Source organism: Mustela nivalis, assembly GCF_964662115.1.
Source record: "Mustela nivalis genome assembly, chromosome: 7".
Lineage (NCBI taxonomy): Eukaryota > Metazoa > Chordata > Mammalia > Carnivora > Mustelidae > Mustela > Mustela nivalis.
Window position 1 is genome coordinate 59162461 of NC_139026.1, and position 72089 is coordinate 59234549.

Here is a 72089-nt window from a genome sequence, read left to right on the forward strand (position 1 = left end):
GGCTGGGCTAAGTAATCCGCTTGGGTTTGCTTTCAGGAGCTTTTGTTCCCTGAGCGCTTTCCGAAGAGAGTTCTGGAAGACGGGAATACAAATGGCGGCCTTCTGGTCTCATGCCTGGAGGAGCCGGGAGCCCGGGGCCCCCCTCCTCAGTGCCTCCTCAGAGAACAGCGTCCAGTTACTCCCATCTGCTTGACCTCCGGCCACGCTCCGAGCTCACCGAGCCTGCGACCGGTTCAAGGTAACACCGAGCTGTGAGCTTACTGTCCACTCTGTCTCTGTAGCCAGCTTTCCTGTTCCAATACCTGCAAGCCCCGCGACACTCAGACACCCCCAATCCTTCTGTGACCCTGCAGGACCTGAGGCCACGCTGACCCCGCGTGGGCTTCGCCCCGCTTTAGCCTCTGGAGCGATGTCCCTCAGCGGAACAGACTTTTAAAAGTCCTGATTTTGTGCTCCGTTGCTCCGCCGCTTGCCGGGAGCCAGCCCCTCCCCCCGGGGTCTATCTTCCCGTCGCTTTGGATTCACGTCTCCGCCAGTCCTACTTTTCAGAAAGTGGTTGTTTTTCTGTTTCCAGAATTGCTGTTCTTCTCTTCAATCTGCCGATGGATTTGCAGGTGTTTGCAATCTTTAGATAAGCTATTTAGCTGATCTCCTACTAGCTGAAGTAGTCTCAGCCTGCTACTTCTTCGCCATCTTGACTCCTTCCCCCTTCATTTATTTATTTTTAAAGATTTTATTTGTCTATTTGACAGACAGAGATCTCAAGTAGGCAGAGAGGCAGGCAGGGAGAGAGGGGGAAGCAGGCTCCCTGCCAAACAGAGAGCCTGATACGGGGCTCGATCCCAGGACCCTGGGATCATGACCCGAGCCGAAGGCAGAGGCTTTAACCCACTGAGCCACCCAGGTGCCCCTATTTTCCTCTTTTTAAAAAAATTAACTCCTGGGATGCCTGGGTGGCTCAGTCAGTTAAGCATCTGCCTTTGGCTCAGGTCATGATCCCAGGGTCCTGGGATTGAACCCCTTATGGGGCTCCCTGCTTAGTAGGAAGCCTGTTTCTCCTTCTTCAACTCCTCCTTCTTGTGTTCCCTCTCTCTCTGTCAAATAAATAAATAGAATATTTAAAAAAAATTAATTCCATTATAGTTGCCATAGAGTGTTACATTAGTTTCAAGTGTACAATACAGTGATTCAACAATTCTATTCATTGCTCAGTGCTCATCATGAGACATGTACTGTACTCTTAAACCCCTTCACCTATTTCCCTCATCCCCCCACCCACCTCCCTTCTGGTAACCATCAGTTTGTTCTCTATAGTTAGAAGTCTGTTTTTTGGTTTGTCTCTTTTTTTCCTCCTTTGTTCATTTGTTTTGTTTCTTAAATTCCACATATGAGTGAAAGCATATGGTATTGTCTCTCTAACTGACTTATTTCACTTAGCATTATACTCTCTAGATCCATCCAGGTTGTTGCCAAATGGCATGATCTCATTCTTCTTTTATGGCTGAATAATATTCATATTCAGCAATACATACATGCATGCGTACATCTATATATTGCACTTACCTCATCTATTTATCTATTGAGGGATGTTCAGGCTGCTTCCATAATTTGACTTTGTAAATAATTCTGCAATAAACAGGGATGCATATATCTTTTCAAATTAATGTTTTTGTATTCTTTGAGTAAATACGCAGTAGTAGAATTACTGGATCTTATGGTATTTCTGTTTTTACCTTTTTGAAGAACTTCTGTACTACTTTCCACAGTGACTACATCAGTTTGCATTTCCACCAAAGGCTCATGAGGGTCCCTAGCAACTATTTTCAGTTACAGTTGTTACATTTTATAAATTATAGGGATATAACAAATAACTTGGAATTTATCATAGGTTAGTATTATTTCAGAAGGCAAAATTCTGGTCTGCCAGAAATTAGGGAATTCCTGCCTCCATAATATGTAATTAGGAAATAATCAGAAATATTCCTAACAATATTACTGCATGCTTAGTCTAAATAACAATAAAAATCACAACAACAACTATAATAATAAAATCCATGTAATTAATATGTAAAAGTAAAACAAGTACATGTACCTCAAATTTGGGTTGATTCTACATATACTATATGAAAGAGTGGGTCAAGGAGAAAAAGAGGAAAGAAAAATGCAAAGCTATTGAATGCTTGCATATGTCGAATTCTATGTTGCTCATACTCTGCCTACCTTTCCAGGCTTATCTCATCTGTGTTCTTTCTTTTCATTTAGTTTCCCATACTATGTATTGCTCCCCTGACACAGACTTTCCACACAATTCTCTCTTTTTCAAATGTTCTTCTTGAACATCTTCACTTGGTTAACACAAAATCACCCTTTAGATCACAACTGAATCATCAATCACTTGTTTTTAGAAAAGCCTTCTCTGACAGAGCAAGATCTGTACTATAGGCTCTGAAATCAAGTGCCTCTCTTTCAAAATGATCATTATAGTTGTAACTTTATATTTATTTGTGCTTTTTGATTATTGTCTGACTCTCCTTTTGATTGACTTAATAATAGCTAATTTGTATTAAATATTATCTAGGGAGTATATGTTGTTTAATGTGTTTTATATACATTAACTAATTAAACTTCTTATAGTAACTTAAAGAGTGGATTCATTGTTAATACCACTGTACAGAAAATATTAAGTACATTCTCTAAGTTCACAAACTGGTAAGACAGGATTCAAATCCAGGCTTTACATTCAGAGTACATTCTTTTAATCATTTCATTTGTTGCCTCTTAGGAGCTACAAAAGGATTGATGTTACCACTACTGTATCCTTGAGAATGAGCACAGTGATTGAGTGCAAATTGGTAGAACTTCACTATAAGATATTTTAGCATTATCTATCAAAATGTAAAATGTACTTACATTTTGAACCAGCAATTCTATTTCTAGGGCTACCTTGCACACAAATGGTCCATGTGCTCAAAATACAGGTAGAAGGATATACATTGCTTTACTGTATGTAGGAGCAATATGCTGAGGCAATGGCATGGCAGAGTCAATCAGAAGACTGAATAAATACATCACAATGTATCCATATGAGTAAATACTTTATGGCTATATTAAAATTAGAGGTATATTCCTGACATAAAATGTACCCAATATATAAAGCTAAACAAATAAGTGAGGAACAAAACAGTATATAAAAACTTATTACCATTTTTAAGGTGTATATATGCATGTATATAATCAGAATATCTGGAAAGATACAAGAAATTGTTAATAGTGATTTCCTTTAAGAAGGAGAATAGAACCATTAGGGACAGTATTAGGGGCACTGTTTCTCAGTGCCCATTATATTGTATTGCTTTCTTTTTTTAATCACATATATTGCTTTTTTAATTTCAAAAATAGTAGCTAGTGGGTTAGGACATATAATAGCTCAACGAGAATGTGTCAAAAATTATAAGGCAAGTACACAATCTCTTTAAAACATGTATATCATAGAGCTTGAAGTCCGGAATTGTGATGCCACCAACGTTGGCTTTCTTTTTCAATATCCCTTTGGCTATTTGAGGTCTTTTCTGGTTCCATATAAATTTTAGAATTATTTGTTTTTCTTTGAAAAAGATGGATGGTACTTTGATAGGAATTGCATTAAATGTGTAAATTGCTTTAGGTAGCATAGACATTTTCACAATATTTATTCTTCCAATCCAGGAGCATGGAACACTTTTCCATTTCTTTGTGTCTTCCTCAATTTCTTTCATGAGTACTTTATAGTTTTCTGAGTATAAATTCTGTGCCTCCTTGGTTAGGTTTCTTCCTAGGTATCTTATGGTTTTGGGTGCAATTGTAAATGGGATTGACTCCTTAATTTCTCTTTCTTCTGTCTTGTTGTTGGTGTAGAGAAATGCAACTGATTTCTGTGCATTGATTTTATATCCTGACACTTTACTGAATTCCTGTATAAGTTCTAGCAGTTTTGGAGTGGAGTCTTTTGGGTTTTCCACATATAGTATCATATCATCTGCGAAGAGTGATAATTTGACTTCTTCTTTGCCGATTTGGATGCCTTTGATTTCCTTTTGTTGTCTGATTGCTGAGGCTAGGACCCCTAGTATCATTTCTCATCAAGGATTATCTACTAGAAATGGAAAAAAAATAGTTGAAAACTTTAAGCCTCTCTGCATTTACAGTGAGAAAGGGGGGAAGCCAGCTTTTTAGTGTACATTTAAGAAAAATCTAGAGATGCCTGGGTGGCTCTGTCAGTTAAGCATCTGTCTTTGTCTCAGGTCATGATCCCAGGGTCCTGGGATTGAATCCCACATTGGGTTTCTTGCCCAGTGGGGAGCCTGCTTCTCCCTCTGACTGCCACTATACCTGCTTGCTCTTGCGCTCTCTCTCTCTCTCTGAATAAAAATAAATAAATAAATAAATAAATAAAGTATTTTTAAAAAATCTCGGGGTAGCCACTTTCACATAAAAATTGGGTAATGACTCATCTTCAGGAAGATGGTATTTTCTTTAGCAAAGCACACTCAAGGGCATTTGGGGAAGTAACAATGAGCAAATCGACTCCCACACCCTTAGCCTCAAGTCAAAGTCACAAAAAAATGGAGTTATAGCTGAATTTTATTCAAAATAAATTAAATAAATCTTGGGTTTTCTTGGAGAGCTTTTTGTGAGGGGACTATAAGTAAATGAAGATTGTCCAGGGCAAAAGATGTCACAGAGTAACAAATCTGATTGTGCAATGAATATTACTAGGTACAGTGATAGTCAACATTTAATTTTTAGTTGTTTCCTTTTCTCCAAATCTTTTGGAGAAGATGACTACACAAACTAACCTACACAAAAAGTGCTTTGGAATAGTAAAAATAAAATGAAGTTGTGGTCATGGTGAATATAAATTATAGGACCAAGAAGGATGGTTAAGCACTTCTGGCTGCAGGTTAAGAAAAGCAGGCTGCAGAGTAGACTAACAACAGAAACATTACCTCTTTTTTTTTCTCATACAACTGAAATTCCTTAAACACACTGAAAGGCTTCTAAAATTCCCAAAGTGTAGGAAGAGGGCATTGAGGCATTTAAAAATATTTTAAAATATAATATATCTTACAAAGGTGAAGAATTAAGACTCATACTAGGAGAGCTCAGAAAAAGTGCTACCAAAGCAAAAGAAAGTTTACTTTAAATTTTACTTTAAGTTCTAAAATAAAATGCCAAAATTTTATCTTCTAAAATCTAAATCTATCATAAATTCGTTAAACTGTGTGTGGTAGTTTGGTCATGAGATATACTAAAACTGAAGTAAAGAAAATTTTAATATTTATATTAATACTGTGAAATTCCCAACATCTTTCTCACTGGGCTGTCCTCACAGTGGTGCATATGGTGATTTCAACATCATTCTTAAGTACAGGGCGAGGCTACACATCCATTACTTTCCACTTTCATTGAAAGAACTTTTATAATATTGAATTTTTTAGTTCATCCTAAGTTTTCATTTGCTGAATCTTAGACCTTGATGGTAGAGTGATATAAAAGGATAAATTTGGATTTAATTAGGAAAAGACAAATTATTTAATATAAACATCTTTAATTGTTCATCGTGGGTAATTTCCAGTGTAGGTAACTCTAGAATACTAACTCCTGGACATTATATATGAGAAGATTAATCTGGCAAATCACCACACACAAAAACATGATAACAATAACAACAAAATCATATTATTAAATCATATTAAATAATACTAATAGATTATTCTCATTAATTTTGGCTCAAGAGTTATCTGCTTCCCTGAATTATTTTGCTTTTTATTGTTTGACATAGTATTCTTCTACTCTCACTTCCTAAAAAGTTTTTTTTTTCAATTTTGTTTTTCTCTACTCCTGTCAAGTCAGTTTTTCCTATTTCTTATTTTTAAGCTTCTATTATTTTTTTCAATTTTTATTTTTTACATTTGATCAAAGAATCTAAGTTTGGAGAAAAATTTTATAATATTTATGCCAATATATAATTTTTAAAAGTTTTTATTTAAATTCCAGTTAGTTAACATACAGTGTAATATTAGTTTCCGATGCACAGTATAATGATTCAACAATTCCACTGATGGTTATTAAGTGTGAACCATTCTTTTCTCCTCTCCTCCCTACATTTTAGGTATATGCTTTTTATTTTATATCTTTTTTTCTTATATTCCTTGGCTCAGTTTTAGAGAAGAATTCATTCTTACTGCTTGTGTTTCCTGCCTTTATACTGTCACTTTTTGTATCTCATTTCCACTCAAAAGTCCCTTTTACTATTTCATGCAGGTCTGGTTTAGTGGTCAAAAACTCTTTTAATTTTTGTTTGTCTGGGAAATTCTTTATCTCTCCTTCTATTCTGAAAGATACTCTTTCTGGATAGAGTATTTTTGACTGAAGATTTTTCCCATTTAGAATTTTGAATATATCATGTCACTCACTTCTCACTTGCCAAGTTTCTGCAGAAAAATTTCCAACTAGGTCTTTGGGTTTTCTTTTGCAAGTTAATGACTTCTTTGGTCTTGCTGCTTTTAAGAGGTTTTTTTTTTTTTTTTCTTTATCACTTTATTTTGTAAATTTAATTATAGTATGTCTTGGTATTGGCCTGGCGTTGTTGATTTTGATGGGAGTTTTCTGTGCCTCCTGGATCTGGATGTCTGTTTCCTTCCCCAGATTAGGAAAATTTTGAGCTATTATTCCTTCAAGTAAATTTTCTGCCCCCTTTTCTCTCTCTTCTCCTTCTGGGACTACTATAAGAGTAATGTTATTACATTTGATGGAGTCACTGAGTTCCCTAAGTCTATTCCTGTGCTGCATAATTCTTTCTCTCTTTTGTTCAGCTTCAATGCTTCTCATTACTTTGTCTTCTATGTCATTAATTTTTTCCTCTGCTATTCCAGTCTTTTGTTCATTGCATGAAACGTGTTTATAATCTGATTTATTGCATTCTTTGATGATTCTTTTTTCTCTTTTATCTTTGTGGTAAGAATCTCAGTGATGTCTTCTATTCTTTACTCAGCCCAGTGAGTATCCTTATGTTTGTTGCTTTAAATTCTCCATCAGGCATCTTACTTATTTCTATTTTGCTTAGATCTGTGGATGTGGATCTTGTTCTTTCATTGGTATAAATTCTTCTGTCTTCACATCTTACTTAAGTTTCTGCCTTTTTCTCTATGTTAGAAAAGCCAGTTATGTCTCCTGCTCCTGAATGTAATGGCCTTATGAAGAAGAGGTCATGTAATATCCAGGGCCTGTGCTTCACAGAGTGTCTTCAGTGTGTACTGCATGTACTCTAATGTTATGTTCTGACTGCTCTATCCTTCAGGCTGGTTGTCTGCAGAGGTTCTCCTTGACTGCTGTGGATAGTGTATGATCCCTGGCATGAATATGGTGAGTTTTAGCTTGATGTGCTCTTGTCTGCTTGTAATGTAAGAACTGTCACCACCTCTACTGGAACTGAAGCCCTGTGAAAATCTGATCTGAGGACTTGGTGTGGGCAGGGGTTTGTGCTGATTTTCTTGGGAGGGGCCCACCCTTCTGGTATTGGGGCAAGGGTGACTGAGAAGGGAATTCCACCAGCAAGTTAGGCAGTCAGTGTTGGCACTGCACTGCTTCCCATAGGTGGCTTTGTGTTTATGCTGAAGGATAGGGGAATGATACAGTGCCTGCCAGCCTCTTTGTTCTCAGAGTGCTGTTTCCATGAATGCTGCCTCTCAGGGATATACTCCGAGAAGAGGAAATAATCTCCCTCAAGTGTATGCCTTAGGTGTTTTTCAGATAATCATTACCACTCTGTCTGCCCCTAGGTTGTTTGTCCTGCCTTCTCTCTAGGGGCAGTGCAGTGCCCACCACACTATCCCAGCCAAGCCCACTGACAAATCTCCCAAGTTTCAAGTCCCACTCATGAAACTCCAAGAACAAGTGCTACATGAGTCCACTTGTATGAGGTATAAGAGATTGAATTTTACCAATCTGCCTTTTAATAAGAGTTTAATCCATTTACACTTAAAGTAACTACTAATATAGAAGGACTTTCTACTTATATTTTCTACTTAAATATATATATTCTTTGGCCTTTTCCCCCACATGCCTCCATTACTGGCCTTCTTTTTTGTTTAATTGATTTTAGTTAGAATGCCACTTTAATCCCCTCTCATTCAATTTTCTGCATGTTTTTGTTGTTATTTTCCTAGTGCTTATTCTGTTGAACACAATAAATATTTTAAATTTATAACAATATAGTTTGAATTAGTATCAACTTCAATATCACAAAACACCTTTCTGTATAGTTCCTTCCCATTGTATTTTAATTGTCACAAGTTCCTTCTTTTTAAATCATGTACTGATTAGGGGTAACTGGGTGGCTCTGTCAGTTAAGCATCTGTCTTTGTCTCAGGTCATGATCCCAGGGTCCTGGGATTGAATCCCACATTGGGTTTCTTGCCCAGTGGGGAGCCTGCTTCTCCCTCTGACTGCCACTATACCTGCTTGCTCTTGCGCTCTCTCTCTCTCTCTGAATAAAAATAAATAAATAAATAAATAAATAAAGTATTTTTAAAAAATCTCGGGGTAGCCACTTTCACATAAAAATTGGGTAATGACTCATCTTCAGGAAGATGGTATTTTCTTTAGCAAAGCACACTCAAGGGCATTTGGGGAAGTAACAATGAGCAAATCGACTCCCACACCCTTAGCCTCAAGTCAAAGTCACAAAAAAATGGAGTTATAGCTGAATTTTATTCAAAATAAATTAAATAAATCTTGGGTTTTCTTGGAGAGCTTTTTGTGAGGGGACTATAAGTAAATGAAGATTGTCCAGGGCAAAAGATGTCACAGAGTAACAAATCTGATTGTGCAATGAATATTACTAGGTACAGTGATAGTCAACATTTAATTTTTAGTTGTTTCCTTTTCTCCAAATCTTTTGGAGAAGATGACTACACAAACTAACCTACACAAAAAGTGCTTTGGAATAGTAAAAATAAAATGAAGTTGTGGTCATGGTGAATATAAATTATAGGACCAAGAAGGATGGTTAAGCACTTCTGGCTGCAGGTTAAGAAAAGCAGGCTGCAGAGTAGACTAACAACAGAAACATTACCTCTTTTTTTTTCTCATACAACTGAAATTCCTTAAACACACTGAAAGGCTTCTAAAATTCCCAAAGTGTAGGAAGAGGGCATTGAGGCATTTAAAAATATTTTAAAATATAATATATCTTACAAAGGTGAAGAATTAAGACTCATACTAGGAGAGCTCAGAAAAAGTGCTACCAAAGCAAAAGAAAGTTTACTTTAAATTTTACTTTAAGTTCTAAAATAAAATGCCAAAATTTTATCTTCTAAAATCTAAATCTATCATAAATTCGTTAAACTGTGTGTGGTAGTTTGGTCATGAGATATACTAAAACTGAAGTAAAGAAAATTTTAATATTTATATTAATACTGTGAAATTCCCAACATCTTTCTCACTGGGCTGTCCTCACAGTGGTGCATATGGTGATTTCAACATCATTCTTAAGTACAGGGCGAGGCTACACATCCATTACTTTCCACTTTCATTGAAAGAACTTTTATAATATTGAATTTTTTAGTTCATCCTAAGTTTTCATTTGCTGAATCTTAGACCTTGATGGTAGAGTGATATAAAAGGATAAATTTGGATTTAATTAGGAAAAGACAAATTATTTAATATAAACATCTTTAATTGTTCATCGTGGGTAATTTCCAGTGTAGGTAACTCTAGAATACTAACTCCTGGACATTATATATGAGAAGATTAATCTGGCAAATCACCACACACAAAAACATGATAACAATAACAACAAAATCATATTATTAAATCATATTAAATAATACTAATAGATTATTCTCATTAATTTTGGCTCAAGAGTTATCTGCTTCCCTGAATTATTTTGCTTTTTATTGTTTGACATAGTATTCTTCTACTCTCACTTCCTAAAAAGTTTTTTTTTTCAATTTTGTTTTTCTCTACTCCTGTCAAGTCAGTTTTTCCTATTTCTTATTTTTAAGCTTCTATTATTTTTTTCAATTTTTATTTTTTACATTTGATCAAAGAATCTAAGTTTGGAGAAAAATTTTATAATATTTATGCCAATATATAATTTTTAAAAGTTTTTATTTAAATTCCAGTTAGTTAACATACAGTGTAATATTAGTTTCCGATGCACAGTATAATGATTCAACAATTCCACTGATGGTTATTAAGTGTGAACCATTCTTTTCTCCTCTCCTCCCTACATTTTAGGTATATGCTTTTTATTTTATATCTTTTTTTCTTATATTCCTTGGCTCAGTTTTAGAGAAGAATTCATTCTTACTGCTTGTGTTTCCTGCCTTTATACTGTCACTTTTTGTATCTCATTTCCACTCAAAAGTCCCTTTTACTATTTCATGCAGGTCTGGTTTAGTGGTCAAAAACTCTTTTAATTTTTGTTTGTCTGGGAAATTCTTTATCTCTCCTTCTATTCTGAAAGATACTCTTTCTGGATAGAGTATTTTTGACTGAAGATTTTTCCCATTTAGAATTTTGAATATATCATGTCACTCACTTCTCACTTGCCAAGTTTCTGCAGAAAAATTTCCAACTAGGTCTTTGGGTTTTCTTTTGCAAGTTAATGACTTCTTTGGTCTTGCTGCTTTTAAGAGGTTTTTTTTTTTTTTTTCTTTATCACTTTATTTTGTAAATTTAATTATAGTATGTCTTGGTATTGGCCTGGCGTTGTTGATTTTGATGGGAGTTTTCTGTGCCTCCTGGATCTGGATGTCTGTTTCCTTCCCCAGATTAGGAAAATTTTGAGCTATTATTCCTTCAAGTAAATTTTCTGCCCCCTTTTCTCTCTCTTCTCCTTCTGGGACTACTATAAGAGTAATGTTATTACATTTGATGGAGTCACTGAGTTCCCTAAGTCTATTCCTGTGCTGCATAATTCTTTCTCTCTTTTGTTCAGCTTCAATGCTTCTCATTACTTTGTCTTCTATGTCATTAATTTTTTCCTCTGCTATTCCAGTCTTTTGTTCATTGCATGAAACGTGTTTATAATCTGATTTATTGCATTCTTTGATGATTCTTTTTTCTCTTTTATCTTTGTGGTAAGAATCTCAGTGATGTCTTCTATTCTTTACTCAGCCCAGTGAGTATCCTTATGTTTGTTGCTTTAAATTCTCCATCAGGCATCTTACTTATTTCTATTTTGCTTAGATCTGTGGATGTGGATCTTGTTCTTTCATTGGTATAAATTCTTCTGTCTTCACATCTTACTTAAGTTTCTGCCTTTTTCTCTATGTTAGAAAAGCCAGTTATGTCTCCTGCTCCTGAATGTAATGGCCTTATGAAGAAGAGGTCATGTAATATCCAGGGCCTGTGCTTCACAGAGTGTCTTCAGTGTGTACTGCATGTACTCTAATGTTATGTTCTGACTGCTCTATCCTTCAGGCTGGTTGTCTGCAGAGGTTCTCCTTGACTGCTGTGGATAGTGTATGATCCCTGGCATGAATATGGTGAGTTTTAGCTTGATGTGCTCTTGTCTGCTTGTAATGTAAGAACTGTCACCACCTCTACTGGAACTGAAGCCCTGTGAAAATCTGATCTGAGGACTTGGTGTGGGCAGGGGTTTGTGCTGATTTTCTTGGGAGGGGCCCACCCTTCTGGTATTGGGGCAAGGGTGACTGAGAAGGGAATTCCACCAGCAAGTTAGGCAGTCAGTGTTGGCACTGCACTGCTTCCCATAGGTGGCTTTGTGTTTATGCTGAAGGATAGGGGAATGATACAGTGCCTGCCAGCCTCTTTGTTCTCAGAGTGCTGTTTCCATGAATGCTGCCTCTCAGGGATATACTCCGAGAAGAGGAAATAATCTCCCTCAAGTGTATGCCTTAGGTGTTTTTCAGATAATCATTACCACTCTGTCTGCCCCTAGGTTGTTTGTCCTGCCTTCTCTCTAGGGGCAGTGCAGTGCCCACCACACTATCCCAGCCAAGCCCACTGACAAATCTCCCAAGTTTCAAGTCCCACTCATGAAACTCCAAGAACAAGTGCTACATGAGTCCACTTGTATGAGGTATAAGAGATTGAATTTTACCAATCTGCCTTTTAATAAGAGTTTAATCCATTTACACTTAAAGTAACTACTAATATAGAAGGACTTTCTACTTATATTTTCTACTTAAATATATATATTCTTTGGCCTTTTCCCCCACATGCCTCCATTACTGGCCTTCTTTTTTGTTTAATTGATTTTAGTTAGAATGCCACTTTAATCCCCTCTCATTCAATTTTCTGCATGTTTTTGTTGTTATTTTCCTAGTGCTTATTCTGTTGAACACAATAAATATTTTAAATTTATAACAATATAGTTTGAATTAGTATCAACTTCAATATCACAAAACACCTTTCTGTATAGTTCCTTCCCATTGTATTTTAATTGTCACAAGTTCCTTCTTTTTAAATCATGTACTGATTAGGGGTAACTGGGTGGCTCAGTCAGTTAAGTGTCTGCCTTTGGCTCAGGTCATGATCCCAGGGTCCTGGGATCAAGCCCAACATCAGGGTCTCTATCCCTCTGCCTGCTACTCCTCATGCTTGTGCACTCTCTTTCTCTGACAAATAATTAACATCTTTTTAAAAATGTGCTGATTAATTTAGACTTATAGTGATCATTTTATGCATTTTTTCTTTTACATCATAAAAATTTACAAACCCGAAACATAATAATACTTACTTTATATCATAAAACGAATAGTTTTATTTATCTTTGTATGTACCTTTACTATTGTTCTTTATTTCTTTGCATGACTACTTTATTTCTTTGGATGAACTACTGTATAACATCCTTTCATTTCAGTCCAAAAGCCAGCCTTTAGCGTATTTTATAGGATAATGGGTCTACTATAGCAATGGACTACTTCAGCTTTTGCTTAGTTGATGCCTTAATTTCTCCTTTACTTTTAAAAGGATAGTTTTGCTAAACATAGAATTCCTAACTGGTGGTAATTTTTTCCCTTTAGCATTTTTTTTAAAAAAGATTTATTTATTTGAGAGAGAGAGAGAGTGAGCATGCAGATGGAGGGGCAGAGGGAGAAAATTCCATCCAGACTCCCCACTGAAAAGGGAGCCTTATGTGGGGCTTGATCCTAGGATCCTGAGATCATGACCTAAGTAGAAATTAAGATTCAGATGCCTAACTCACTGAGTCACCCAGCGTCCCTCCTTTTAGCACTTTACAAATGCCACCCTCCCTTTCTGGCCTACAGGTTTCTGAGGAGAAATCAAAGTTAATATTATTTTTTTAATTGTGGTAAAAATCATAAAATTTATTATCTAAATTTTAAGGTCAGCAGAAGATCAAGCCCAGGAATGGACCTGTGGACCTCAGTTTTTTCTGGATATTAATTTTCTTTGTAACTCTGAGGGGAAGTATAGTTTTTTAGAGGTGAGTATTTGTCCATGTGGTAGAGAGAAATGTTTTTATTTGAAGGCAGAGGAACACAGGGAATTTCATTTCATTTCCTTGGTGTTAAAAACAACAAACATCAATCACACACAAATAATAAAAATAATAAATGAACAAAAAAAACCCCAACCCTCTACAAATAAAACTCCTGTAGTCCTTATCTTTTAATTTTTTTTAAGTTTACTATATAGTAATGTTATTCTGTGCACGTTTGTCTATTTCTCTAAGGGGTGGAATTGCAAGATCACATGGTATTCCTATGTTTAATTTTTTTGAGGAACCTCCATACTGTTTTTCATGATAGCAGCATCATTTTACAGTCTCACCAAGAGTGCAAAAGGGATCCAATTTCTTTACATCTCCCTTGTTTTTTTTTGTGTGTGTGTATTTTTGTTTGTTCTGGGTGATACCTTTGGTTATGTTTTTGTTTTGTTTTGATAAAGACATCCTAACAGGTTTGAGGTGATATTTTATTGTGATTGGATTTGCATTTCTCTGATGACTAGAGATGTTGAGCATCTTTTCATATATCTTTTGGCCATTCATGTATCCCCTTTGTAGAAATATCTATTCAAGTTCTTTGTCACTTTTTAATCCACAAGGTTGTTTCATTGTTGTTGTTGTTATATTATTTTTGATTTTGACTTGTAAGAGTTCTTATATGTTCTGAATATTAATCTCTTACAAGATATATGGTTTGTTAAAAAAAAGTTACTTTTTTACTCTGGGATTGTTTCCTTTGGTGTGCAGAATTTTTTTTTTTTTTGGATGGAATGTCATTTGCTGATATGTACTTTGGTTGTTTTTGCCTTTGGTGTCATATATATAAGAAACTATTGCCAAATCAAATGTCATAAATGTTTCCCCCCTATATTTTATTAAGGAGTTCTGCAGTTTCAGATGTTTAATCCATTTTGAAATAACTTTTGTATAGGGTGTAAGGTAAATGTCAAGCTATGTTTTTTTTTTTTTTATGTTATGTTAGTCACCATAAAATACATTATTGTTTTTGATGTAGTGTTCCATGATTCATTATTTACATATAACACCCAGTGCTCCATGCAATCCATGCCCTCCTTAATACCCATCATCTGGCTCACCCTTATAAAACTCTCAGTTTGTTTCCCAAAGTCCATAGTCTCTCATGGTTCATCTCCCACTCCGACTTCTCCCCCTTCTTTTTCCTAATGTCCTCTATGCTATTCCTTATGTTACACAAATAAATGAAATCATCCGATAATTGACTTTTTCTGTTTGACTTATTTCACCTAACATACTCTCCTCCAGTCTCATCCATGTTGATGCGAAACTTAGGTATTCATCCTTTCTGATGGCTGAGTAGTATTTCATTGTGTATATAGACTACATCTTCTTTACCCATTTATCTGTTGAAGGGTTTCTTGACTCTTTCCACAGTTTCTTTTGCATTTGGATATCCAGTTTTCCCAATATCATTAGTTGAAGAAACTGTCATTTTCTCATTATATACCCTTAACACCCTTGTTCAAGATCATTTCACCATCTACACAAGGGTTTATTCCTGGACTCTTTATTCTATTCCATTGGACTATATGTTTGGCTTCCTACTAATACTTATGGCTTTGATTACTTCCATTCCTAGTTTGTTGAGTGTTATTAGTATTTGTTTTCATTGTGGTAAAATACACATAATGTAAAATTTACCACCTTAACCATTTTGGGGCATATAGTTGAGTGGTATTAAAGACATTCATATTGCTGTGCAATCATTAACACCTATCCATCTCCAGAACTCTTTTCATCTTGCAAGACTGAAATTCTATATCCATTAATCAATAACTCCCCCTCCCTCTTCTCCCTCCCCTGGGCCCCTGGAAATCAACATTGTACTTTCTGTCTCTATGATTTTTTACTTCTCTATGTACTTCATACAAGTGGAGTAATACAATTTTCATTTCTTGTGACTGGCTTATTTCACTTAGCATAATGTACTAAAGGTTTACTCATTTTGTAGCATATGTCATAGTTCCCTCCTTTTCAAAGTTGATTAGCATGGACTTATTTTTGTCATTTTGCTATTTGTTTATAAACTTGTTGGCTTATAACTTTATTGTTCATTTTTTACATTTCTGTCCTCTTTTTGTGTTTAGTTGAATTTTTATAGTAAAATATTTCTATTATTTTCTCATTTCTTATTGTGTATATTCTATAAGTATTTTTTGTTTTACCAGGGAGGTTGCATCTAACATCCTAATATTATAGCACACTAATTGAGATTTATACAAGTTGAACTTTATTAGCATACAAAAACTCTGCTCCTTTACATCTCTGTCTCCATTTCTTTCAGTTGATGAAACAAAATTAGGTTTTTATATATTGTTATTTCCAAACAGAAACTAATAATGTTTAAAGTTCATCAGTCTCTTAAATTATTTTGAAAGAAAATGTGGAGGGGCACTTGGGTGGCTCAATCAGGCTCCCCACTTAGAAGGAAACCTGGTTCTCCCTCTCCCGCTCCCTCTGCTTGTGTTCCCTCTCTCACTGTGTCTTTCTCTTTCAAATAAATAAATAAAAACTTCAAAAAAAAAAAGAAAATGTGAAGTTACAAGACAAAATTACAGTAATACTGGCCTTTAGACTAATAATTTTAAATTGTATAAGTTTCTTAAACCATGTAGAAAACATCTATATTTGTCATACAATATCTGGAGTTTCTCTGAGACTTTTTTTTCCCCCTAAGAGTAGGTCATACTTTCTTGTATGTCATGCTTTGTTTTTTTGTCAGATATTTGAATATTATAATGTGATAAATTTTGAAATTGATTCCTTCACTTCTCAGTGTTTGTTGTTGTAGGTTATTGCTGTTTGTGTAGTACTTTTCTAAACTAGTTTTGTGAACACTGAATTCTTTGTTGTGTGTTGCCACTGAAGTCTCTAATCCTTAGAATAGTGGTTGGTTGGTGTTTTGATAGAGATTTCCTTAAATTAAAAAAATAAAAAAATAAATAAAATCAAATAATAAATAAGTAAAAAAAAATAAATAAATGTCAAAAAATACATAAATCAAATAAAGTGCTCTCCCAGTATTTTCAGATTGTCTCATGTTGAAACACCCCTTCAGTGCTTAGCCAGGACATTTAAAACTTGAACTTAGCTTTTACTTCACACTTACACGGAGCCTAAATGTTAGCCAGAGGTGAAAGCTTAGTTTTATCAGGTTTATTCAGACCTTGTATCTAGCCCTAGGATTGCACATGGCCTTGTAGATTTCTTGATAAGCTTAGAGACTTTTCAAAGTCCTATTTCCCCCCATATATCTCCTTTCCTAGTCCATTCAGTCTATACATTACTTGTCCCAACTCTTATCCCTTGTCATAGAAAGCTGCACCTAGTATGTTTCAGCTTAAGTTCTTTTGACAAATATCGCTTGAGAATTCAGGTCATGCCTAGAAAGATCCAAAGTGGGTGAAACAAAAGCAAGACCTTGAGCCAGCCCTCTGTGGAACTACCCAACAAGTCAAAACACTCCAATTCATTGAGAATGACATCTGTATTGTTCCCTGGGGTACCAGCAAACTTCAAGAGGAATGTGACTATCTTCATAGCTACTGTTATGCAGAGTATGAATAGATTCTATAAAAAGGCGACTTCAATATTTTTCATCAACATAATTATTGCTTATTAGAAATACAGTTTTATTTTTTATTTATTTATTTTTTAGAAATACAGTTTTAGAATTCTCTACTGTTCTACTTTCACTGACATCAACACCGATCACTTTTTTTCTGATAATTTCTTCTAGAAATTCTAAATTTCTTTTTACTTTATACTTTTGAATAAAAATAATTGAAATATTCAAAATATCTGGGATACTGTATTGAAAAAATTCTGTGAATTGTCCATGGACTCTAGAAAAGAGAGCAGTACAGTGTATCAATATTCAATTCATCAGTATTCAGTATTACAAACCAAGTGGTCTTGTTGTTGTTGGCCTTGAGTTTTAGGACTGAGAAAAGATATAAAATGCTTTAATATATATATATTTTTTGTAATACTAAAAATAAAATTTTGGTATTTAGGAGTAATTTTATTAAATATGTAAAAGTTAATGTAAAATTATATTGTATTGAAAATTGAAGCTTTTTATAAATAGTAAATTCTCTTTTCTGTCTTATTTAATGTGATTTTACCCTCAAATTCTACTTTGTGTGCAGTGTTTTTTCCTATTGTTTGCCTTTGCCTAATACATTTCAACCTATCCTTTATGTTTTACTATTCAAGAGTTACTATTTGAGATGTATCATGATAAATAAGATACTGTAATATTTTTAAACTACATTAATAATTTTTGCCTTTATGTGGAGGTGTTTGAAGTATTTACAGTTAATTTCACAATCATATGTGCTTTTTGTTTATAAAGTTTCTAGGTTCTTTCAGTTTTTAAAATGGAATGTATGTATCTTATTTTTGTGGGCATTATACGGTAGTGCTTCCCAAACTTCTTTATTTATTTTTACATCAGGGATCATAGAAAATAAATGTGATTATCATTTGGAATTGAATGCACAAGACCATTCCTAGCCTTTGCCAGTTCAGTCTTTACTGAACTCTCTAAGGATAAAGGAGCCCTCTATTTTGGTTCTTCTGTAACCTGTTAAGAAGAAATTCATGTATTACAGTGCACTCTCACAGTCTGGAAGTTCTGTTGAATTGAGCATTTACTGCCATTACCCAGAACCATTCTTATGGCAAGAGCATGCAGTCTTATTTTGGAGAATATGACTTTTTCCCTACTCCAAGTACGTAATCTTAGGTGGGATTTGCACACCTTTCCTGGGATTGTAGACATGTGACATAGGCTAAACTAATTAGGGTATTCTATTACATCTACCACAGTGGTTGGATGAGACAAGTAATCATTCTAAGAAAATGAATAATCGTGATTAATAACTTCTACAGACAACATCAAAAAAATCTCTCTTCTCTAGGTTTGATAGGGTCAGATTCATATTTGGGCCATGTGCAGTGATCTCGCTGACATTTTACTGTGTGGCTTGCTTGCTGACATACAGAATCATAAGAGTCAATTGGTGGATCCTGGGGATGTTGTTTTACTCCTGAATTAAGCTATTCCTCAGCCACACAATTATAAGAGCCAATTAATTCCTTAGCTGATGAAGTGATATGTGACATAGACAAACAATTTATTGTCCTAAAATGGTTAATAATTCTTAACATTTTCAACATGTGTTTATTGTCAATATCAAGAGTTAAGATATAACATATATCTTGTGTGAGATACATTATATGATTGCAAAAAAATAAGACATATTACATTCAAAACCAGTGTGTTGACTGGTCATTTCTGGGTGGTAGGATTATAACTATTAAATCTTCATAATCCTTTGTGATACCTATTTCTTCTCTATTAAAAAAAATTATGTGTTCACAATTTACTTTAGAAAATAATGGCAGGTATTCTCCTTCTAAGAGGCAAAGAGGAAATTTCAGGCCCAACTACAGCACTTGTAACATTCTATGTATGATCATTCCCAATACTCTTGTCTTTCTTGTCTACATAATTCAGAACTTTCAGTAATCACTTAATATGAAACCTTAATATTCTCATCCTGTGCATTGCTGCCTTGTTCCTGCTTCAAAGAACAAGTCTCTTCCAACCATGCTACTTGTCTTCTTCTTCCTTTCATAGTAACTTTTTCTTATCTCCCTGGCTGAAGTACTTAAGGATCAGATTTTCCCATTACCCAAGCAAAGCCCCAGTCAAATGTGTAATTCCAAAATACTCCGAATTGATCCACTTCTTTTCTTCTCCACTCTGACAATTCTAATAAAGAAAGAAAGAAAGAAAGAAAGAAAGAAAGAAAGAAAGAAAGAAAGAAAGAAAGAAAGAAAGACACATTTATACTGGATTACTAAAGTAGCCATACTACTGGGAAACACTGTTACTCTATTACCTTACAGATGCAGAAGAGATCCTGTAAAAGCCCCTGATTAAAATTCTCCAGCACCTTTATATACTAGTTAGAATAAGCTCTAAATTCTAGTTTATGAATCCCTATGTGATCTGACTTTGTCCTACTCTTTGTATTACTTTGATTTATTCCCCGACTCCTTCCCACCCTCTAACTCCCCCATCATTTAGCTCTACTCAAACAGGCCTCTTCCCTTCTGCCTTAAGCCTTTGGACAAGTTACATATAATTCCCAGAAGAGTCTTTATTCTGGTATTTAAATATTGGCTCCTTCTTGTCAGTCAGAACACAGCTGAAATGGGAATGTCTACAGAGAGGCACTCTATACTCATTTAATTTCATATGTCTCTGAAGCTGAAATTTATTATTCAGAATAACATCCTTTAGCATTGGATGGTTTCTTATCTATTTGTTTATTTAGCTGGTTGTTCCATTTCCCAGACTATAATGTAACTTTCCTCATCTGTTTTGGCCTTCAGTGTATTCTCAGTATCTAGAACAGTACCTAGATCATGGTTTGCTATATAAATTATTAAATGAGAGGCTGAATAAAAGAATATTCCATGAGAAAATTTTCATGATTTCTATGCTAGAATTACTTTCTCCTTCTTTATTGTCACATGGTCTCTAAGTATTACTGTTATGATGAGATTTGTACATATCTTTCTCCTCTATTATATACCAAGCAATTTGATATAAATGAGTGTTTTTTTTCCCATCTTTGTACTTTCCAAGTAAGTACCTTTCACAGTGCCTTAGCTTCTTAGACATAATGGCCATTCATAAATGTTTTTCTAATTGAATTATGTTGCTTTACAAAATCTTAAGAGTCTCTCATGAGCATTTCTATTTTCTCTTGGAAATTCCCGTGGGTCCTTAGGCCAAAATTAATTGCTACTTCTTCTCTGTTTCCATTGTGGTCAGAATATGCTAAGTATTTTCAACAATATGATTTATATTGTAGACAATTTATCAACACATTTATTTCTGCAGCTAGAACAAGAGGATGTTATCATTATATCTTAAATATAACAAGGCCTTTGGGTTATGGACACTGGGGAGGTTATGTGCTATGGTGAATGCTGTGAAGTGTGTATGCCTGATGATTCACAGACCTGTATACTTGGGGCTAATAATACATTATATGTTAATAAAAAATAAAAAATAAATAAAAGGAAAAAATATAACAGGGCCAAAAAATATCACTGATAATGAATTAAAATAATATTTAGTAATTTGTGCATTCCCATAAAAATATGAGGAGTTACTAGAGCAGAACATGACACCTATGAGGACTGAGCAGTATTTTCAGTTAGTCATTGTAGCCAGAGGTAATCGTTCCTATTTCCAAAGAGGCCTTAACTACCATAGATCCACTACTCAGTTAGTTGTAAGCAATTGACCTTGAGAAAACAAAGTTGAAGTTATTTAGATACAATTTTATCTAGCAAAGTCATGAAATTCTGTGACAATCAAGGATAGCCCATAGTTCAGTTTTTGGGGTAAGGAGATGATACAACTCTTATTTACTCTTTTCTATTTTGCAAAAGTAATCTATTTTAAAAAGATCATATCCATGTTTAGATGGGGGTGTCAAGAATGTTTACAATAACAAACAATAATAATCTTTATAGAGAAAGAGAGTTATTCAAAGTGTACAGGAATTATAATTTAATTAATTTCTAATAGGATTTTGTCTTACTCTGACAGAACTTGAACATATATCATTAGACAAAAACATCCAACACAAAAGAATATTTATAAAAAATAAAGGAACTTCCTAAGCAGCCAATATTCACACCTTGGATAATTTTTTGAAGAAACTTATCTTGACCAAAACCACTTATAATATATTTGGAAGAATAGGAATTGTGCCATGAGAGATGGAGTTATACTTGGAGGAAACCAAATGCTCTTTGACGCCCCCATGTAAACATGGATGCAGTTTGTTTTTAATAGATTTATTTTACTAGACAGTGTAGTCTGTGGGAATATAGTAGTGGCCCAGACATGATATGCTGTAGCTTTTAGAAAATTTCCATTATAATGGAAAAATGTGGAGGTTCAGCATGTGCAACATAACCATTCTTCTTTAAGCACTTTGTATTTTATACCTTATAAGGTGGAACAGACAAAATTGCAGAATAGTAAACTTGTCACTGAAACAAGAATAGCAGAGGAGAGCAGAGGTCATTCTTTCTCTGCAAATCTTCAGTCTAAGAATTTTGTAGCCATTTAACCTTGACCTCATTGCTCAGAACAGTCCAACAAGGGAAGATCTAGTTTCCAAGGGATAGATGGATGAACAGTAGAATCTAGAAGATAGGTAGTCGCTCCAGAATACTAACAGTACACCCTGACTTTGGTGGGAGCTGGGGGAATCACATTCAGATTCTTCTACCATGATGCCATCCTTAGAGTCACTAGATTATTCAAAATATTGACTGACCTACAGTCAAAACATCTGGGAAAATGTCTTCAAATATTTGAGCAAAAAAAAAGATACTGTGGAGAGCAAACCATTCCTGAGAGTTTAAAAATATTATTCTATCCATGTTTGATTCTGAAGCTTCTTTAGGACATAATTATGATGATTTTTATCTTAAACCTTTTTTCTTCCTATGGACATAGTGTTACCACCTTAGTGGTGGTGAGCACTTTTGCCAAGAGGCCACATTTAATCCCCATTTATCCATTTTTTACATCATTACTCAGTTCATGTGAAGGCTCCATCATTCAGGAATTGAATGATCTTTATTCTTTTTCATGGTATATCACTTTCTGAGTCAAGTATTTAAACTCCTGCATGTCAATTTAAAAAGAAAAAAAGTGGGGAGGCAGAGTTTTATCAGCTGGGTCCTGGAAGAGTGCTTTGATCAGGGAAATGGAACAGTTCTCCAATCTTGGCATTACAGAATTTGCCTACAGCAATTTACTGTTTTACTATGACCCCCTCAGATACTTACCTTGCTATAACCACTTATTTCCTCAGAAATACTTTAGTACTTGGGAAGGCTGAACAATAAGATACATCGTAGTGGGCTAAGGAGCAAGACAGTATTTTCTCTGACTGATGCTAAAAAGTGCAGATGTCGATATTGGTAGGGCTTCAGGATGGTGTTACTTTTAAGGTATATTTGAGAGAAATACTGTGTAGTTTTCTTTCCAGCACAAAAACCATCTGCCATTGCCAAAACTGGGAGAAATATTGTACAGTCTCTGTTAAAAAAATAAAATTCAGCTGAGTAAATTTTAAAGATATTACTGACTTTATTCAACAATTTATGAAGCCAATTAGCATCCCATCTAGCTGAAAGAAAGGAGCTCTAAGGAGCTGTACAAATCGGAAAACTATTACAGGCAGAAGAGAGTGGGAACAAGGGAGTTACACTAGCAAAAGTGGATTGACTGTGGCAAAGTCACTTTCCTTTAGGGGATGGGAGGAGCCTATAATGCAGATTACCTCCCTAGTCCTGAGGAGGTGATTCCTGACTGACTGGTTTAAGATTTGATTTCTGGGAGAGGCCAAAACTGGAATTAAGTCATGGTTTGGTGATGCGGGGCTTAGCAGTAAGGAGTCCACTTTGGCCCCCATGTCTTGTTTTTAACAGGTTTTTGGACGGGGTGAAAACCATCAATATTGTGATCTTACAAATCTTTTCTTTATTTATAAGGATCCATTTTATCCTTTCTCTTCCTGATATACCTATCCTACATACACAGTATATCTTATCTCTCTCCCAGAAATAATTTTTTGACAAAAATATGTTCATACTGTCACTAAAGATTGAACGTCTACTGGCATTGTGGTTAATGTCAAAATACATCTATATTCATATTAATTTGTTTGTTTATTTATTTATGCCATTTATTCTTCTGTGGAGTTTCAGCTATGTTTATTCTGTATTTGTTTGTTTTTCATTCCTGCATTGCTGTGGGTAAGAATTCCTTATTTTAGTCTATACTCTCAACCCAGCAGGAAGAAATTAAAAAAGACTTAGCAAATTATTACTGAATAGTGTCTGTCCTGTGATAATTATTACTGAGAAAAATAGCAGTATAGAGGTCATTTCAAATGGGACAGTGAGGCCTATCCTCAGAACATCCCTCATTTAAAAAGTCAACACTTCTCTGCCAGTAAGGTAGGCTACACACTGACTTCCTCCTACTAAGAAAGAAAGAAAAACAAAAAGAAAGATAGAAAGAGACTATGTAAATCTGCTATGAGTTCCAAGAGTTCTATGGATTCATTGGTATCTATGTTATATTACTTCTAGTGAATCTGTTGTTTTGTTATGAAATCTCAGGTTCCCCTAAATTAAATAAAAATAAATAAAAATAAAATAAATAAAATAAAATAAAATGAAAAGTGCCCCCTAAGAAAGATAGATAGATAAATATATAAGGGGCACCTGGCTGGCTCAGTCAGAAGAGCATGATATTCTTGGTCTCAGGGTTATAAGTTTGAGTCCCAAGCTGGGATTACTTAAAATTAAAATCTTAAATAAAATAAAATCTTAAAAAAAGGGACAAATATTTAAGATATCAGCCCTTAAAATTTTAATATGAATTAGTATTTCAGACTATTTTTTCCCTCCTGTAGCAAGATTACACTAATGATTATTTTTACTACATTGTTATATGTGGGATGAGAGATAGGTAAGGTAATAACTCTGAAAGTTTATGTTCTTAGACCAAAAAAAAAAAAAAAAGGCACATGTCAAACTTTAGAAACTGCTATGTAAGCTTGTTATTTTTACTAAGATGGAATATCTTACTACATTATGTGCTGGCACTTTGTAAAGCATCCAAGTAGGCTACTCTACCCATTGTGGGTCAGAGTAAATAATGTGGACCCAAGCAAAATTATTACAGATAGATACGCAGCTTTATCAGGCCACAAAAAATGATACTGGCCATCTGGAAGTAACCACTATGTTCAATTCTCTATGGTAAAGGGACATGGTATCACTAGTGCCTTAGATTTGAACTTCTTGGTGTATTATAAACTGGAAATCATAGTCATCTGAATGCTTATGACCACTAGAAACTAGAGAATGTGAAAACCTGCAAGTGGAAACTTTAAATATTGCATATTTCATTGGATGGTTCTTTCCCCATGTTGCAAATATCAATTATTAAATACTAGCAACATTATTTAAGTAGTCAGTTTTAATCATAATATTTTACATGCGTACTTATACCACCATAATGAAAGCTCCCAATGTGTTTTGCAGACTATACACAGCTTTATTAATGAAATGTAGCTATCTCCCGTAAAAGCATATTTTTATCCAAGATAATTGTAAAATGCAATAGTCATTGATTATGTTAATAGACAAGAGAAAGAGCATGAATAAATAAAAGCCATAGATAATCCCCCAGACCTAATTTTAAAGACTATTTTAAAATTTCTTCTTCTACCAAACCTGCTAAGTAATAAAATTGACTGATGGCCATGTTGTTCTCCCTTCTGTTAACTCACCTACTGGTAGAAATGTTAATGAGCATGTGAATGACCAATGGGGAGGTAGAAGAGGAAAAGGGAAGAGAAGGTGGAACAGAGGTAATCCACCACCTAGATAATCAGCTCATCAATAACAGAGTTGACTGAAAGATAACACTTCAGTAAGTACTGTAATAAACTCAGTGATCAGTATTCTCAGTGGCCTGGTGGCAGGAAAGAGAACTACTATCATTACGACTACAGGGAAGTCCATGATTTTTACAGAATTTATACTGCAAAAAGGTTATCAGTCTTCAATGCAAAAAAAAAAAAAAAAAACTGCATTGTTTGAATTGAAGTGTTGAGAGCATCTCTAAAATGCCTTTTCTTATGTTACATAAAGGCTCCAAGTTTACCAGACAGCTTAAGGGACACACATGTATCATCATGATGCTATAGGTACTTATAAAATCCACCAATCACAGAATTCAAGAGGCACAGTATGTGACAATGTGGATTGTTTTGATCTTCTCCAAATTATGTTTTCCTTAACTGCCTGCAGTTACAGATTATTTCCTTGGAGACAGGGGGAAGCTTGTGAGAAGATAGATAGTTGGGTATAATGATGGCACTGTGGCCTGATAAAGCTGCGCATCTATCTGTAATAATTTTGCTTGGGTCCACAGTTTATCACAGTTATTTTTAACATCACTCCTAATCGAGGATTGTGTCTTTAGTTTAGTTTAGTTTAGTTTAGTTTTGTTTTCCTTGCTCCATCACAAAGTTTTAGAAGGAATTTTGGAAGTAATCCAAGTAAGGAAGCAGGAAGGAAGGAGGGAGTAAGGAAGAGTTGGTTGTTCATCCAAGTAAGGAAGTGTTGGTTGTTCAATGGCAGGAAATAGAAGCAAAGGCTGTCTTCCTCCTAGGTCTCTTTCATTCTATTTATCCCCTATAATCATTTTACACATATGTGCCAGAAAATCCTCCAATAACAATCAAATGAAATTCCTCCTTGTTTAGAAATTTTACCTTCCTGGTCACTAAAGATTTATTATATTTCTTCAATGTTCTCAATGAGAGTAAGTCTCCATTTTTTTCTTTGTAAGATTCAATTATTCTCTCACCAATTTTAGGCAGTTCTACTGTCCAAGGGCCATCTTTGCAAAACAGTGTTTTGACTTTTTAGATCTAGACTATTACCAGTGCCAGAGCATTAATTCTCCTCTTTCAGGATGTTGAACATTGGCAAATAAGTTAGTGACCTCACCTCGAGGTATATACTTAATACCACATATTTGTACTGGGTATATTAAAACTCCTGCATTTGTCACTGCTAATTGGGTCCTAAGCAGAAAAAAAGCAGTTCACAGCATGCCCTCTGTGAGCTGTCATAAACAGAAATATGAGGCAGTGCCAAATTCTCTAAGGCTTGACAGCCGATGATTAGGATGTTTTAATTTAGTGGACATATTCTTCTGACATCTAAATGGGTGAGTGCCATAAGTAATCTATTTTTTGCACACATTCAAATTTAGACTGAACAAGAAGTAGCTTAAAGTAGCAGTTTAAAGGAACAAAGTCATCAGAGGAGTTGACTTTAGGATAGCATTGAATTTAGAAGTATATTGACAGGATAAAATAGTTAAATCACAACTGAAATAATTAAAATAGATTTTATACATTTTATTTGTCAAACATTCATAATATTAAGGGAATAAATGAAGAAGACAGTTCTATTTTAGAAATATTTCTGTATTTGTTTCTTTTTTTTTCCCCCCCTCTTCTTCTGTGATCTGCCTTTAAGTGAAGTTACTTACATCTCTATAAAATAAATCCAGCATGCTAGGAAACATGAGTAAGGAAGATTTCATGTAGCCTCTTTTGACTTGAAGGGAAAGAGTATGTAATGGATAGTGGGAAAACCTGCTGAAAAATGCTTCAGGTTAGACTGCTGGATAGTTATGATACTTTAATTAGTATATTTTATTATTTGTAAAACAATAGACTTTAAAAATCATCTTGGTACCTAACACTTTTTTTTTTTTTCTGGGATAACCCTGGATATAACACACCAGCCTTATTCCTCTGCCATGATTCATAAGAAGAATATATTGACTGTTAGCTAATGAGGAAATAATTCTCATCAGCACTTGAATTTGAATTTATAAATTACCTTTTTCTTGGTAAAATTTATCTTAGGAGGAAACAATTTAAAAGATGAGAAGTCTTCTACCTCTGTGACTGTTAGAAGACTGCATGTTTGGATAATTGGGACAAAATTTAAAAACTCCATTTATTTTAATGTGCATCAGTTTGCTTTATGGGAGCCAACAATAATTCATATGTATAATCTTTCCACTTTAAGCTGAATTGGCCGGAATAGTTAGCAATAACAGTTGTTTTAATTATTTTGGGGAGGAGGGAATAGTAATAAAAGTTTTTATCAGTATATTTGAAATAACATGAGTAGGATGAAGTGGAACAGTTGACCTAAGCATAGAAATTTACATATGGAATCCTATGTATCACATAATGACCCTAGCCCTGAATCTAATAATTATTACTCTTTTCCAATGCTTCTCCCACTTTTCTGGTCTTTTTTCCTCCAAATACACAGGTTGGTTTTGTTGTTGTTGTTGTTGTTGTTGTTTGTTTGGTTTTTGTTAAAAGTAGAGAGGAATAAAATTGACTAAAAGAATATAGAATATTAGAGAAAATATAAGGAATACATGAATAGGTAATTTCTTTTGGACTTTAGATAGTACAGAATTGTACATACATAGCATCGAAGGGTATAAGAAGTATAAGCCACTGACTAGACCAAACCCAGTATACCCCACTTATTTCTAGTCAAGATGATTTAAGGGATACCAGGAAAATAGGAGTGTATTTACAGAGGGGTTCCCAAATTTCTTTAATGAAGTATTAGTCTTGTCATATATTGAAATAGTTATTTCTTGGCCTGCCTTTTGATTTCTTTCAGAGTGAGTTCTGCCAAATTATATGGATAAATGTTATTATGAAATGTTTTACATTCACAAATGCTAAGATAATCATTATGGAAATACAATAAAAATAGAATATATATAAAACTTTACCATCAACAATGCACCAATGAGACTAGCTAGATTATGCTACAGTAGCAATGTCTAAAATTGGAAGTCTTATTTCTTGCTTGTTATACATATTTACTGTGGACAAGCTAGAGATTTTGCTCTGTATTATAGCATTCAGGAATTTAGGTTGACTGAAGCTTCATCTCAATGTTATTCTATAATCTCCACAGCAATAATAATATTTTAAAAAATAGTGTATTCTGCATTGACATTGAAAGTTTCCATCCAGAAATGACCATCATGTAATACTTCACATTTAATTGGCTAAAGCAAGTCATGTGGTCACATCTAACCTCAGAGGAAGTGGGGAAATAAAACTCTACCAATTGCCTAGAAAGGAGCATGCTCAGAAATATACCTTGAATGCACTGAAGCCTACTATACCCAAGGAAGTAATTATTTTTCTTCATACTTCACAGATTTATGTATTTATTTATTCATGCATGTATTCTACATACAGTATTGGGTACATTTACTTGCAAGTGTCCTTTTTCTTGAAAGAGATCAAGAGACAGGCCAAGGGACACAGATGTGTATATAATAAGAGACTTTTTAAAAATCAGTTAAATGGGAGCTAACAGGCTAGAAATTGTAATCAGTGCCTTAGTGTTCATTTACCTTTCCTTACTTTATCTATTGAAGTGTCCCCAGTTTACTGTGATGGAACAGTATTTAACTGCCATAATGATCATTTTTCTAATATTTACCATTGTCAATGAATGCCACTGCTGGGCTGATGGTAGGCTGTGAAGTTAAAAGTTTTCTGAGGAAGTCAGATTAATCATAATCAAATGAAGATTTTTGGAATAAGGGTCTCTTTATTCAGTTGTAGTAAGTAAATAATAACTTACGTAATTTAGCTAGCTATCCTACCAATTATAGATACACTCCCTCACCTTGATGAATGTGTCAAGTAAATGGTAGCATATTAGCTGGAGCTGAATTTTTTTTGTTCCTTATATGTGCATTTATATTTCAGTTTTCCTCTCTAAAGCTCTCAATACATGGTAGGTGAGCTTTAAAAAATATCATGTACACATGGACATATCTATCAGTTTCTTCATTTGAGAAATGCTTTCACTCTTCTCAATTCTTGTTTTTGCAAGAATTTTACCTTTTTTTCATGTGCTCTTAAAATTTGGTTTTAGCAAGTCATTCTCAAATTTGATCCACTAGCATATCTGCACAGTTGAGCTCCAGGTAATTTATGGGTTCTCACTTTGCTTAATTTTTAACAACTTTTTAAAAATATGATTAACCAGAAACTCATACCAACCAAAATCAGTGGAGGATGTTTCCCTGGTATAGCTGTATGTTCTGAAATTCAGACTGAATTAGTTTCATATGTTCCTGACTTCCTCCTTCCAAATTTCCTGTGTAATATTGAGTTTAATTCCTAATGTCCTCACAATGTATCATTGATGATGTGATTGTGAGTAATCTCTGTATTGTGCACAAATCTGTGTGTATTCATTACCAGACATGCCTTTGTTAACAACAACAAAAATCAATAAAACAAAGTGTGTTATTCAGCGTTCTTAGTTATAAGCAACAGGAGAAAAAACAATATTTTTAAACAATAAGAGAATTTGGATTCAGAAAATCAGCCGAAAGCTGACAAACCAAGGTTGGAAATTGGCAGAAGTCAAAGGAGCTCTGGACAGTCAATAGCAGGAATCCCCTAAAGAGCATATACCAGATACCATATGGTTTGCATACCGTCCAGGCTGCTGCTGGAAATCTGACCTCCAAGCGTTCCCTCAGCCGCTAGCACAATATCCCACTTTTAAGGGCTTCTGATTGGCTGAGATCAAGTCACATGTCCAACTCTGGGCTGTCTCTGAGTGGAAAAAGGAAGTGGTTGGAAATGGGAAGGAAAATGAGTGGAAAGGGGAAGAGTCTGCCTTGTTTGCTCCAACCAAACTAACAGCTTATTGGAGTTTGCTGTGGGAAGGTGAACTTCAGCAATTTCCATTCAAATAAGAATACACAAATTATGAAATTCCTACAAAGGAAGTATTGGTATAGCAGTAACAATAGAAAGGAGTGGGGTGGGATGTAGAACTAGGGCTGTAAAAAAAATTAAAAAGCAAAGTGCACATTTCTCAGACGTACTCATGAACATATAATTTGTAAAAGTGTTAATCTGCTAACATTTTTTCTAATTCTTAAAGAACTACTGAGGAAAATAGAACTGTTTTATTTTTCAGATTAGTCTGATTTTGTTTTAAAATGTATTTTGTATGAAGCTATACTTTTATTGTTATTATTTTTTATTCTTTAAGTACCATGACAGGTCTCAGTTGCCAGAGTAGATTGTCCAGGAGACTAGTAGAATTATCTAATTTGTACCACAGTGACTTAGGACAAATTTACCAAAATGAAATAAAAGAATACTTATGCCTATATATCATGATCTTGAAGGATTCACAAAAGACTAGTAAACAGTGCTCCTTTCAAACTGATGCTTTTCCTGGTATCTTGTGGTTTTATACATTATTTCTGCACCAGTGTTACCTGGAAGATGGCATGTTTGTATAAATGCAGAGTTGGAGCACCTTTTAGAATCACCGAGTCTAAGTTTGGGATGATGAAACTAGAAATACATATATTCAATAAACATCTCAAATATATTCAAACATTGAAGAACATGTGTATCAGAAATTGTTCTCAATAGCACAAATATGGTTGATTTAAGTTGGATCAAGTTTCATAAATAAGAAAAAAGAACGGGAGGCTCAAGATGAATCTGGAAAGGAAAAGATCAGGGAATTCCCTATATTTTTGAAATCTTAATCTTTAATATGTGATCACTGTTATGCTCCAGAAACCAAGATATTTGGGCTGCTGCATCAAAAGTTTTTAGGTGCTTACAAATGTTTTTACAATAAAAGTGGGATTTTCTCTGTGGGCCAAAGTCATCTCCTATTTTTTCCAAGTAAATAATACCAAATTTACTAGAGCTTTATGAGACTCGTGACCCAAGTCTTTAAAATAAGATTTCCTTGTGTGTGATTTTTTTTTTTTAAGTATTGCTAAAGGAAAAGTTATTTTGAATAAAAGAGATACTGTGAAGGAAAGGGAAGTTACCGACCCTCCTTTAGACAGCTTCTGGCTTTAGAGTGTTCTAGCAAACTGTATTGAAATGAATGGAAGCAATTATAAAAGGAAGCTGCTGACCTTTCTGAAAAGGCTGCCAATCCATAATACCTCCTGCAATGCTCATCCCCTTTATTCGTGCTTAACAAACCTTGTCACCCTTGTCGCAGTGCCTCAGAACCCCTTGTTAACTTTTCCCCTTCTGTTGTCTTTAGGGTATCTGCAGCACGTCTGTCTGCCGAAATACTTCTCAATTGCCAATTAAAGGAAGTTTAAGAATGAGTACCTAGGGATGAATTAACCTAGCACGTTAACCTGGGGGAAGAGTGGGTGAGGGATATAAAGGCTCATCATCACAGTCCTACATATTTACCTACTCATCTGACATACCTAAGAAAAGGTATTTCTTATATATTTGCTCAAAAATCTGGAAGCATTGTGATTCAGTTTTGCAGGGTGTAAACAATTTGAAAAACAAACACCAGAATCTTCAAAAGGCTTCTCTCCCACCATTGTGTTCATTTTTTCCCTCAAGTGAAAAAATGCTAATATTTAAGCACTGCTTTGCAGAAACACTTAACAGGTACCTGTAGGTAGTACAAAACAATTCCTCAAGGAGGGTCTTATCCAGAATATCTTCTTGCTTTATAATGCCGACTTAACACATAAGCCCCTGGATCATCCCTGTTTGGATTAACAATAATTTGAATGATTATTAAGCAGAATTCTCTTGAATTGAATAGTTCTGTCTCTCAGATAAGAAAAAAAAAATCCACATTTAAATTATCCAATATTTGAACATCTAATCAAGTTTTTATTTATTCATTTTTTTAAAAAACTCCGTTGGTTTGTGTTTCTGATTTTCTGAACTCATACCAGTTAATTTTCTTGAAGGAATCCTTTAGACAATGAATGGTTAGTTCCTATCACTGAATGACTACTTAGCCTGCTTGCAGTAGGAGAGTAGAGAAATGAGATGGGAGAATTAAAAGTATGCAGTGCATTTGATCCTGAGGTACTCTTATTTTCCATAAATATCATGAATTACTGCTAATATTGTTGGCAACATATATAACCTTATTTATATTTATAAAGGTTGGGGAAAGGGAGAGAAATAGCATAAAATGGGCCTTAACTATTATGTGCTAAGCCATTTCTATGTATGTAATTTAACATCTCAGTAGCTCTGTGATGTTATTCTTAATTCTAATTTTTAGATGAGGAAGCTGAAATAGATACAGATGAAGTTATTTGTCTAAAGCCATTTGGCTAGTGAGAGGCAGCAGAGAAATTCAAATTCAGATAGAATTTCCTAGTTCAAATAGAATGCTCTCTGGATCCAGAGTCGAAGTTGCATTTCTCTCCCCATATTTTACCATGCTCCTTATAAATAAATCTGTTTACCAGATCAATCAATAATATCAATCAATATCAAATATCAAGTAAAAACAAACAAAAATGCAAAATCAGAGATCACTGGTTATGTTACTTCTAACTAAATGATTCAAATGGACATTGGAGTCTATAAAAATTTAATTAGTAAAAACATGTCTTTCTACAAGTTTTATCAATATCATCTGAAAAGAGTTTGTTTCTTGAGGTTCACCCAATTTCACACTGGACTGGAAAGATAATATCATCCAGGTGAAGAAAAGTGCAGATGTAACAAATGAATATAAAATATCTATAGATATCACTTAATCCAAATTCCAGTTCTAAAGATGATGTCACTGAGACATAATGCAACTTGCCCACATTATACAGGAATTACAGCAAACATACCACATTGCATGCCTTTACTTTTTTTGTTTTTTTATGTGAATGGATATGTTAGCCTAAATTATTTTTGTTTCTTCATATTGACCCTCGTTAATATATTAATATAAGAATCAGTATTTCCACTTTCTCTGAGTTTTTTGTGAAAATTTAAAAACAGAGCCATACTGGGCGCCTGGGTGGCTCAGTGGGTTAAAGCCTCTGCCTTAGGCTTAGGTCATGATCCCAGAGTCCTGGGATAGAGCCCCGTATCTGGCTCTCTGCTCGGCAGGGAACCTGCTTCTTTCTCTCTGCCTGCCTCTCTGCCTACTTGTGATCTCTGTCTGTCAAATAAATAAATAAAATCTTAAAAAAAAAAAAAAAAGACCCATATTAGTACTTACAATAAACTTTCACCATTGTCATAACGCTTCCCTTCTCCCGTATTTCCAAAGCTTGTTATCTTCATATGAGACTTATCTAATGATGACTGAGTTCCCAGGGAAGCCTCAATAGTACAGCACCCCTTCCTCAGAGGGAAGCACTTTTCACCAAGAAGGGCTCCAATGGGAGGACTTGCAGGTACATCAGAGGCTAGAGGGTGCTAGTACCTTGTTTTATTTATTTTTTATTTTTTATTTTTTTAAACATTTTATTTTTTATAAACATATATTTTTATCCCCAGGGGTACAGGTCTGTGAATCACCAGGTTTACACACTTCACAGCACTCACCAAAGCACATACCCTCCCCAATGTCCGTAATCCCACCCCCTTCTCCCAAACCCCCTCCCCCCAGCAACCCTCAGTTTGTTTTGTGAGATTAAGAGTCACTTAAAAAAAAAATGGAAGCTTTTTTTTTTCTCCACCCCACTTCTTACCCTCTGTAGAGTGTCACTTGCAGCCTCCTGCACCAGCATTTCATGAGGACTCCTCTCAAAATGCTATCAGCATGCTGGGGATTTGTATTGCAAATGCTTTCTTTAGTAATCTTCACATTCGAATATTTCACAGTGTTTCTTCTCTCTTTAAGTTAGATCCACTGTCAAGGTTACTCACAAAAGAAAAAGTGCTACCTGATTTAAAATACAATGTATTAAAATATGGTTTTATTTAACTTAAAGTTTAAGTTCTTATTATTGTTAGTAAGAATGCAGTCATTTGGAAAAGGGCCTAATGTTGGGTCACGTGGAATACAAACTATATATATATATATATATATATATATATATATATATATACACACACACACACACACATACTGCATATGCATATATATGCATACACACATATACTTACATATTTTTTTCCAGTTTCTTTGTGAACCTTAAGCTTTGTGAACCTTCTTTGTGAACCAAAGCATCAAAGAATAGCCCTCTTTAACTTTATACTCATGAACAATATTCCTTTTACCCTTTCTTGGTTAGCAACCCCATTCCCATTGTTGGACAATATCTTAGAACAGAGTAATACTTCCTCGTTTTCCCCTGCATTGCTTCGGATGAGATCCCTGAGGGTTATAGAGGGAAACATCGGAGCTGAGGTTCATAATAAAGTCAACCAGGTTAAAAAGAATAAGAGGCACTCACAATGTCAAACACATAGAGAAGTGAGATGGAATCTTCTCCCGAATTCTTTCCTCTCTCCCATGCTCAATGCATCCTAGTAGTCAGAGGAGAACTGACCTCATATTACATCATTTTCCTTTCCAATTTTGTAAGAGCCTTTTAGAAGAAAAGATATGTTTGAGCAAATGGTGCCCCCAACCTAATTCTGATTGCTTAGCCTATTTTCAACAATCTGATTTTATATAGTGAAAAAAGTCTGGTGTAAATTTATTCCTGAGGTTCTTTGTAGAACTTTAATATATTTTATATTTATGGACTAGGTCATAATTTCTTTTCTCACATCTTGTACTTTGATCTCATCTTCAGCTAAACAAGTGCCTTATAAAGAAGAAAAAAGTTGGTTTACGACTATAGTAATTAAGAACTAAAAGGACGCTTTCCCAGCTGTTGCCTTGGACGTCACGTTTAGTTAGTGGCAAAGTGCCAATTTTCAATTAGAAATAAGATTTGTATTTAAAAAGCATAATGTGTTCTCTTATGTCAACAATTCATTTTTAGCATTTTGTAAAAATCTTTTCTACCAACAGGGTCCCAAACCATCAATTATTAAAGGTTGAGTCTTTTGACTATGGTATATCATTCTGCATTTGTTCAGCATCTGTTTCTTCAGCATTCGTTAGGCTGAAACAAAAGTTTTTCCCTTATTTCTCCTGAATGCTTCAAGGAAATTCTAGCTAAGAAATATGTCCTATTTTTGTTTCATCTCTAAAAAAATTATTATAAATACACATGCGCTATGCCTAAGTTTTAAAATTGTAGCTGAAGGAGATAGGTACTAGTGGTAATTCAAGTCAACTTGATAGTAATTTAACCTTTTTCTTCTCTTATATCTTCTTATAATAATAAAGATGTGGTCACCTAACCTGGACATATAAGCCCTTGCTCTTACTTACCAGAAGATGGTATTGGAGAAAGTCTAGGAGTGACTTAGCCTGATGGGAATTGGGCTTGATTTTGGCTCAAACCAGAGCAAAAGTACTTGAAAGATGTGCCTGTACCTGCATTCTATGCCCAAGAAGTACTGAATACGATGGATGCTTTCTCTTTCTTTCCATAAAAATATTTTTGTTTTTGTTTTAGCATGATGGGTCAAAAACAGTAGAATTAATATTTACATGATTTTCCATTAAAGGAAAAAAAAAGAGAGAGAGAGAGAGAGAGAAAAAGAAAATGTTTTTGTTTTTTTCCTTCTGTCATCTCCCCTCCCCTGGTTTTTGGCTTCTTTCTGGAACAGTAATGGTCAATGCTAACAAAGTTGGTCCAACTTCAGGTTCTCATTATAAGGTAATTAACTTGGCATCACAGCAGCTCTTGGCGCTATGGCTTTTGACTTAGAGATAGCTAAAAAACTGGGCAGAGCTTTAATTCACTGCCAACTTAATTGTGTGTGTGTAAAACCAAAATTTAACAGTACATTTTTGTTCTCCTCAGAAATGTTTGACTAGTGATAATTACAATGATAGACATTTAAATTGTGGGTCCAGGTGGGGAATTAGGAGGAGGCTTAGTATCTAAGCGTGAGTCTTAAGAGAAGGCTATTTAACATTTCTTATTATTATAAGTTAGATATATTAAGGTCTCTTCAAAGAAAAAGAGTTTTCTTCCCTGTTACTCCTTTAAATAGATTGGGTAACCTGACTCATATATTAGGAAATTGGTCTCATTCTTCCAAGCCAAATTATTTGAAAGACATTAAACTTTTAATTATTTAGGGAATTTTAGGAATGAAGGTGGAAAAAGAAAAAAGTAGATGAGGGGAGCAGATCACCAAAAATATCATTCTTATTTTGTCTACTGAGGTAGCAGAACTTTAGCCCTATTTAAATGCAACTCCTGGCTTATCCCTTATCTGCAGCCATCCAGCTGATCACAGCTAGAGGAAAAAGAACAACCATGTTGGCTTATTTCATTTAGCATTCATTACCGTTAAATTTTGGCAGGGCCTTAGTGTTAACTGGCATTTCTATTACATTTTATTTGTCCAATTAATAGTCAGAAGTGACTTCTGCAAATTTCCTTTTCTTTTCTCAAACCTTTAATGCCTCCTTTTCCTTATTCACTGGCAATGATAACCTTACTTTCTATGATACTCCGAAAACAGATGCAATCAGCATCAGCTGATTTCCACGAGTCCAACCATCACCCACTTGTGTCATTGCCTTCATATTTGACTTACCTCCTCTCAGTTCGGATGGACAATACATCCTTCAGTCTAGGGACAACCCCTTCTCTTGTCTTCTGGATCCATCTCCTTCACCTGTTCAAGAACATTACTCCAGGAAATCTACCTTCTTTATTTTTAATTATCAGTTTTATCCAGTTAATCATCCCCACCAGCATACAAATCAGCTATACTTTCTCCCATTACAAGAAATTTTTAAAAGAGATAAAAGTTCCATCTCTTTCTATTCTTCATTTTTATTTCTTTGTATTAATAGGAAAGCTTCTTGAGAAAGTGGTCCACATTATAGTTCCTCTCTTCCAATGGACCAATTAGTGTACTCCAATAAAGCTTTCCTCCCAGCACAAGCTGCTCTTGTCAAGGGCAGTTAATTTTGACCTCTCAGCAGCAGGTGACAGAACTGATATTCACTTCTTTGCAATGTTGTCTTCCCTGGTGTTTAAGAAACCACACCACCCTTCTGAATTTATTCCTACCCTACTTACCATTCTGTTCCCTTACCAGTCTCCTTTGCTTGTGACTACTTATCTCCAGGACTTTTCCACACTGGTGTGCTGTCAGTTTGAATCTTTGGACCTGTTCACTCTCTATACTCACACACTCCATGACCTCATTCATCCTCTTACACTGAATCCCAATTATATGCTGAAACTCCTAAATTTAGATCTTTGGCCTGTACCATCTTTCTGAGTTCTAGGAAGTCATCAGCCCACATGATAATCAGTGGGCTATCAATAGATATAAAACTTCAGACCACCCCCCAACATCGTCTCCCACCACATGCACATTTATCTGCTTTCTAGCAAATTTTCTCATTTCAGTAACTAGGAATTCAATATTTCTAGTTGCCCAAACCAAAAAATCTTGGCACAAGTCTTGACTCCTTTCTGTTTCTCAATACCCACATTCAATCCATCAACAAGTCCTCCAGTTCTATCTGCAAAATATATCCAGAATCCCATCACTTTTTCTTCCTTTACTGTACCACCCTAGTCCAAAGTACCATCATGTATTTTCCTGAATCATTTCATTAGCTTTTTCAGCTGGTATCTTTGCTTATGCTCTCTTCCTATCCTAAAGTTAGAAGTCATGAGAATTCTTTAAGACAAAACAAAACAAAAACATGTAAGTTAGATCATGATGTTTCTTTTACCACAATAATCCAACCATTCCCTATGCCTCTCACAGTAAAAGCCCTAGTTCTGTCTGGGGTTTCAAAGGCTAGATCCAAAATGGCACTTTTCTGACTTCATCACCTAACCTCCTCCCTCCACAGCTCACTTTAAAACAGCTCTTCTTACCTCCTTACTGTTTTTCTAATAGTCCAGCCTTGCTCTCCTCTCAGGGATTTCTCACCGGCTTTTTCCTCACTTTTTAGTGTCTCTCCCTCCTACAGAGGAGTCAAGCTCCTGACAAAAAACCTATATGTGATTTTTGAGGCCTGGCCACAGCAATTGCAAAGCCTTTCTGCTGGCAGGCCTCATGGGGAGATCTGCACTCCCTGCACCAGCCTTGGTGCATGCCCAGTGTTATAGACTGTAGAGGGATGGGCAGTCAAGTCAATGACTCAGGCCCCTCTGGCCAGCTGCGCTCTTACACAGATTTGCTGCCCTAGCCCCGCCACCTTCATTCCCTGGTGTCCTTCTCTTGGGTCTTTGGGTCCAGGTCTTCAGTTCAGTCCTTACTGGGGGAAAGTGAACCTTGCAGACACTTTTTCAACTTTAAATCAGTGCTCAATGTTTTTTTTTACTCCTAGCCTCCATCTCCCTTGCCCCAGCTTTCAGGTCCATAAAACTTCAAGGGCCTGCATTTTTATGAACCTGAAAGCTGGGACAAGGGAGACAGAGGCCAGGAGTGAAAACTTTGGGGGGACTCCCTCAACAGTAAGAGGACTCTCACATCTGTACCAACCTACCTGGCATTCAGCCAATGTGTCTTCCCATGGGGAAAATGAAACAGGGAAGCTGGAGTTTTCTCTGATTTTTACCCCTTGACTATACTAGTGTAGGAAGTGACTAAAGACTCAATTGTTCCTTTCATTATTGGCTTCTTGATATAATCCACTATTCTAAACCTGGCAGTTTGGATCTCTCCAGCTCAGCTAAGTTTCTGACACCTATTAACTGAATGGCTGAATTCCATGTTCAAATCTCTCTCTTCTTAATATAGCTTTCACTGACCAAGGCATTTAAAATAATGATTCCCTCCCAAAATTTCCTGTATTTCTCCCTTGCTTTGTTTTCTCCATGGTATTTATCCTCATCTAACATACTATATATTTTATGCGTTTATTTTTTACTGTCAATTTCTTCCCATTTAGTGTAAGATTTCTGAAGCCAAAGTTTTACTATTTGCACCCTGTGTATCTTCAATTTCTAGAAAAGTACATGGCATAAAGTAAGTGCTCACTAACAACAAAACAACAAATTGTTGAATAAACTGTCTGGAAGGGCCAAGAGAAAAGCTTTGTGCAGAATGAAACTATGCTTCCTTCTCTGCTTACATATGGTAGGAAAAAGCTGAAGTTGGTTACTCTTTCATCACCCCTAAGCCCACTTAGGGGCTATTAACCATACTTGGAAAATAAGATAAGTGAGTCCCTAAGGTCTTTTACCTACTGTCTTGGGAGGCCCACTGGATTTTAATTTACTGAAAATATATGGAAAAATTATGAAAAATCAGTTTACTGAAAATCTCACTTTGTACCAGTTAAAAGTGGCTATATGAGGTGGTGTTTAGTTTTGCAGTCTCTTAAACTGATGAGTTAAGGTGAACTCTGAATATCAAGTTTGCTTTAAGGCAATTGTCCTATCGTAAAATCATAATGCTACATCTTGAGAAGGGGGTATTGATATAATTGTTTCGATAACCTAATTTGGCAACAGAAAATTTCTCAAATGATAATTACTTTTATTTTTTTAAAAATTTTCAATTTATTTATTTTCAGAAAAACAGCATTCATTATTTTTTCACCACACCCAGTGCTCCATGCAATCCGTGCCCTCTATAATACCCACCACCTGGTACCCCAACCTCCCACCCCCCCGCCACTTCAAACCCCTCAGATTGTTTTTCAGAGTCCATAGTCTCTCATGATTCACCTCCCCTTCCAATTTACCCCAACTCCCTTCTCCTCTCTAACACCCCTTGTCCTCCATGATATTTGTTATGCTCCACAAATAAGTGAAACCATATGATAATTGACTCTCTCTGCTTGACTTATTTCACTCGGCATAATCTCTTCTAGTCCCGTCCATCTGGCTACAAAAGTTAGGTATTCATCCTTTCTGATGGAGGCATAATACTCCATAGTGTATATGGACCACATCTTCCTTATCCATTCGTCCGTTGAAGGGCATCTTGGTTCTTTCCATAGTTTGGTGACCGTGGCCATTGCTGCTCTAAACATTGGGGTACAGATGGCCCTTCTTTTCACGACATCTGTATCTTTGGGGTAAATACCCAGGAGTGCAATGGCAGGGTCATAAGGAAGTTCTATTTTTGATTTCTTGAGGAATCTCCACACTGTTCTCCAAAGAGGCTGCACCAACTTGCATTCCCACCAACAGTGTAAGAGGGTTCCCCTTTCTCCACATCCTCTCCAACACATGTTGTTTCCTTTTTTGTTAATTTTGGCCATTCTAACTGGTGTAAGGTGATATCTCAATGCGGTTTTAATTTGAATCTCCCTGAGGGCTAATGATGATGAACATTTTTTCATGTGTCTGATAGCCATTTGTATGTCTTGATTGGAGAAGTGTCTGTTCATATCTTCTTCGCATTTTTTGATATGTTTGCCTGTTTCGTGTGTGTTGAGATTGAGGAGTTCATTATAGATCCTGGATATCAACCTTTTGTCTGTACTGTCATTTGCAAATATCTTCTCCCATTCCGTGGGTTGCCTCTTTGTTTTTTCGACTGTTTCCTTTGCTGTGCAGAAGCTTTTGATTTTGATGAAGTCCCAAAAGTTTATTTTCGCTTTTGTTTCCTTTGCCTTTGGAGACATATCTTGAAAGAAGTTGCTGTGGTGATAATTACTTTTTAAAAAAGCATTTCCATTAGGTGTATAACTTTTAAATCTCTAAGTATACTTATAAACTATATTAAAAATAGCTATTGAATGACACCAAAATTTAAGACAAATTCAATCATAGATCATTATCTCTTTAAGTGTATATGTTCACATCTCTTTGTAGAGTATGTTAATTTCATTTCATTTTTTTCTATACTATATAGTTTTCTGTTCAAGAATTTTCAACAACTTCCCCATCATACCTTTGAACAAAATGGTTAATAGTCACTCTAGTTGGAGAAAACATATCCCCCCACTTTGGATACCTATGGAGTTTGAACACTTTTGTATCTACCCAAATTATAAGGCCATTTGTGTTCTGTCTGGGATAGAAACTATACACTTCTATTTCTGTGGTAGGAACTCCCTACATTATTTATACTCAAAATTAATTTAGTTAACCATTTATTGAAAAGTACTTATTGAGTATTAATTATCTTCTGGGCACCAATGGTGAAAAATACAAAGCCCAAAGGGAGAGACAGATGAAATAACTAATTTAATTTCAGATGTTATGATTTTAAAACATGTAATAATAGATAATAGGAACATATGGTGTTATGAAGAAACTGAAACAGTGTATGGGTTTCTAGAGTTAATATAGCATTGATAGGAAGATCAATATTTAATATCTAAATACAAATATATATATATATATATAGGAAGATCAATATTTAATATCTAAATACAAATATATATATATATATAAACAGAGAAAGAACAAGATGTTATAGATGGATGGTCAACAAGAGCTTTGTGTATATGTGATAATTGCCACAGGCCCATGTGCAAAGCAGGAGTAAATCATATGAAAGAATGAGACATGACAAGATTTTACTTGGATGAAAGTATTCCATATAAGAAAAAATATTTTTAGAAAAAGAATAAAAAGGAAGGAACTGCAAAAACCCAAGGTGGAGAGGGAAGAGCATAATATATTTAAGAAAAATTAATTTACCATGACTGAAGATTGGTGAAAACAAAAGGAATAGTAGGAGTTGAAGTATGTCTTACCTGGACAGAGATAAAGTGGGAGAAAAGGTTAAAGAGATAGCAAGGACAAATCATATAGAAGCTTACCATTTTGGAGAAGAATTTGAAATTTATTTATTCATTCTTTCATTCCTTCATTTACCTATTTATTCATTATTTATTCTAAATGTAATAGGAAACCATTGAAAAATTTTAAGAAAGAGAGTGATACAATTGTATTTATTCTGGTTGCTAAATGGAGATAGAATTTGACAGGATGAAAATGGAAGAAGAAAGACTAGTTAATATTCCTATATTCCAGAAAAGAAATGATGGGACTTAAAAAAGGGTATATGTAATAGAGGTAATGAGAAATGGTTAGAGTCAGGATATATATTACTACCACAGTTGATAGGAATTACTGATACATTTTTGGTAGGTCTAAGGATAAAATAGGAAAATAGAATCATCTCTAAGTTTTTGCTCTACTAAGATTGATAAGTTCTGCTTTAGTTCTGTTAAGTTTGAGATAGATATCACACATCCGTCTCCTGGTGAAGGAAGGTAAGGGGCTGAATATGCAAATGTGTATCTCAGGGAAAGAGTTGGAATTGGATAAAGAATTTTATGAGTTATCAGTCTTTCAAGTGACATTTAGGAGGTTATAACTGGGTGAAATTACTGGGCACAGACTGTGGAATGAATTCCAGGACTAACCCCTGGGGTCATTCAGATAGAGGGGAGGAAAGAGGTGGAAAATCCAGGGAAGGAGGCTAAAAGAAGAACACAACAACATAAAAGAAAATCTAGAAGCGTGATCTCCTCAAGGGCAAGTGAAGACAGTACTTCAAGAAAAGAGTAGTCATGTCTATCAAATGTAATTGAGTAATAATATAAGGCAGAGTTGAATGTTTGTTTTAAAACTAGTATGTTTATAAGCAATAATTTAATCAGTTTGAGACAAAGCTACCTATATTTTTGTATGTATCATTTGATAGTGATTTAGAATAGAAGTATGTTTTCTGGAAATGTAAAACCAGTTTTTGCCATAATGTTAACTAATTTCCATCACTCATCATCTCTTATAGATCCATATTCTGAAGGAAATTGGGATTTTGTATAAAATAAATAATAATACCCACAGATGAAATCATCTATACTGTCATCTTTTTCTCAAATGTGTTAGAAACCCAGAACTTCCCAAGTCTAGAAAAACTTGACTTTTAGATAAACAAAAAATAGCAATAAGACAATACACAAAAGACTGCCATCTCTGCAAAGAAATATAGACAGGAAAGCAATGCAGACAATCTAATAAATTAGTTTTGCATACAAAGGAAATTTTTGTATCTACAAGAGCTTATTGTTTCAGTCCAAGGTAAAGCTCGGACTGCCATTTAGCATGAAGTTCAGTTGTTATTATATTGAGAGTGGTGACGTTTGGTGCAAATCTTGAAATGGTAAGGTTAATATACATAGTAGAAACAAATGAATGTGACTAAGTTACAACAGAAAAACAATTGGACATTTTAGAGTTAGGACTTTTTAAATTTTTTTTTCTTTCAGTTTACTATAATAAGGTAACAAGCTAAATCTTTGGTCTGGGTCTAGATGAGCCCTCTGGATATTTTCACATTCCTTATGTTCATAGCAGACACTTACCCTCTCAACAGAGTTCTCCTTTGACTTTCAGGAGACTGCAGTAGGAAACGAGTCAGCTTTAAACGCCAGCTCTTTGCAGTTACAAATTATTGCAGAATGAGTCTAGAAAATGTCAGGCCAGGCATTCCGCTCTGGGCTCTAGCTCTGCACTCTTTCAGAGTTTGTACCACCAACTTTCAGAGCTACTTACTTCTTCATGCCAAGAATTTCCTAATGTTGAAATTTCCAGATGAACCACGGGTGGCTCCCCTTGCCAGAAAGTTGTATACTAGAACTAAGTAATATCTCAGAATTTGAGTTTGTTTTGTCATTTGCTCCTTGAATTGGACCTTTACATTATGAATACATAATGTAATTCTTTACATAAAGAATACATTCTTTATGCATTTCCTTTTCCATTTTCAAAAAATCATCCTGTGAAATAATCAATTCAATAATTATTTTATTATGGCAGTAAAGCTGAAAAAACATGAGGGATATTTGCTAACTGTAAGCAGGATATCCTTTGGTTTCTTTTTTTCCTCTCTCTTTTTTTTTTTATCCTATATCTATCTTTGGAAAGATATATTTCCAATTTAGGGTAGGGGAGTGACTTAGGTTAATTTCATGCAGACTATTTTCTCTTCTTTTCCCCATATATCAATCCCAAATTAATACACTAGGTGCTCTGCAGCCAGCGTGGTTGCACATTGATCCTGGCCAGCTTGTTTACAGTGTTTTGGCAAGTTGCTGATGTACTTCTCCCTGGGGATAGAGCAGGGGTTAATTGCTGTTAAACTCTCAGTGCCAAGTAATGGTTCAGCCTCTCTGCTACATTAAAGATGACACTAATAAGGAAAGAGTGCAGTGGATTGCTCTATGTTGAAAATTGGACTTGTGGTGACAGAAACTTGGAGCAGAGCTGATGTAATAGGAAGACCATAATGTAATTATAACTGCTGAACATGTGTCATACCAAGTTAAATGATACATTAATGAATCAAAACAGGTGATGAAGTGTTGCTCTTTCAGCAGATAGAGGTGCTTTCAAGGTTAGATTGCCATTAATTTAATAATCTATAATACGGATATTCTTCAAATCACAAATGAAATCAACCTTAATGCTTTCATACAGCATTGCTTCTTGAGTTTCAAATAGATAAGATAAAAGAAACAAAGCAAAAGTGAGCAGAGTTCAATGCAACTCATTCTGTGTTTAATTTTATAAGAAAGCGTTTTACAGTGTAAGGTGAGTGGTTGCCCAAGGCCGCCTTCTTGTCCCGATAGACCACTTGATCATTCTAATCCACAGCTAGCTACCCAGTAACTCATGAGGGAGCATAGACCTTTAGAAGCCAACAGCTACTTCTTTTCAAAAGGCCATGATGTGTTATCTATGCATAATATTTTAATGTGACTTACCCAAGTCAATATAGGTAGGCTGTAATAAAACCTTCCAATCTATTTTGGTATAATTTATTTCTTTATTTTTCTATGGATTTGTAAAGGATTCATTTGCACTTCCTTATGAATTTTTTAAATTAATTTAAAACTTTATAAGCACTAATAGATTACTTATTATCCATGATTTTTAAATTTTCTATCTTAATTCTTTTTCAGTAATACCACCATCATTATTCCTAATTTGTTTAGAGAGGTTAGGACACTAATAATACAAATTTTTATTTGCACTTGACATTCAGGGTCTCAAACAAGGATATATTTAGGGGAAAAAAAGTAATTTCATCTTCCTTTTTAAAGATTCTGGAAATTCGTTATGTTAGTCTATCAGACCCTATGTTATATAAGAAGAAATTTATCAACTATCCTAAAGGTTAGATCTACTTTATGTTGATTTCCATTTGAATGCACAATTTAATTTCAATTTTACCATATATTATCTTAAGTGACATTTATTATTGTCTGATTGCATTTTACTAATGATTGAAATCAGCTACAGAGATTTGTGGTTGGTTCTTTTCCCCAAAGCAGTATTGTCGTGAGAAGATAGAAAATAAGTGGATGAATTTAAAAATAATAATGTCATATCTGTCTTTTAAAATTTTTTCTTACACTAGAGTGCCAATGTTAACTTAATATTTGTGTGTATTCTCCAGAGAATTAAACAAATTTAGATATTAAAGAACAGCAGAATATGCCAACCCCAAATATGCCACTTTGTTATATTGATTATTTTGAGCAATAGGAATTTAAAAAACAATAAATGGAGAACATTTCTCTAAAAACCCCTCATCTATCTATAAATAGATCCTCTAAAAATAACTCAATTGTCTTAAAGTCCTCCCCCTGTTTTATCATCCAGGGAAGACTAACTCTTATCACAGGAGAAGAGAAAATTGGACACCACATTCAGACAGATTTTGTCACAAACTATCATAACTATTCAGGGCCTATTCATCTTTCCTAAAAATTAATTACTCTCCCAAGAGTTCTTCCATTTAAACCTGAATTCTAAGTCACCTCAGAGAGTTACTCATTTTTCCCCCCAGGTATCTGTCTTATATCCATAACATACACATATTAGTAGACTTTTGTTTGTTTTTCTCTTGCTCATCTATCTTTTACTATAGGGGTCTTGGCTAATAAACTCAAAGAGGTAAAGGAAAAATTTATCTTCCCATATAGTATCACCAGTTTTATTATATTTACTGATATTAACAATAAATGCTATTATTTGTAACAAAATCCATTACTAAGATAAATGTGATTTTTATTTTTGTTTGTTTTTTGATAATTTTAATCATTTAAATACAAAGCTAGTTAGCCTTAAACTGTCATAGGAACACAGAACTTTAAAAGCAAACAAAAACAAAAACTTTAAAAGCAAACCAAAACAAAAACCTAATTTTATTTTCATGTGGGCATTACATATTGTCTTCTTAACCCTCTCCTACCAGGGCAGAGAAAACATTTCCCTAAGACAGGGATATATAAGAATAGGGAGGGATCAATTGGAAGAGAGAATAGAGATGACGTTGGACATCCAAAATGAACTTGCTATATATCTAGAACTCAGAAGTCAAGTTCTTCTAGTGTCATCAAATAGAGTTTGGAATGATCCAGGTACCTGTGAGTAGTGATCAAAGCCTGGGGGCACCACCTTCAACAGATAGGTACCTGGAAATGTCTCACTACAAGGGAAGGAGAGTTACTTTCTAGAAATCAGAGAAAAGCCAATAATGTCAATGATAAAGAAAGGAAGTAATATATTGGCTACAAATTACTGCTGACTTGAAAAACAAATGTATTAGTGTCTGACAAGAGGGAAACAGTGGCAAAAGCTACTTTTGAGAAGTAGTAAGAAGAACCAAGTATGAATTTCACTTGTTAGAGAATTTCACTTGTTAGAGAAAAAGGTAGAGTTGAGAGGACATTATAACATTAAAGAAGAAGGAAGGTAACTTTGTTTAGATGTAGACCAGAAAGAACATTAAAAGTTAAAGAGGTGGGGCACCTGGGTGGCTCAATGGGTTAAAGCCTCTGCCTTCAGCTCAGGTTATGATCCCAGGGTCCTGGGATGGAGCCCTGCATCACATCATCAGCCTCTCTACTCAGCAGGGAACCTGCTTCCCATCCTCTCTCTGTGTCTGCCTCTGCCTACTTGTGATCTCTGTCTGTCAAATAAAATAAATAAAGTCTTTAAAAAAAAAAGTTAAAGAGGAAGGGATGGAGATATAGAGCAAGAGAAAGACATAATTAATGGAGGCAAGTGATGGTGAATGATAGTGATCATAATCCGAAGAAAATGGTACCAAGGTTGACTTTTATACCCAAGAAAGCTAATTTGTCCATGAAAATTAAAAGGAATGGTAGATGTAGAAGGTGTAGACTGAGATTTTTTACTTTGTTGACCTTTATTCTTTACTTATTTGTTTGCTTTTCTGTGAAGTAAGAGATGAGTACTGCTATGTGAGACGTTGAAAGATATAGAACAAGAGACTCAGGAAAGTGATAAAATAGTTGAAACAGCTGCTAGAATTTTGTGAGAAGTGCTGAAACGGAGACTTAGAGAAAGTTTACTACAGCATCCAGGGAGTGACTGTACTTTCATTTCAGAGGACAGGTAAAAGCTCTTTCAGAACCAGCATGCCACATAGCTCCAAGAAAGTCAATGCAAATTTGATTGGTTTCACCCTTTTCATTTTTTTAACTCAATTTCACTTTTTTTTTTCCTATTCATTTATTATTTGGTCTGGAAAAAATGATTCCTTGCTACTCATGCATTTCAAGAACAATGAATGAAGGTACACATGAAGATCAGAGGAGCTAAAACAAATCAAGTGCGAGTATTTCTACACTGTTTAAGATCTAGTTGAAGCCAACTTGTAGGTTTATATAAGTGGGGCCTTGACTTATAAAGATCATTCCAAATAAATTGGTAGGTACAATAATTCACTGAAAATTGTTCCTGAGTTATTGCATGCTATTGCTGACCACAAAGAAAAACAAAAAAACCAAAAACCTCAAGTCAGCAACTTGTGGTTAATGTCCCCTTGCTTTATGTTCCTCTAACTATTTAATTTTTTTTCTGGATGGCACTCAGAGTGATATTAAGCTTTTATGATTTTTTCCAGATGATTCATGTCTTCTACTTATCAAACAATTTGTTGTTATTTCATATTATTGTTTAAATAGGAATAATTTGAAAGATGCTTGAGAAAGGATGTGTGTGTTTTATTAATAAGAACAGCAGCACAAACTGAACTGGTCAGTTACTATCTCTTTTTATTTATATAGCATCTTGCCTCAAATATTTTGATTACTATCTGTACTAAGGTCCTAGCTATAAGTCTCTGTTCCTCACTTTGCATTGTATAATCCAGCTTTGTTTTTTGATGATCCTTGTGATGAGAAACATTATATGGAATATGTTAATAGCCAACAGAATTTTTAAAAACTGGTTGGAACTCTATGCTAAAAATTTACAATGACTTTCTTTGACGAGCACTGACATAATGATAGAGATTCTGCTAATAAAGTATTTCATAATTAAGGAAGTTATAATTTGCTAACAGGGCTCACAACAGCTGCCTGTGGAATAAGACAATATGCTTTTCCTCTCCCTACTGGGCCTAATTCCCCAGTAACCTTATTGAAAATGTGCATGGGCTACAAAACTAAAGATTAACTGTCCAGGGACCTGCTTCCTGGAGCTTATTTGAAGATTAAATCAAATGGCAGGCAATATATATTTGGTAATACGGCTTTGTTGCAGTCTTTTCCCATGTAGTGGTAAGTGTAATAGAAGGAGATGACACTTTATAGCTGTTTAAAAAAAAAAGCTATAGATTTTTCTAAATGTGAAATAGTTTTGTTCTCATCCTGAAATCAAAATGAATAATTTATTTCTTCATAACCAAAAGCATCTTCTGCTTTTTGAACACATAATAAGAATCTCTAATTACAAATTATACATAATTACAATTGTTCAGCCTTTTAAAAGGTGATTATTATCCATTATCTATTTATTTCATAACAAATGCCACTGAAGGTGTGAAAGATGCATTTAAAATGCCAACTGAGATATTGCAACATTTTAATTAATAGGAGGCAGTTCAAATATATATTTAAAAACATAGCTTTTAAACTACGCATTAGTAAATGGATTTCTACTTAACAAATCAGAGAAAGATGGATGAAGATGTTCTGCTTTTAAAAATACTATATTTAGCATGCCTATGCAGAGACACTGAAGTGTGATTTGTCCTCATAGCAGACATCTGAAGAACAAGTGACATTCTTACAAAAATCCATATTGGTGATGTATTTAATTACAGAGCTGATTGAAATTGACAGCTTTAGTGACCTGCGTTTGCACTTGTGGTGATTGATGTATGCTTCAACTCTGGTTACTTTTAAACCAATTCACATATTGCTCAATACTATAATATCATCCTGTCAAATTGCAAACTCCATTTTTACAAGTGTGGGGACTGGAGAAAGTGCATGTTTAATTAAAGTGAGATAGAGATGAATTGCTTAAAAACACCTATACAACTGTTAAACTGAGACCACTGTTATTTGAAAGCAGACTGAGAGAAAATTCAATACACTTACTCAGGCATTTATGTTCCTAGAGTCATCTTTGCTCTGAGAAAATATATTCCTGGCTGCCATTGATGATTAAGAAAGAGGTCTCAGAAACTTAGGCTGCTGTCTCTAAAGCTCTGTTTTCCTAAATATGATGTCAGCCTTTAGAAATAATAAGTAAAAATGAATGAATGAATGAATGAGTCTCAGAGCAAGGAGGGACCTTAATGATCTTGTAACTCCAATCCTGTTTTTCCTGCTTGTGTTTTTGTTACTTAGGCTAGATAGCTGCTACCCAGAAAGGTAATTTGTTTGCATAGGAGTACAGTATTGTTTTCAGTGTCTAAAACTGAGGGTAAAATGCACATTTTTTCATTCCTAGTTCAATGTACTTTTATACTACATGGATTTTCCCCCTCCAGACATCTTTTACTCCTTGATCCCTTTTTGGGTGTGGACATATTAAAAGTATAGCCTTTATCACTGAGTGATCTACTTTGGTTTAGGCAATTCCAGTGACATCTTTAATTATAATTAATAAGATATATGTATGTTAAATTAAAATGGACTTCTTGACTGTCAGAGTGATAATGAACTGATCTCTCTTCGAACTCTCAAGGGAGGTTGTTGCATGTCCATTTGGATGGTTTATACAAACATGCAGAAAGATAGCTGAGTAGAATGATCTTCTGGTCTTCTTCCCAGATACAGACATTTATGTCAGAATTAAATTAATCATTTCAGTGATACATAGTAGTTTTTGACACTGTAAGGTTCGCTGCTGATTTTTAAAATATACTTCACTCAGAAAATATTTAAAAGTATATAAAAATACAAAAGGACAGAAAAAATAGGTAAACATGTCAGAAGTTGATAGATACCAGCAATTTTTTTGAAGATTAAAAAAAAAAGAAGTCAAAACAATTGAACCAAAGAATGTAATAAAATGGCTTAAATCATGATCCTAACTACTCAGGGTAATTCAGTTCCATCCCCAATATTTGTTGGTTTCCTTAAGATATGATGAATTAGAGGGATGCCTGGGTTGGTGCAGATGGTTGAACCTACAACTCTTGGTTTCAGCTCATGTCACGATCTCATGGTCATGGGATTGAACCCCATATCAGGCTCTGTGCTCAGCAGGGAGTCTGTTTAAGATTCTCTCTCCCCTCTCCCTTGGCCCCTCCACTTTATGTACTCTTTCTCTGAAAATAAGTAAATCTTAATTCTTATCCTTATCACTTCAGAATTTCTACTTCCTATTTAATTCTTCATGTAGCAACTCATCTTCAACAGTATTCCAGTTCATTCCATTTATTGACCTGCTTTCATTTTCATCCTCTAAACTATTATGGAATTATATGACTGCATGACATGGAAAATGGCAGGAGATGACTAAAAATTAAATATTAAGCGTTGTGCATATTTTAATCACCCCATACCAGATTTGACTATGTTTCTACTCAAGACTCTATTTGTCACCTTATTTTGAGGGTCCACTCCCCATTTCTGCTAAGAACTCTTTTCATTTTGTCCTCTTCGCTGTTGAGTCTCCTATTTTTTTCTATACTGGAATGCCATAAAAACAAGAATTCAAGATACAATTTATGTAAAACATTATTTCTTTCTTCCAATTTTTCTCATTGTCTGATTACTTATCAAAAAGTAATTCAAACATAAATCATATTAAAATGATAAACTGGACAAAACTATCAATTCTCATCTTTTCCTCAAATTTCCCCCACTTCTCTCAGAAAATATTTAAGTAAAGTATATAAAAATCCAAAGGACAGAAAAAAATAGGTAAACACGTCAGAGGTTGATAAATGCCAGCAATTTTTTAGAAGATTAGAAAAAAGAAGAAGAAGTCAAAACAATTGAACCAAAGAACGTAAAAGTGATAGACACCAGCAGGAGCCATGCAGATTTAATTCATGGGTCTCTAAAAGAGTTTAAGAAATGAAGGTATCAGGTTCTATGGTAGGTAGATGGATAGGTAGATGGTCAAGCATGGTCTCATTTATAGAATAAAGAATTTTAATAAGGAAAGAACTTAATAGAGGTTGTTAGTTTCTTACACAGTTATTGGAAGGGATGGTGAAACAATTCTAGATGTGGCCCTGCAGGAAGGATTATCAGACTAATAAAGAAAAGAAACTCCAAGGGCATTGTCTGTGAGGTGGCAGTGAAGTTATGAGCTCGAGAGCATACCCATATTGCTTCTTGCAATCCTGCCACAACTACTTCTTTGTATTTAGGAAGCTAGAGAATAGACAATGGGATATTGCTACACAGAATTCCAGGCGCCCACTGGTAAGTATTCTAAAGCTTCTTGTACACCAGTATGTGACATCGATACATATATTTCTATACTTTATTCATAACATGTCCACCTGTCATTTACTAAGTTAGTTTCAAGAATGTACTTTGGATATTGCAAAGTATTTTATGGAATTATGTAGATGTCCTTTTATACTTAGGTTATTTCTATTTCTAATCAATCATAATTTCTTTATTAAACATTTTCAAAATAATACATAATTAAATTTTCTTCATAACAGTTTTTATAGCTTTTATTAATAAATTTTTAAAAACTTTTTATTAAGATAATTTTGGGGACAGTTTTAGGTTCACAGCAAAATTGAGGGGAGGGTACAGAGATTTCCACTACCCATGCACATGTATAGTCTCCCGTATTATCCACACACATATCCAGAGGGATACATGTGTTACAGTTGATGAACCACCATTGACACATCATAATCACCCAAAGTACATAGTTTTCTTTAGGGTCATTCTTAGTGTTATACACTCAATGGCTTTGGACATGTATAATGACATGCAGCCATCATTTTAACAATCCCCACCCCCCAAAAATGGACTAAATAACAAACACCTCACCAAAGAAGATATGCAGAGGGAAAATAAACATATGAAAAATGATACACATTATATATCATCTGGGAAATGCAAATTAAAACAATGAGATACCATTGCTATTTGAATGGTTAAAATTAAGAACACCTGACAACACCAAATATTGATGAAGTTATGGAACAATAGGAACTTGCATTCATTCCTGATGGGAACACCAAATGAAACTGCCACTTTGGAGGACAGTTTGATGGTTTCTTATAATATTAAACATAAGCTTGCTGTACAAATCAACAACCAGCATCTTTTGTAGTACAGAAGGCTTTGATCTTAATGAAGTCCACCTTACCTACCATGTCTATCATGGATCATGACTTTGTTGTTCTAGCTAAAAAGTTACTGTCATATCCAAAGTCATCTAGGTTTTCTTGCCCATATTCTAGGAATTTATAGTTCTGCCCTTTAAATTTGAGTCTGATTTGAGTTAATTTTTATGAAAAGTGGAAAGTCTGCATCCAGATTAAATTTTTCATATGTGGATGTCCAATTGTTCTAGCACCATTTGTTAAAATGTCTGTTTTTGCTCCATTTTATTACATTTTCTCTTTGTAAAAGACCAAGTGACTGTTTATGTAGGTCTATTTTGGGACTCTATTTCACTTCACTGATCTGTTTATTCTTTCAGCAATACCACAGTCTCCTTTATTGTAATTTCATACTATTTCTTGAATTATAGTAATGCCAGTACCCCAACTTTGTTCTTTTTCTTCAATAATGTGTTAGTTATTCTGAGTATTTTGCCTGTACATGCAAATTTTGGAATTAATTTTCCAGTATTTACAAAATAATTTGTTGATATTTTGATTGAGATCGCATTGAATTTATAGACCAATATGGGAAGAACTATCATCTTGACAATATTGAATCTTCTTATTCATGGACATGGAATGTCTCCATTTTTTTATTTCTTTTTTTTTTATTTTGTTCATCGGAATTTTTACTTCTCCTCATACAGATTTTGTACATATCCTGTTAGCTTTATACCTGAGTGTTTAATTTTTTGGTGGTACTATTATGAATGGCATTAAGTTTAAATTTCAAATTCCATTTGTACATTGTTACTCTATTGGAAAGCAATTGACTTTTGTATATTAACCTTGTATGGTGCAACCTTACTATAATTGCTTATTAGTTCTGGGAGTTGTTTTGGTTTTGTTTGTTTTTCCCGTCAGTGCTTCGGGATTTGCTAAATAGATAATCATGTCATCTGCAAACAAAGTTTTATTTCTTTCTTCCCAATTTGTATACCTTTTATTTCCTGTTCTTACATTATTGCATTTAGCTAGAATTTCCTGTATGATATAAAAAATGAGTTGTGGAAGGGACATCTTTGTCTTATATCTAATGTCAGTTGCAAAGTTTTGAGTTTCTCACCAATATTTATGATTTTAGCTGTAGATTTTTTTTTTGAGATATTTATCAAGTTGAGAAAGTTCCTCTCTATTTCTAGTGTTGAGAGTTTTTACCATGAACAGATACTGGATTTTGTCAAATGCCTTTTCTGTCTATATGTGTCAATATGATCATGTAACTTTTCTTTTTTTTTAGTTTCTGATGTGATGGATTTCAAACTGAATTTCAAATATTAATGCAGATTTGTGAGCCTAGGATAAATTCTATTTGGTTGTGGTATATAATTCTTTTTATACATGATTGGATTTGATTTTATACTATTTTGTTGAGTATTATTATGTTTATGTTCATGCAATATATTCCTCTGTAATTTTCTTTTTTTATGTTTTGGTACTAGAATAATGCTGGCCTTATAGTGTTCCCTCTGCTTCTATACTCTAAAAGAGATTATAGAGCATTATTATAACTTATTCCTTAAATATTTGGTAGGAAGGGGTGCCTGGGTGGCTCAGTGGGTTAAAGTCTCTGCCTTCGGCTCAGGTCATGATCTCAGGGTCCTGGGATCGAGCCCCACATTGGGCTCTCTGCTCAGCAGGGAGCCTGCTTCCTCCACTCTCTCTGCCTGCTTCTCTGCCTACTTGTGATCTCTGTCTGTCAAATAAATAAATAAAATCTTAAAAAATTTTTTTGGTAGGAAGAACTCACCAATGAACCCAACTGGACCTGGTGCTTTCTGTTTGGGAAGATTATTACACTGATTTTTTAATAAGCCTTAATTAACACAGGTCTATTCAGATTGTCTATTTTTCTTCTGTGAGTTTTGAATATTCTCTCTTCTAAGAAATTGGCCTATTTCATCTAAGTTATCACATTTATAGAAATAGAGATGTTCATAATATTCCATTATCTCTTTTATGTCCATACCGTATACAGTGGCATCTTCTCTTTAATTGCTGACATTATCAGTGGTGTCCTCTCTTTTTCTTAATTTGCTAGGGACTTACCAATTTTATTGATCTTTTGAAGGAATCAGTTTTTAGTTTCACTGTTTTTTTTCTGTTTATTGTTTTCAATTGTATAGATTATTGTTCTAATTCTTATTGTTTATTTTCTTCTTCTTACTTTGGATTCAATTTTTTTTCAAGATTCCAAAGGCAGGAACTTAGAAGACTAATTTTAGATGTTTGTTTTTTTCCAATATATGTATCCAATACATATATTTTCCAATATATATATTCCTTGCTATATATTTCTTCCTAAGCTCTGGTTCCACTGCTTCTGACAAATTTCAATAAGTTATAGTTTCATTTTCACTTAGTTCAAAATATTTTAAATTTCTCTTGGGATTTCTCCTTTGATCCATATGTTATCTGGAAGCATGTTGAATTTCCACATATTTTATGATTTTCCAGTTATCTTTACATTATTGATTTCTTTTTGAATTCCACTGTGATCAGGGAGCAGACATATAATTTTTATTCTTTTAGATTCATTAAGATGTTTTATGGTCCAGAATGTGATCTATCTTAGTGAATGTTCATGATTGCTTGAGAAAACTGTATTCTGCTGAAGCAGTCTATACATATCCAAGATATCTCATTGACTGATGGTGTCAGCAGCATACATACTGATTTTCTGCTAGCTATCTTTCCCTTTTTGATAGAAGGATGCTAAAGTCTTCAATTACAATAGTGGGCTAATCTATTTTATCTTTACAGTTATATTACTTTTTGCCTCACATAATTTAATGCTGTGTTATTAGGTGTAGATGCGTTAAAGATTGTTATGTCTTCTCAGACAGTTGACCCCTTATCATTATATAATGCCCATCTTTATCCCTGATAATATCCCTTGTTTTTAAGGATACTCTGTGTGAAATTAATATAGCTACTCATGCTTTTTTTTAAAATTATTGTTAGCATGGAATATCTTTCTCCATCTGTTTACTTTTGATCCATATGTGTCTTTATATTTAAAGTGGGTATCTTATAGATGCCATAGATAGTTGGGTCTTGTTTTTTGAAAAACTCTGGTCATCTCTTTTAATTGGTGCATTTAGATCATTGATGATCTTTGATACAGCTGGATTAATATTTACCATATTTATTTCTGTTTTCTACTTGTTCTGTTCTTTGTTCTTATTTTTATCTTATTTTTATCTTCCATACCTGTTATTCTGTTGTGATTTTAATTTAGATTTTGTATGATTTCAATCGTGATTTAATTTTATGACTCCTTTTTCTCTCCTTTTTATTTTATCAGTTATTTTTTTAAAAAACTTTTTTAGTGATTGCTCTAGAGTTTACAACATACATAATTAATCCAAATCCACTTTCACATAACATGATATCACTTCATGACTAGTGTGGCTATCTCTCATATAAATATATGAGATAATAATTATCTAAAAAAATATAAAATAATTACCTAAAATAATCCTAATGCATCCATTTCATCTCTTGTTTCATGCTGTATCTTATTTCACTTTCTATAAGCATATAAATATATATGACATACGCCTAAGCAAACAATCAAATACCCTGCTGTTATTACTTTGAACAAACTGTTATCTGTTAGGTCAGTTAAAAATAAGAAAGTTAAAAGTTTTTATTTAACCTTCACTTATTCCTTTTTCTATGGTCATCTTTTCTTTATGTAGAGCACAGTTTCTGTCCTGTATATTTTACTTCTTTCTCAAGAACTTCTCTTAACTTTCCTTGCAAGGCATGTCTCTTGGCAACAAATTTCTTCAGTTTTTGTTTGTTCAAGAAAGTGTTTGTTCCCCCTACACTTTTGAAAAATTTTACAGGGTAGAGAAATCTAGGTTGGTGAGGTTTGTTTTTCTCTTTCAAAACTTCAGATTTTTCACTCCATTCTCTTCCTGCTTGCACAGTTTCCGAGGGAAATCAGATTTAAACGTATTTCAGAATGTTTTCTTTATTTTTTCTTTTCTGTAGTTTGAAAATAATATGTATAGGTTTAAGTGTTTTTGTTTTTCTTTTGTTTTGGCATTTATCCTGCTTCATGTTCTCTGAACTTTCTGTATTTATGGCCTGACTTTAATTTGGGAAAATTCTCATTGTTATTGTTTCAAATATTTCTTCTGTTCTTTTCTGTCTTTCTTCTTCTCTGATATGCCCATACATGTGCATTACACCTTTTGTGGTTGTTCCAAACTCCTATGATATTCTGTTCCTTTTTTTTTTTTTTTCCTTCAGTCTTTGTGCTCTTTACTGTTTGGTTTTCAAGGATTCTGTTGATGTATCCTATAGCTCAGAAATTCTTTCCTTAGCTGTGTCCAGACCATTAAAGGCATTCTTCACTTTATTTCAGTGTTTTCTCTCTAGCATTTTTTTTTTTTTTGGTTCTTTCTTGGGATTTCCACATCTCTGCTTACATAGCCCATCTTTTCTTGCATGCTACTTTATCCTTGAGTCCTTACTATATTGATAATAGCTGTTTTAAATCCCCTGTCGGATGATCCCAATATCCCTGCCATGTCTGGTTCAGATGCTTTCTCTTTTTCTTCAAATTGTGCTTTTTTGCCTTTCGGTATGTCTTTTAATTTTTTTCCCCCTTGGTAGTTCAACACGATCTACTGAGCACAAAGAACTGCTATAAATAGGCTTTTTGTAATGTGCTATGAAGTGTTGGGGAAGGAAAAGCATTCTATAATCTTAAGATTAGGTCTCAATCTTTTGTGAGCCTATGCCTCTGGACCCAGAGCTTTACAAGGCTTTTTTCCAGTTTTTCTCCCCCATTAGGTGAGGCAGGATGGATAGAGAGGACTGGAGTTGGGCATTTTCCTCCTCTAGGACATTTAGGTGCTGATAATACCCTAGCAAGTTAGGGTCTAGTTAAGTAGTTTCCCCTGATGGCAGGTCTTGTTAAGAACAAAGTGCTTTAATTTATTTGGAAATGTTTCTTTTTCTGCTTTCTCTGCTAGAAGCATAAGAGCATCCCCCCCCCACCCCCAGATATTTAATGTAGGGGCCTGCTGTGCTCCTGGAAGTAAATCTTATAATATTCTGGGGACAACCCCCTTCTGACTATATCCCCTTGAAATTTTTAATTCTTATTACATTTGTCCACCCTGAGCCTCATATAATTCAACCCAACTACAGTTTGGATTTTCCTACCTGACATTGGTTCCTGGAGTAGTTTCTGCTTGTGCAGCTCTACTCTGGTAAACTGTGACTCCCTATATTCATTCGCCTATCTCTCCAATCATGGGGGTAATGGTTTGTCCTGTGTCCTCTTCTCTATTCCAGATCCATGAAGAGTTGTTTTTTCATTTATTCAGGTTTTTACTTGTTAGGATGGAGTGGCAGTGTCTAAGCTACTTGTAGAACCAGAAACTGGACTTCCATGATAGTTTAACATAGCCAACATTTAATATCTAACATACCCAACCCATCTGAATTTATTTCCTCAGATGTGAGGTGCAGCACTAAATTCACTCATTTACAAGTAATTAAGTAATACTCCATAAAGATTATTGAATAGTTCACGTCTCCCTGCTACTTTATAATTCTTTCCTTATAAAATAAATATTTGCATATTTTCAGGTATGATTCTACCTATAGTGAGAATTTTATTTTTGTTTTTGTCTTCAGTCTGTCTTATTTATATATCTCTGTGTTTCTAATTTGTTTATTCTTTTAATTTTGCTTTATAATATAACAACTCTAGTAAAATGTTGAAATGGTAACAGTGGCATGCATGAAGTTTTCTCAATTTCAGAGTATAAATTTATAAGAGTTTACTATAAATGAGATATATGTTAGAGAATTTTATAGAAATAATATTTCAAATTAATAAAATGTTCTTTTATCCCTGCCTTGCTATGAGTATTTATTATGGATACATGTTAATTTCTTCATTGGCTTTTACCACCAATTAAAATGATCATGATGTTTTCTCTTTTATTGTTATCATAGCAAATTTTACTGTTTTTCAGTTGTTAAGCCAACCTTATATTCTTAGGATAACTTGGTCTTGTTATATTTAATATTTTTTTAATATATCACTAGATTAATAGCTAATATTGTAGTCTTTAGTTTGAAATTTTCTTTTCCATAATGTCCTTGTCAGTTAGTGTCAAGACCGTGCTGGCTTCATAAAATAGTTTTCAAAATAATTTTTTTCTTTTACCTTTCTCTGAAAGAGCTTGTTACTTTGGTGTTATTTCTCCATTAAATATTTGGAAGAATGCACTCGTAATCAGCTGTATTTGGAGATTACATCAATGGAAAATTTTAAAATTACTCATTCAGTTTCTTTAATATTCTGTTATATTACCATTCAGGTGTCTTCTTTTTTCAGAACTCTCACTTGTTTTTTACTAGAAATTTGCATATTTTATTTAAATGTTAAAATTGTTTAAATAAATAAGTTATATAAAATCTTCTTATCCATTTAATGTCTGTAAGATTTATATTGATACTCCTTTGTGATATCCATTTACGATATTATATATTTATTCCTCATTTGCCTTTTGTCTCTTGTTTTCTTTTTGGTTGGTCTTGAGAAGAATGTATTGTGTTAGATTTATCCGTGTCTTAAAAAGTCAACTATTTATTGATTTTCTCTATTGTTTGTCCCAATTTGTTTGTATATTATCTATGTCCATTATTTCTATCCACTTTATTTCCTTTAGCTTAGATTGCAATCCTAATTTTTTGAAAGATGTTTATTTTAATTTAAATTAATTAAAACATTTTCTAATATAGTTATTAAAGGCTATTAGTTTCTTTAGAAGCACTGGTATAATTGCATCTCACCTTTTTATATGCCATATTGTTGTTAAATTTACTTCAAAAAGTTACTTCTATTTTGATTTCTTTTTGAATATTCTTCATATTCTTAATTTCCAAACATTCAGGATCTTTCTATTTTTTGTTTAATTCTTAATTTCTAGGTTAACTTTAATATGGGTAATATACATTATTTTATTTATTTTAGTCCTTTGTTGTATATGGTATGTTTCAGCAAATTTTGTCACTGTGCTTATACATGGAAAGATAAACTTATTTTTTTTCTTTTCTTTGTTTTTTTGGGGGGGTGCTGTTTACCAATACCAACTCCTTTTTTTTTTTTAAGATTTTATTTATTTATTTGATAGAGAGAGATCACAGTAGGCAGAGAGGCAGGCAGAGAGAGGGCAAGGGAAGCAGGCCCCTGCTGAGCAGAGAGCCCGATGCAGGACTTGATCCCAAGACCCTGAGATCATGACCTGAGCCGAAGGCAGCGGCTTAACCCACTGAGCCACCCAAGTGCCCACCAATACCAACTTTTTAAAGTGTTGCTCAAATCTTCAATATTTTTGTCTGCTTTTTCTTTTTTTGTCAGTTGCCAAAAAGATGGTATGTTAAAATCTCTGCTGTCTTAAATTATGGGTTTGTCTATTTCTCCTTTTGGGCTTTTTTTTTTTTTTTTTAATAAATTGAGGCTATGTTTTTAGATATTCCACAGTTTTAGAAATTTTCATACATTTTTGTGCTTTGTTATTTTTCCTATAATAAAATTTCCTTCTTAATTTGTAGTAATGCTCCCATCCATAAAGTCTACTTTGTGAAATAGAAGTTTTGTTATTTGATTTTCTTTTACTTAGTATGTATATTGTAAACAATTTTCCTATTATTTTATTTTCTTGTTATTTATTTTTTATTTAAGGAATCTCTGTTATAAAAACACAATTGATTTTGATATTTTATTTAGTATGATAAACTTTGTCTTTTTTTTTTTTAAGATTTTGTTTGTTTGTTTGACAGAGAGAGATCACAAGTAGGCAGAGAGGCAGGCAGAGACAGAGGGGAAGTAGGCTCCCTGCTGAGCAGAGTCCAATGTGGGGCTCAATCCCAGGAACCTTATATCATGACCTGAGCTGAAGGCAGGGGCTTAACCCACTGAGCCACCCAAATGCCCCAATTGGATTGTTTTATTTATTTTATTTTTTCTTTAAATTTACTATCTTATTATTGGCTCTCTTTTTCCCAGCTTTCCTGAATTTCTTATTGTCTCCTTTCTTGTTTCTCTAGAATTAGGTACTTTAAGTTGCTATTTCTTTTCAATTGCCTTGCTAGTTAGCAACTCTCTAAACATATTTTAAGCTCAGCCTAGATAATACGACATTTATCCCTGGCCTTTTGATGTTTAATACAATTATATTTTTACTAATTTTAATGAAATTCATAGATTGTAGAGCACTTTAATTTTGTTTATCCCCACCATTAAATTATTTTCTAGTGCTCTCATGCATTTTAATTCACATGGATATTTTATTTTTCTCTAATGTCAATATCCTTTAAAATTTATCCATGTGAGTACACTTTTTATTGTGCTTCATTCTTTATAGCATCTACTGAATTATTAATAGAATCCTTTTAAGATTTTTATTCTTGTCTTTGATTTTCAAAAAATATACTTTAATTTGATGAGGTATGATTTTGTTATCTTACTTGGAGACTATTGAGATTTTTGAATTTGTGGCTTGGTATCTGTTATCAAACAACAATTCACAGGCACTGGAACTCAAATGACATTGGGTGGTGACTCTTAAGAGAAAGAATTATTTGAGATAAGCTCTATAACTATCCTACCTATGGTCTAGAGACATTATAAGATATGGTACACAGAAACAGATCCCAAGCAAAATCCAGTCATCTCCCTGTATGAGAAGTCAGAATTCAGAATTTAGAGTGAGTCTTTGCTGCCTCATTTTATAAGGCTGAATACCATAAAAGCAAAAGCTGCACAGAGAGTGTTACAGGGACATGAAGTTTTTCCTTGAACTTTAACCTGAGTAGTTATCAGCACATGCATGTAAAGAAACTGCTGAAGTTCACAAAGAGGAATAAATGGAACAATCTTCACATAAGGCCAGGAATTACTTGTGTTCTCATAGCCAGGGTGTAAAAACCTGCTGATTCACAGAGTATCCAGTGAAGGTCTCAGAAATATATGGTCTCAGTAATAGGGAGCGGTGAAGATTAGCCTTAGACTAAAATTTATCCTCAGTCTGCTTAGTAAAATTTAAAAGCATGCTTCAAAGATCAAACTGTTCAAATAAATTCACTCTGTGCCAGAATAAAGCCTAAAGTATTTAAAGATTTTTTTTTTTTTTTAAATTTGAGGTGGATTTAAAGACACCTAATACTTGAGGCACCTGGTAGCTCAGTGGGTTAAGCCTCTGCCTTCATCTCAGGTCATGATCTCAGGGTCCTGGGATCGAGCCCCACATTGGGCTCTCTGCTCAACGGGGAGCCTGCATCCCCCTCACTCTCTGCCTGCCTCTCTGCCTATCTGTGATCTCTGTCTCAAATAAATAAACAAATATTTAAAGAAACCCATGACTCAAAAAGGTAATAACACAATGACTGACATCTAATCAGAAATTACCAGACCAAAAAAAAAAAAAAAAAAAAAAAAGGAAAGAAAGAAAGAAAACATTGCCTGTGAATGTGGGGGGAAAAAAAATCAATCCCTAGAAACATATTCAAAACACACATATGATAAAATTAGTAGATAAATATGTTAAAACAGCTATTTTATATCTACTGCATATGTTTTAAATATACTCTATATAAATGTACTGTGTAATAGTATACTAATAATATACTATATTATAGTATATTAGGATATTTTATAATTATTCCATATGCTCTGAAAGAGTAAATGAGGTGCCTAGCAAGAATGAAATTTAAGATATAAGAAACACAGATTTCAACAAAAATATTTTTGAGAATTCAAAAAAATGTGATGTTATTAAAGACAGATAAGTTAATAATCTAACCACTCAATTAAATTTTTTTCTGTATAAACCAGGACCCTGATCACATCTTTCAGTTTATACTCATGTCTAACATCTGTCTTCAGTATTCTTTCCCAATTCAATCACTTATATAATGGTTACTTAGAACTGTTATGATGCCTTCCCTTAATACATTAATAGGCATATAGCAGAGGTAGACTTTCCAGTATAGAATTGCCATACAAAGTAATAATTGTTATGAGCTATACATAATATACTCTTGTAGTATGAAAGAGGGCCATCTTGAGTAAGTCACAGGAAGCTTCACAGAGGGTAACATGTTTTAGTGGAACACTTAAGAATAAATTAGAGTTACCCCAAGTAAAATTATGGAAGGGGTGCTTAAAGAAATCTATGCAAAGGTTCAAAGTAGGCAGGAGAAAGTAAGAAAAGTTTTAAAGTTTATTTATTTTTTTGAGAGAGAGAGAAAAAAGAGAGAGAAAGAGAGAATGAGCCAGGGGAGTTCTCCACTGAGCATGGAACCGCACATGGTGCTGATTACAGGACCCTGAGACCATGACCTGAGCCAAAATCAAGAGTAACTCATGGAAACACTCCAGTGCCCCAGGAGTAAGAGAAGTTTTAGAAATTGTTAGTACTTCAGTGTGATTGAACTTCAAGAGATCCTAAAGATCTGTGGCAAGATATGGGGACTGACAAAATTGGAAAAGAAAAATGATTTTCTATTACTCTAGAGAAATGAAAGATTTCTGTGTTACAATGAAATAAAAGATTTTAGGCAAAGACATGACATAGTTAGACTTTTATTTTAAAAACCTTTCTGGAATAAATGTGAAGAACATATTATCTAGTGGTATACAGGGAGAAAGGGATAATTGTATAAAAAATGAAGTTACATGGGACTTAAATATTTAACTCACAATGCCTTAAGTTCTCATTGGCTGAATGTCTAGAAAATTGCCTGTTGTATATCATTGAGTGGGTATTTATGAGAGTTTTCTAAAGTATCCTTTTTTATATTCTTCACTCAGGTTTTGTCCTGCATCTGTTCCTACCCGTTAATATATATTTGCTTACCATGTGTTGAGGTGGTTTTCCATGGTATGAAAGAAGGGTATAATCCCTTCTTTATAATGAATGTTTAGTCAGTGGCATTCAGTAAAAAGTGAGTTTGGCTATGCTTGGTATTTGAACTTATTAGTAAAATTTCTAGTATTTGCAAAACATCATCATTCCCCAAGATTTCCCACTGGCATGTGGGCAACTGAGTTATGATAGATGAGTCATGATAGATTTTATCATTAACAAATTTCTAGTCCTAGAACTAACCCTTCTTGAGAAGAGGTCCTCAGGTTGATTCTAGGTCCCAGTTATAATCCCAGACTTAAGACAGCAGAAAGCATAAAAAGTGCATGTATATATATATGTATGTGTATATATATACATATATATATATATGTATATATATACAATGTATGTATATATATACATACATCACACACACTCATATGTATATACACACACATATATATAGTTCTATAAAGTTATATAAAATATGTATTTATGTATAAATATAAATAAATGTATAAATCAATACAAATAAATATATAAAGGAATTTAGACTATATATATAAAATAAACTTATAAACAATTATATATAAAAATAAAAATACATAGATCAACATATGTTTTAATTATTCACTAAAATATGTAAATATATATTCTATATAGAATATGTAAAATACATTTAAAATATTTTATTTCTTGTTTCATCTATAAGTTATCCTCTAAGACCATTTTCTATCTGCCTAAATAATATTCTTTTGTTTTTCTTTATTAATGGTTTGCTGATAGTAAATACTTTCAGCTATTATTTGTATGAAGAAGCCTGTATTTCCCTTTCACTCTTTAAAGATAATTTCACCCATAAATATGTTCTGGACTGGCAGTTATTTTCTTTCAGTACTTTATATATATTTCTAGGTTTTTCTGGATCCATTGTAAATATTGAAAAATCAGGTATTTGCAAATTGCTATTTTAAGAGTGACTTTTTCACCTTCTGGATATTTTTTATATATTTTTACTGTTTGGGGGGGTGTTTTCTGTAATTTCACTATGTAGATAATAGATTTTTTAAAGTTATACTATAATTTTTTGAGCCTTTTAACACTGGATTGGTATACATTATCCGTTTTGGAAAATGATCCATTGTCATCTCTTCAATTATGATCTCTGTCCTTTTCTCTCTCTACTATTATTTTGAAATTTTGTCTAAATATATTATGCCTTCTTCCTCTATTCTCTAGCATATATTCACACTCTTAGTAGGTTCCATTTCTTTCTCTTCACACTTAATTACAAACATTTTTTTTTTAAAGATTTTATTTATTTGACAGACAGAGATCACAAGTAGGTAGAGAGGCAGGCAGATAGAGAGTGAGAGAAGGAAGCAGGCTCCCTGCTGAGCAGAGAGCCTGATGTGGGACTCGATCCCAGGACCCTGAGATCATGACCTGAGCCGAAGGCAGCGGCTTAACCCACTGAGCCACCCAGGCACCCTTAATTACAAACATTTGAATTTTGTCTTTAACCTTGCCCAACCTTTGTTAATGTTTCAATTAATTCTTAATTTTAACTTTTGTATTTGTAAATTTGTACTTGTAAAATCTTTCTTTTTTTTTAATTGCCTATGTCAAATTTACACTTTGCTAGTTTATGCTCACATTCCCACACTTGACTCTTGTTTCTTTGTATATAATAAACAGTCTGGTGCCTTTCAAGTATTCTGTTTATTTTTTCTGGTGTGGTCACTCAATAATTTGTCTCCTCAAATGTCTGCTATACAGTCACTTTTTTTACACCTTCTCTGAACATCTGAAAAAAAAAAAAGCAGAACATGAATGTTTAATTCTTCTCTCCTATATCTTTGTGAACCTTATCTCCCAGGTCATCTCTATTCTATTAAACTGATAATCTGTCCTTCCTACCACTAAAGTAAATATCTGAGATTCCATTCTTTTTCCTTTCCTTTTTCATCCCACACATCTATTAAAGTAAAAAAAAATTAATGTAACTAATGCAAAAAATATTGATAAGAATAATCTTAATTCAGAATCTAATATGAAGTCATTGGCTACTTATGAGCAAAAGTATGATTTAATCTGTCCTTAAGAGCTTGAATTTGATCTCATTTTAAGAAATAACAGTTAATATTAAAAAGAAAGTAGAGAAAGTAGACTCAGTAAGGAGTTGTTTAGTAACATGCATGAGGAATAATATGGATCTCAATTAGAACAGCATCTAGTACTAAGTGTAGGACTACGATGTAGATGATGGTGGTAGGATTTAGTTTGCTTGATGACTAATTAGATTATGGAGACTGAGAAATAAGGTATCTAATGTTTCAGATGTGAGAGACTGAGAGAAAGGCAGTATTGTTAAAACCAGCAAGAAAATTATACAATAAAGTAGATGTTTTTTGAGGGTGTGGGAGAAGAGGACATCTGGGAAATAATTCTGAGTTTGTGTTTTAAATACTAAATTTTAACTATAAGAAATCAGGGACAATAATTTGGAACTTAGAAATGGAATTTGCCTAGAGATAAAGATGTTGGTGTCCACAGGATTAAAAAAATAATAATAATTCTATGGGTTTCAACAGACTGTTTGAGCATGTTTCAAAAATTTAGAAGACAAAAAAATTCCCCAGTGACATCTGAGCAAAAGAAATGAGAGAAGAATAAGAAAAATGACATTATTATCCTGTAAGTGGGAGAAATAGGGTTTCAAAAATTAGAATGTCAGTTGGCATAGGGAAGTTGATTATTGTGAAAACTGAAAATAGTCTTTGCTTGTGACAGTTGGGAATTCTTTTTTTTTTTTTTAATTTTTTATTTTTTATAAACATATATTTTTACCCCAGGGGTACAGGTCTGTGAATCACCAGGTTTACACACTTCACAGCACTCACCAAAGCACATAGCCTCCCCAATGTCCATAATCCCATCCCCTTCTCCCAAACCCACTCCCCCCAGCAACCCTCAGTTTGTTTTGTGAGATTAAGAGTCACTTATGGTTTGTCTCCCTCCCAATCCCATCTTGTTTCATTTATTCTTCTCCTACCCACTTAAGCCCCCATGTTGCATCACCACTTCCTCATATCAGGGAGATCATATGATAGTTGTCTTTCTCTGCTTGACTTATTTCGCTAAGCATGATACGCTCTAGTTCCATCCATGTTGTCGCAAATGGCAAGATTTCATTTCTTTTGATGGCTGCATAGTATTCCATTGTGTATATATACCACATCTTCTTGATCCATTATCTGTTGATGGACATCTAGGTTCTTTCCATAGTTTGGCTATTGTGGACATTGCTGCTATAAACATTCGGGTGCATGTGCCCCTTTGGATCACTACGTTTGTATCTTTAGGGTAAATACCCAGTAGTGCAATTGCTGGGTCATAGGGCAGTTCTATTTTCAACATTTTGAGGAACCTCCATGCTGTTTTCCAGAGTGGCTGCACCAGCTTGCATTCCCACCAACAGTGTAGGAGGGTTCCCCTTTCTCCGCATCCTCGCCAGCATCTGTCATTTCCTGACTTGTTGATTTTAGCCATTCTGACTGGTGTGAGGTGATATCTCATTGTGGTTTTGATTTGTATTTCCCTGATGCCAAGTGATATGGAGCACTTTTTCATGTGTCTGTTGGCCATCTGGATGTCTTCTTTGCAGAAATGTCTGTTCATGTCCTCTGCCCATTTCTTGATTGGATTATTTGTCTTTGGGTGTTGAGTTTGCTAAGTTCTTTATAGATTCTGGACACTAGTCCTTTATCTGATATGTCGTTTGCAAATATCTTCTCCCATTCAGTCAGTTGTCTTTTGATTTTCTTAACTGTTTCCTTTGCTGTGCAAAAGCTTTTGATCTTGATGAAATCCCAATAGTTCATTTTTTCCCTTGCTTCCCTTGCCTTTTGCGTTGTTCCTAGGAAGATGTTGCTGTGGCAGAGGTCGAAGAGGTTGCTGCCCGTGTTCTCCTCAAGGATTTTGATGGATTCCTTTCGCACATTGAGGTCCTTTATCCATTTTGAGTCTATTTTCGTGTGTGGTGTAAGGAAATGGTCCAATTTCATTTTTCTGCATGTGGCTGTCCAATTTTCCCAGCACCATTTATTGAAGAGGCTGTCTTTTTTCCATTGGACATTCTTTCCTGCTTTGTCGAAGATGAGTTGACCATAGATTTGAGGGTCTATTTCTGGGCTCTCTATTCTGTTCCATTGATCTATGTGTCTGTTTTTGTGCCAGTACCATGCTGTCTTGATGATGACAGCTTTGTAATATAGCTTGAAGTCCGGAATTGTGATGCCACCAATGTTGGCTTTCTTTTTCAATATCCCTTTGGCTATTCGAGGTCTTTTCTGGTTCCATATAAATTTTAGCATTATTTGTTCCATTTCTTTGAAAAAGATGGATGGTACTTTGATAGGAATTGCATTAAATGTGTAGATTGCTTTAGGTAGCATAGACATTTTCACAATATTTATTCTTCCAATCCAGGAGCATGGAACATTTTTCCATTTCTTTGTGTCTTCCTCAATTTCTTTCATGAGTACTTTATAGTTTTCTGAGTATAGATTCTGTGTCTCTTTGGTTAGGTTTATTCCTAGGTATCTTATGGTTTTGGATGCAATTGTAAATGGGATTGACTCCTTAATATCTCTTTCTTCTGTCTTGCTGTTGGTGTAGAGAAATGCAACTGATTTCTGTGCATTGATTTTATATCCTGACACTTTACTGAATTCCTGTATAAGTTCTAGCAGTTTTGGAGTGGAGTCTTTTGAATGAAAGAGGAGAGATCACAACTAACACCAAAGAAATACAAACTATTATAAGAACATACTATGAGCAACACTACAGCAATAAATTTGACAATCTGGAAGAAATGGATGCATTCCTAGAAACATATAAACTACCACAACTGAACCAGGAAGAAATAGAAAGCCTGAACAGACCCATAACCAGTAAGGAGATTGAAACAGTCATTAAAAATCTCCAAACAAACAAAAGCCCAGGGCCAGACGGCTTCCCGGGGGAATTCTACCAAACATTTAAAGAAGAACTAATTCCTATTCTCCTGAAACTGTTCCAAAAAATAGAAATGGAAGGAAAACTTCCAAACTCATTTTATGAGGCCAGCATCACCTTGATCCCAAAACCAGACAAGGATCCCACCAAAAAAGAGAGCTATAGACCGATATCCTTGATGAACACAGATGCGAAAATACTCAACAAAATACTAGCCAATAGGATTCAACAGTACATTAAAAAGATTATTCACCACGACCAAGTGGGATTTATTCCAGGGCTGCAAGGTTGGTTCAACATCCGCAAATCAGTCAATGTGATAGAACACATCAATAAAAGAAAGAACAAGAACCATATGATACTCTCAATAGATGCTGAAAAAGCATTTGACAAAGTACAGCATCCCTTCCTGATCAAAACTCTTCAAAGTGTAGGGATAGAGGGCACATACCTCAATATCATCAAAGCCATTTATGAAAAACCCACCGCAAATATCATTCTCAATGGAGAAAAACTGAAAGCTTTTCCGCTAAGGTCAGGAACACGGCAGGGATGTCCATTATCACCACTGCTATTCAACATCGTACTAGAGGTCCTAGCCTCAGCAATCAGACAACAAAAGGAAATTAAAGGCATCCAAATCAGCAAAGAAGAAGTCAAATTATCACTCTTCGCAGATGATATGATACTATATGTGGAAAACCCAAAAGACAGTTGGGAATTCTTGATGTGAGAGTAGTCAAGTTGTATTTTGATAAAATTTTCATATTTCAAGTGGTTAAAATTAACATAAGGACAATTTTTAAAAAAAAATCTTAGACCAAGGAAATGCTTTTCTCCATGGTTGCCATCACAAAACACCATGGTGAGGTTCTGTTATTGAATTGTGTCCTCCAAAATTCATGCTAAAGCCTTAACCCCCATTATGGTCGTTGCAGATGTAATGCATTGAGATAAGGTCATGTTGGGTAAGATAGGCCCCTAATCTAACTGTTGTTGCTTTAAAAAAGGAAATTTGGACATAGGCACACAGGGACACCACCATGAGACAATGAAGCCAGATATCAGGATGATGCTTCTTTAAGTCAAGGGACATCAACAATTGCCTGCAAACCACCAGAAGTTCAGGGAAATGCATAGAATTGATCCTTCCTCACAGCTCTTAGATGGAATCAATTTAGCCAACACTGTGATCTTGGGTTTTTAGCCTCCAAAACTATAAGATAATAAATTTCTGTTGTTTAAATCACCTGGTTTCTCATACTTTGTTATGACAATCTTAGTAAAGAGATACAGATTCCAATGCTATTGTAATTGTGCTGAAAACTGATACCTAAAAACTGAGTAGTAACTGTCTTTCTTTCTGATCTTCAAGTTTTTTTTGATCTCCTTAATCCCCATAATTTGCTTCCAATCTCCTATGACACACCACCTTACTTAGCAAATACTATTACTAATTGAGAGGAAAAAGAGAATACTGAAACTAACTCTCACAGTGTTCCAAACTTTCCATTTCCAAGCATGTGTGAAGAGTTGGGTCTACCTCCTTCCTCCTAGATTGGAATGGAATGAAAAACAAGCCTCGGGGTATGTGGTGGCTCAGTCAGATAAGCATCTGACTCCTGATTTCTGCTCAGGTCCTGATCTCAGGGTGGAGAGATGGAGCTCAGTGTCAGCCTCCATACTGACCTTTGAGCCTGTTTAAAATTCTTTCTTTCCCTCTCCCTCTATCTCCCCCCAGGGGCTCCGTGCATACTCTCCTCTCTCTCAAAAAAGACAAAAAAAAAAAAAAAAAAAAAAGAACAAGAACAAGATCCTCTTGTATCTAAGCCTCATTATAATCACCTCTGAGTGTTTTGTTTTTCATTTAAACTTCCCACTTCCTCAGTACCTAGTAGCTACTGCATTTTTTCCCCTTTGTTTTGAAAATTTCCAAAATTTCCTACTTTAAACTATTGCTCTTTCATTCACATATCTGTCTATAGTTACCACAATATCTAAAGTTTTCTCTGTGTTCAAAACTTTAGAGAAATTTGGATGTTTCTACTTTTTTTTTTTCTCATTTCTCATTGCATCTTCAAGTACTTCAACTACCTTAAGTGTATTTTTCAAAAATCACGTGTGACTTTCTTCCTACCTCTTTTGCCGGTCTCGCTTTTTCAAACCAACTTGACTTTTATCATTTATTTATAAGCATTGCTACTTCCCAGAGCTCTTTTTTCATGGCATTCTCCCCATTTTAACTGTCTCCTATCTCTGCTCTAAATCTGTGTACATGGCTGCCTTTTTCTGTGTCCTTAAAATGTTCTACATGATCCTAACTCTTACCGAAATATGCATTTTGATCCTCATCTGCATTAATTCGAAACTTATGGGCAGTCATAGAACAGGGAGCTGTGAAACAAAGAAAATTTAATCACAACTACCGTCAAATAATTTATAGTCTATAAGGAAGAGAGATAACAGAGATTCATAAACACAAAACTATGAATTCTGGAGCATAGTACTTGTATTAAAAGGTCAGAAATGCAGGTTCCTAAGTGTGACCTCTAGCAAGTGACTTGAGCCTCTTAAGACATCATTTTCTTTATAAAGTAAAGCTAATGAAATTCCTACTCTATAAAATGCAAGTGAGGAACAATTAGGCTTGATATAATTTCTGTCCTATAATAAATGATCAAAAAGTGTTAGCTATTGAGGGCCTGGGTGGCTCAGTGGGTTAAAGCCTCTGTCTTCGGTTCAGGTCATAATCTTAAGGTCCTGGGATTGAGCTCCACATTGAGCCCCGCATCGAGCTCTCTGCTCAGCGGGGAGCCTGCTTCCCTTCCTTTCTCTCTCTCTCTACCTGCCTCTCTGCCTACTTGTGATCTCTGTCAAATAAATAAAATCTTAAAAAAAAAAGTGTTAGCTATTAATATTATTAATATTAATGAAACTATTATATAGTAAATAATACTATATAATTATATAATATAGTAACATGCTAATATGTTGTTATAAATCATAAATACTTATTAATAATAAAATATTTATTAATTATTTAGTGTTATAGGTATGATGAGGGGGAAAGTATTATTACAGTGGTGTGGTAGAGACAGCTAGCTGCCCAAGAGTGTTCATCTTCTTTTTCCACTGTGTGGAGTTGTCACTAGAAGATGGGTGCCCAAATGGGAGCTGCATCTCCCAGTCTCCTTGGCACTCAGGTGTAGTTATCTGACTAGTTCTCATTAATGGAATGAAACAGAAACTGATAGTGTCACTTATTAATCAGGGTTTTCAAGAGATGGGTGAAATTCTGCAGTCTTTTTCCTCATTGCCTGGTTGCAAAGAACTAAAAGACCAAATGGCATAATGAAGCTACACAAAAAAACGAGCTACATAATGGAGGGAAACTGCCAGCTGTTCAAGAACATCTGCATTTGATAAATGACATAAGAAAGAACGTTTACTGTATTATGCCACTGAAATCTTAGGGTTTATTTGCTACAGTAGCAAGTAGTATCCTAAAAATACATGTTGGGTCATTTA